The 72,089-nt window shown below is 31.8% G+C and overlaps 7 protein-coding genes and 1 pseudogene across 8 annotated transcripts in view; 5 read left to right on the top strand and 3 right to left on the bottom strand.

Moving 5' to 3' along the window:
• The first annotated feature begins 17,218 nt into the window (after positions 1-17,218).
• On the top strand, positions 17,219-21,961 carry LOC110636161 (lysine histidine transporter-like 8). Its single transcript, XM_021785726.2, has 5 exons — positions 17,219-17,969; positions 19,432-19,565; positions 19,941-20,368; positions 20,477-20,608; positions 21,200-21,961. Exons 1-5 carry the CDS (start codon positions 17,587-17,589, stop codon positions 21,686-21,688), a joined length of 1,566 nt encoding a protein of 521 aa, XP_021641418.2. The 5' UTR covers positions 17,219-17,586; the 3' UTR covers positions 21,689-21,961.
• Positions 21,962-24,894: 2,933 nt separating this feature from the next.
• Positions 24,895-25,990, bottom strand: LOC110636143 (dof zinc finger protein DOF1.6). The gene is given in 1 exon segment (XM_021785697.2): positions 24,895-25,990. A coding segment is annotated over 1 exon segment (738 nt). The 5' UTR covers positions 25,922-25,990; the 3' UTR covers positions 24,895-25,183.
• A 5,488-nt stretch (positions 25,991-31,478) lies between these two features.
• On the bottom strand, positions 31,479-35,162 carry LOC110636133 (ent-kaurene oxidase). Its single transcript, XM_021785688.2, has 8 exons — positions 34,471-35,162; positions 34,165-34,325; positions 33,145-33,306; positions 32,922-33,062; positions 32,580-32,834; positions 32,335-32,493; positions 32,060-32,254; positions 31,479-31,981 (listed from the first exon to the last, which is right to left on the bottom strand). The coding sequence occupies exons 1-8, from the start codon at positions 34,622-34,624 to the stop codon at positions 31,670-31,672; spliced, it is 1,539 nt and encodes a 512-aa protein (XP_021641380.1). The 5' UTR covers positions 34,625-35,162; the 3' UTR covers positions 31,479-31,669.
• An 8,486-nt stretch (positions 35,163-43,648) lies between these two features.
• Positions 43,649-45,512, top strand: LOC110636138 (uncharacterized; annotated as a pseudogene).
• A 3,968-nt stretch (positions 45,513-49,480) lies between these two features.
• LOC110636153 (B3 domain-containing protein Os01g0723500) lies at positions 49,481-54,057 on the top strand. Of its 2 annotated transcripts, none has more exons than XM_058133208.1 (7): positions 49,481-49,860; positions 50,418-51,000; positions 51,390-51,556; positions 51,782-52,310; positions 52,502-52,680; positions 53,152-53,469; positions 53,696-54,057. In XM_058133208.1, exons 1-6 carry the CDS (start codon positions 49,771-49,773, stop codon positions 53,428-53,430), a joined length of 1,827 nt encoding a protein of 608 aa, XP_057989191.1. In that variant the 5' UTR covers positions 49,481-49,770; the 3' UTR covers positions 53,431-53,469; positions 53,696-54,057. The 2 variants fall into 2 exon arrangements, with proteins under 2 accessions (XP_057989191.1, XP_057989192.1); XM_058133209.1 differs by having other exon boundaries at positions 49,482-49,860; positions 52,511-52,680.
• A 1,065-nt stretch (positions 54,058-55,122) lies between these two features.
• Positions 55,123-55,988, top strand: LOC110636163 (uncharacterized). The gene is made up of 2 exons (XM_021785728.2): positions 55,123-55,285; positions 55,404-55,988. Exons 1-2 carry the CDS (start codon positions 55,231-55,233, stop codon positions 55,805-55,807), a joined length of 459 nt encoding a protein of 152 aa, XP_021641420.2. The 5' UTR covers positions 55,123-55,230; the 3' UTR covers positions 55,808-55,988.
• Positions 55,989-56,293: 305 nt separating this feature from the next.
• LOC110636162 (uncharacterized) lies at positions 56,294-59,113 on the bottom strand. Its single transcript, XM_021785727.2, has 7 exons — positions 58,955-59,113; positions 58,591-58,660; positions 58,399-58,458; positions 57,602-57,716; positions 57,119-57,234; positions 56,809-56,933; positions 56,294-56,634 (listed from the first exon to the last, which is right to left on the bottom strand). The coding sequence occupies exons 1-7, from the start codon at positions 59,029-59,031 to the stop codon at positions 56,511-56,513; spliced, it is 687 nt and encodes a 228-aa protein (XP_021641419.2). The 5' UTR covers positions 59,032-59,113; the 3' UTR covers positions 56,294-56,510.
• A 9,819-nt stretch (positions 59,114-68,932) lies between these two features.
• Positions 68,933-72,089, top strand: part of LOC110661468 (probable transcription factor KAN4) — a 3,544-nt gene continuing 387 nt past the window's right edge. The window contains exons 1-5 of the mRNA XM_021820103.2: positions 68,933-70,173; positions 70,319-70,395; positions 70,629-70,665; positions 70,899-71,052; positions 72,011-72,089. The exon at positions 72,011-72,089 is cut by the window's right edge and continues 21 nt beyond it. Of these exons, the coding sequence (XP_021675795.1) occupies positions 69,684-70,173; positions 70,319-70,395; positions 70,629-70,665; positions 70,899-71,052; positions 72,011-72,089 (837 nt within the window). The 5' untranslated portion in view covers positions 68,933-69,683. The remainder of the gene's footprint in view (positions 70,174-70,318; positions 70,396-70,628; positions 70,666-70,898; positions 71,053-72,010) is intronic.

Below are 72,089 nucleotides of genomic sequence, written 5' to 3'. Positions count from 1 at the left end.
GAACTCAAAATTAAGACACAGGGGCATTTTGGTCATTTCACAGTGTGACACATGGCACCATGAGATGGTGACACATGGGATTACACATAAGCTTGCCAAATATTTTTTTAATCATGTAAGATGATTAAAATCAAGATTAAATATAGGTTTGACACTTGGCACAATGTGATTGGGTCACTTAAACCTAGAGCTAATCAAAGGGTGACATGTGGCAAGGGTTTAATGTGTTAACCTAGCTATTTTAGTGTGGTTATGAAAAGAAAAAATAACCAGCAGCCACTCCTCTCCTTTGTCACGCCACTTTGAGGCTTTTCATCTATTCTTCTTCATCTCTCATCAATTCAAAGAGATTAGCCATCAATCTCTTGAATTAAGAACACTAGAAATTATTTCTAGTGTCCTGTTTACATCTCTAATCTCTTAAAAGGCAGAACTTGAATTTCTAATTAATAGAAAAGGCTTTAGAAGCTGTTCAAGGGCTGCCATAGGTGTTCTTGGTGTGGACAAGCTAGAGGGACAATATCTGGTGTCCTGAAGACGAATCTCAAAGGCGCAGACACGCTGCAGTGCATCAAGAGGTTAGTGTAATCGTTCTTGATTTAATCTAGGGTTCTAAAATTAATCTGATTAATTTTAAAATATTAAATGGCAAATACAGATCCAAAAACATATTAAAAGAGTTTTAATATGTTGTTTATCATTGAAATCAAATAGATAAAAATAAATCTTGCATGATGCATGTGACCCTAGGTGAAAATTTTTGAATTCAATGGTATAAACTTGTGTTTTTCACGCTTCCGTTCCTTCACCCAGTGCCAGTTTACTCGTTTATCCAGTCAAGTCACTAGTATAGGTTACTTGGGTAACCAAAATAAGTCTTAATAATAATGAACATAAAAAGTACTAAATTAATAATATTACTAATATTTACTAAAAATTCTGTCTATATAAAATACTACCATAATTTCTGCATATTTATTTATTTTAGTTTATTTTTACTTTATATTGGCACCACTAAGCTGTATTGATTAGTGCGTTACTTTTGCCACGCGTAGGTACTGGAGACACAGAGTGAGAACCTAGCAGACCTCAGACTGATTGAGAATCAGATCTGCATTGTGTACAGTGTCACTATATCTGCAATGTATTTTGGAAGGACCCATTAGGCTTGTTAGTAATTTTGCATTTTGTAGTTATGTACTCATTTTGTATTGTAAATTATAAACCTGTGTAATTATTGTAAATTATACAAAATTTATAAAATTTGAGTATTTCTTTATGAAATTGAGTTGAGGTTTATTGGGTTGCGGATATGATATATATATATATATATATATATATATATATATATATATATATATATTGGAAGTGTTTTTTTAATAGGTTTTGAAGAACTGTTTTCTTAATTTTTAGCCGGCACCCTACTGAATTTTCTGTAAAAATTTCGAAATTTCAAATTAAATAAAATTTTAATTCGTGATATAAACTTCACTTGAGATCTTTTTAATAAATAAATTAAGTTCTGGGAATTGTAATAAGATAGATTAAAAATGCTCCGGCACCGAGTGTGGCATGCTTTGCTCGGCTACACTGTAGACGGGTGAAGTGTGTCATATTTAGTGGTGTCAGAGCACGGTTTAGGCATTTTTGGGTCTAGATAGAGTACATATCATGCATTGCATTTATAAGAGTTGAGGTGATACTAATGCAGATCTATTTGTTTTTGCTTATTTTGGTTAGGATATAAACCCGACATCGCAAAGAGCAGTTGAGGAAGAGGTGGAGAGTCATGCTCTACACATGGCTGAAGCTGGAGGTAGGGAAGCACCTGCTCCACCAATACAAGAGGCACCTGCACAACCTCAGTAGGTCTTGTTTCAGCAAATGGCTGAATTTTTTAGACAAATGACTAGGGCTCTTCCACCACCTCAGTAGTCATCCCAGAAATCCCATTTGGAAAAGTTAAGAAAGTTTGGGGCTGTGGATTTCCTAGGAAAGAAGGAAGATGATCCTGTAACAGCCGAAAATTGGCTAGATAGAACAGAGAGGGTACTGAAATAACTTCACTGCACCCAAGAGCAGAACCTAGAGGGTGTTGTGTCCCTACTTTAGGATGATGCATATCAGTGGTGGGACACAGTATCTAGGGAGGTGCAGCCAGATCAGATAACATGGGACTTCTTCCTTGAGAAATTCAAAAAGACGTTAGTAGTGTGTACTTGGAAGAAAAGATAAGGGAATTTATTAGCCTGAGGTAGAGACAATTGTCAGTATCAGAGTATGAGTGGGAATTTGTGAGGTTGAGTAGGTATGGAAGAGAGATAGTACCCACTTAAGCTAAAAGGTGCAGAAGGTTCGAAGAAGGGTTAAATGATAATATCAAGCTCATGATAACAGCTTTGGGGATTATAAACTTCGCAAAATTGGTTGAAGCTACGCTGAAAGTGAAAAAAGTCAGAATTAATGAGCAGAATAGAAGAGATAGACAGCAGAAAAGAGGTTCGGGTCAGACCAATTCTTCCCCTGCATCTGGTAAGAAGTTCAAAGGTCCTCAATCTCAGGGCCAGTCCCAGAGACCCAGATCTCAGTTCACACCGAGGAGAGGCCAATCCATACCATCATTGGGCAGCTCTCTAGGGATGATGTATAGGGGACCAGCCCCAACAGCCTCTTCAGCGTGTCCACACTGCCATAAGTGGCACAAGGGTGAATGTTAACAAGTAACTAGGGGATGCTTCCAGTGTGGGTCTACTGAGCACCAGATCAGAGATTGTACAAAAAGGACTGCTACAACTACTCTAGTACAAGCAGATAGACCTGCCCCTGCAGCTCAAAGGGGTAGAAAGCCGGGTAAATTTGAGGCAGTTGGAACTTTACAGAGGCCAGCATCAGAGTCAGCTGAGAGGCCAAAGGCCAGGGCACCAGTAAAGGTGTATGCTATGAGAGCTCAAGAGGAGCAGGATGCTCCAGATGTCATCAGGGGTATGTTCTCTCTCTATGACATACCTGTGCATGCATTGGTGGATCCAGAATCTACACATTCATATATTTGCATTGAGTTACCTGTGGAGAGGGGAATTCAAGTAGAGGTAAGTGACCAAGATATCCTAGTCACTAACCCACTAGGCCATAGTGTGGTGGTAAATAGAGTGTGCAAAGGTTGCCCATTGAGGATTCAAGAGTATGAGTTCTCGATAGACCTAATTAAATTGCCCTTCTACGAGTTTGACGTGATCTTAGGAATGGATTGGTTGTCACGTCATCAGGCAATAGTGGATTATAGATTGAAGAGAATTACATTGAAAACTCCTGAAAATGATGAGATAACAGTGGTGGAGGAAAGGGTAGATTTTCTATCTAATGTCATTTTAACCACTACTACAAGGAAATTGATGAAAAAAGGCTGTGAAGCCTATTTGGCACACGTGGTTAATATTAGGCAGGCTAAGCTTGACCTGTGTGATATACCTACTGTAAGTGATTTTCCCGATGTCTTCCCTGAAGAATTACCTGGTTTGCCACTAGAAAGAGAAGTAGAATTTGTTATTGAGATAATGCCGAGTACAACACCGATCTCAATTGCCCCTTTTAGGATGGCACTCGCTGAATTGAAGGAGTTGAAAATCCAATTGCAGGAGTTACTGGATAAGGGGTTCATACGCCCCAGTGTGTCACCGTGGGGAGCTCTGGTGCTGTTTGTGAAGAAGAAGGACGGGATACTGAGACTATGCATTGATTACTGGCAGTTAAACAAAATGACTATGAAGAACAAGTACCCATTGTCTAGAATTGATGATCTGTTTGATCAATTGAAGGGAACAGGCGTATTTTCCAAGATTGATCTCATATCAGGGTATCATTAGCTAAGGGTAAAGGATGCAAATATGCCTAAGACTGCATTCAGGACCCGGTATGGGCACTATGAATTTCTAGTGATGCTATTTGGTTTGACAAATACACCAGCAGCTTTTATGGACCTTATGAGCTGTATCTTCCATCCATACCTAGATCGGTTTGTAGTGGTCTTCATTGATGATATACTGGTGTATTCCAAGAACAGAGAAGAACATGATGAGCATTTGAGGAATGTTCTGTAAACTCTGAGAGAGAAGAAACTATATGCTAAGTTATCCAAGTGTGACTTCTGGTTGAGTGAGATCTCCTTTCTTGGACACATAGTATCAGCTAATGGGATTAGAGTGGATCCCAAGAAAATTGAAGCAGTGATGGAGTGGAAGCCTCCCAGAAATGCAACTAAAGTCAGAAGCTTCTTGGGGCTAGCTGGTTACTACAGAAGGTTTGTGAAGGGGTTTTATTTGATAGCTATTCCATTGACCAAGTTGCTACATAAAAATATCAAATTTGACTGAAATGACAAGTGTCAAGCCAGTTTTGAGAGGTTGAAGGCTATGTTAACAGAGGCACCAGTGTTAACATAGCCAGTGTCGGAAAAGTGATCGCCTATGCTTCCAGGCAATTAAGGCCACATGAAAAAAATTACCCTACCCATGATGTGGAGTTAGCAGCGATCATATTTGCACTGAAGATATGGAGGCATTACTTGTATGGTGAAAAGTGCAACTTATACACAGACCAAAAAAGTCTGAAATACTTGCCAACCCAGAAGGAGCTCAACCTTAGACAGAGACGGTGGATTGAGTTCCTGAAGGACTATGATTGTGTGATTGACTATCATCCTGGGAAAGCAAATGTAGTTGTTGATACCTTGAGCAAAAAGTCCATTGCAGCATTGAGATCATTGCATGCCCGTTTGTCTATAGCTTATTATGGAGCTATTTTGGCTGAGTTGCAAGTGAAGCCAAACCTGCTACAGCAGATTCAAGATGGGCAGAAGGTAGATGAGAAACTAATGGCTATTATGGGCAAAATACAGAGGGCAAAAAGACAGAATATGAAATGAAAGAGAATGGGTGTTTGTATTATAAAGAAAGAGTGTGTGTACCAGATGATAGGGAATTGAAAATCAGTATTCTGAAAGAGGCACACACCAGTGTTTATGCTATGCACCCAAAAAGTACTAAAATGTATCATGATTTAAAGCCTCATTACTGGTGGCCTGGTATGAAGAAGGACATAGCTGACTATGTGACTAGATGCTTGACATGTCAGCAAGTCAAGACAGAACATCAAGTTCTATCAGGTTTGTTATAGCTTATAAGCATACCTGAACGGAAATGGGATCGGGTCACCATGGATTTTGTTAGTGGCCTACCTCTCACCCTGAAGAAGCATGATACAATATGGGTAATAGTGGATAGATTGACGAAATTAACACATTTTCTACCAGTCAGAATTGACTATTCATTGGAGAAGCTAGCAGAGTTGTATATCAGTCAGATAGTTAGACTGCATAGAATCCCACTTTCCATCATATCTGATAGAGACCCGAGGTTCACATCAAGATTTTGGAAGAAATTGCAAGAAGCCTTGGGCACACAACTCCATTTTAACACAGCTTTTCATCCTCAAACGGATGGACAGCCGGAACGAGTAATTCAGGTAAAATTTAAAACTCATTGAATTATTGTGAACATTAAATTGAAATGATAGTAACACCAGAAAATATGTGATAGGTCCTTGAGGATATGCTAAGGAGTTGTATCATTGAGTTTGAGGAAAGTTGGGATAAATACCTTCCATTGGCAGAATTAGCCTACAATAATAGCTACCAAGCTAGCATTTAAATGGCTCCATATGAGGTACTGTATGGGAGGAAATGCAGAACGCCATTGTGTTGAATTGAATTGGATAAAGATAAGCTTGTGGGGCCAGACCTGGTGAAACAAACTGAGGAAAAAGTGAAGTTGATAAAAGCCAAATTGAAGGTTGCCTCAGACAGACAGAAATCTTATGCTGATTTAAAGAGAAAAGACATAGAATATAAAGTTGGTGATAAGGAGTTTCTTAAAGTCTCACCATGGAAGAAGGTATTGAGATTTGGAAGAAAGAGTAAGCTAAGCCCTAGGTTCTTTGGCCCATATGAAGTCACTGAACGTGTGGGTCCAGTAGCCTACAGTCTAGCCTTACCGCTAGAGCTGGACAAGATTCATAATGTGTTTCATGTATCCATGCTGAGAAGGTACAGATCAGACCCTTCACATGTCATCTCCATGGAAGAGATTGAAATCCAACCAGACTTGACATATGAAGAGGAACCGATACGGATTTTGGCTCGAGAAGTGAAGGAATTGAGAAACAAGCAGATTCCACTGGTGAAAGTGCTTTGTGTTAGTAGTATGCCCTAGAGCATATCATTTAGTATGTATCTTGTATATATTTTATTAATAAAAGGCATTTTCACTTTTTCGTTTACATAATATATTTATGTGTAATAGAAAAGGTCCATTGATATTTTATTAGAAATTCTATTCTTAAGTTGTTAAGAATATGAGTGACAGTATTTCTAGCACAAAATATCATAAATTGGTTCACAATCGAGGATACTTCACAATAAGGACATGACTTATCCAGAAAGATTGTAATCATGTTTGTTCCCAAGTTATTTATATGAGATGTAAATAAAATGAAATGGTGAGTCTCATGCCATATAACAAATATGATAGGCACTTATATATGATAAGTAGGTCGAACCAGTGACATTTATGACAAGCACATGGAGTTTCCTCTTGTCAATGTATTGTCATAAATCATATCAGTGCATATAATCTTTAGACCTGAGGTAGCATAGTTATGTTGTATATAGGTGATTTGAGTTTGATACTACTTTCATACTTGTACTGTGTATGGGTATATGGGCATGTGTTGGCTCCTACTAGTTATATATGGAGGTAAGTGTTGATGAAGATGGAATCTGTTCCTCTAAGTAAATAGGGATAAAATTCTATGTTCATTTAATTGTTCTTAATGTTTCAAGTTCCTGGCCAGGACAGATAAATTTAATCAGAAAAGAGTTTCTGATGAGAAAATCTTTTTAATCAAGAACTGGAATTAAAAGAGAATATAATATTCATCACAATTAGGGTTTGACATAAACCATGACTCCAGCTCGAATTGGGATTTTGTAACAAAGAGATTTTAGTACATGGTAACATATGATTATAGGTTCATTTAAGGTAAACCTTATTACTAATTGGGTGGCCATGGCATACTATGCTAGGTGTTAACCATGGTCTATGAGGTGCATAAAATGATTTGGAGAAATCATTTATGGTAAGAAAGAGTTTTGATGATATTAAGAGTTAATATCATGTCTCATTACCAATTAGTGATGAGCCTAGTAAGTCACACACATACACAAGTAATCACCAAATTAAATATGATTTAATTAATTAATTAAAGAGTTTAATTGATTAATTAAATAGGTTTGGTTTGCAATTAGATTGTAAAGTCCCTAGCATAGCTTGAAACCAAATCTAGGTTATTAGATATATAGTATAAGTTAAATTTATATTTAAAGTGTTTAAATATGAATTTAATTAATGAGAAATTAATTAATTTATTTATCTTTGATATAAAATGATTAGAAGAAGAGAAATAATTATTTTAGATTGAGAACTCAAAATTAAGACACAAGGGGTATTTTGGTCATTTCACAAGATGACATGTGGCACCATGAGATGGTGACACATGGCACTACACATAAGCTTGCCATATGTCTTTTAATCATGTAAGATGATTAAAGTCAAGATTAAATATAGGTTTAACACTTGGCACAATGTGATTGGGTCAATTAAACCTAGAGCCAATTAGAAGGTGACATGTGGCAAGGGTTTTAAGTAGTGACCTAGCTATATAAGGGAAAGGATGAAAAGAAAAAATACCTAGCTGCTATTTGTTTCATTGGTGCCGCCCCAAAGCACCTCTCCTTTTCATCTTCTTCATCTCTCATCAATTCAAAGAGATTTCCCAATAATCTCTTGAATTAAAAATACTAGAAATCGTTTCTAGTGTCCTGTTTACATCTATAATCTCTCAAAAGGCAAAACCTGATTTTCTAATTGATTAGAAAAGCTTTAGAAGCTGTTCAAGGGGCTGCCATTGGTAATCTTGGTGTGGACAAGCTAGAGGGATAACATCTGGTGTCCTAGGCGCATCCCAAAGGTGCCAAACACACTGCAGTGCATCAAACAGGATAGTATACTTATTCTTGATCTAATCTAGGGTTCTAATGAATTAATCTATTAATTCCAAAATCTTAAATGGCAAATGTAGATCCAAAAATATATTAAAAGAGTTTTAATATGCTGTTTATCATTGAAATCAAATAGATAAAAATAAATCTTGCATGATGTATGTGACCTTAGCAGAAAAATTTTGAATTTTAATGATCTAAACTTGTGTTTTTCATGCTTCTGCTCCTTCACTTTGGAGGCATCACAACACCGAAAAGGCAACCTGGGAAAATGAAGAGACGATGAGGCAATAGTTCCCTCAACTTTTTGTATCAGATAAATTTCGAGGACAAAATTTTTGTTAGAGGGAAAGAGTTGTAACGCCCTCCCTTTAAATAGTCTGTACATTCTACTGTTCCGGTGACCAATGTCTGTTCGAATAGCCAGAATGTCAGGAACTATATTTAAACTAGAGTGAGGAGTCATAAATAACCCAAATAATGACAAAAAAAATTAAGGAAAAATTTAAGATATGAAATGCACTAAGGTTAAATGAGCCATAACTCCGGCGATGGGTGACCTAACGGGAAGCGACTGTAAAAATAGTTAGTAACCCTAGACCCGTGGAAAACCCTGTGAAATAATTTTTGGGACTCCAGTGAAGAGTTATTGAGCCTTAGATGACAAAAGAATGCCAACAAAATGGTAAGAAAATTTTTTAAATCGGTACAGACAATTTTAGCTCATTAAGTAAAACGAAGGGCATTTTGGTCATTTCACCTTCAGAAATGATTTTTGACTAACTTGTCCATCCAAGTAAGTGAGATTTACGACATAAAATGTGAATAAATATTGATAAAAAATTAATTAAAAATGGGTGGAGAAAAGAAGAAAATAAAGTGAAATTTAATTGGATTTATTACATAAGCATGATATAAGATGATGCAATTAAATTTTTATAACCAATCACATTATGACAACCTTAAATATAGAAGTTAAATTAGAGATAATTACATCAAACAAATCCATTTTTCCTTCTTCTTCAACCTTGGCCGAAAATCTCTCTCCCTCCTCTATTAAAATTTCTTCATTCAACCTTCAAATTTCTTTGATTTCTCCCCATAACACACTTAATCTTCTTCATTAAAACTTGTTACCTACTCTTGCTAAGGTGCTTAGAAGCAAAAAGAAGTGGAAACAAGGAAGTTTTGGAAGTTGGAATTTGCTCACTAAGAGGTTAGTGCCACTTCTTCTCTCTCTCTCTTTTAATTCTTTGTTAGGACATTAAATTAAGCTAGGAATTGTGGAATTTGAACAAAGATATGCATGTTAGGGCAACCCTCAATTTTTGGCAACCATGGTAGGGAGAGGAATTAGTATGTTTAATTCAATTTAAACTTGAATTCTAGTTTAATTATAAGCATAAATATGAAGTATGAAGGGAATTGCATGTGTTATGTGTAATTGGGAATTTGTGGTTAGGGTTTTGAACCTAAAAATTGAGGGTTTATGGAATTGATGATGGATTTATGTTCTAATGGTCAATTAGTGATCATTTGATAAAGTCTGACTATAAAATGAAGTTTATTGTGGCATTAGATTGTAAATTAGTATGCTGCCCCTTTATGCTAGAAATCCTGGACTTGAGTCTAGTGTATTTAAGCAGCAATAACTTGATTTGTCTAGCTTTAATTGGTGCAAAGCCAATTGGAGGTGAAACTAGGGACATAATGCCACATTTTTTATGAAGAGACCCTGCCCAGAAAACTAATTTAAGGTGACCTAAAAATTACCTAAATCCGGATAATCAAAATTCTGGACCTGGAAAAAAACTAAATAAACAGTATTTGTTCAATTAGCCATAACTTTGTGTAGAGATGTCCAAATGATCTGATTTTTAGAACCCATGGAAAGCTTAGACAATGTAGAACAACTTTCATGAAGAACAGAAACCCAAATTCTGATCATAACCAATTCAAATTGCTAGCCAAAGTTAGGATACCAAAACTGCTAGAACCAAATTCTGCCAGAAAGTCTAGGAATAGGCCAATCCGGCCAATTATGATAAAAATACCATAACTTGAGTTACAAAACTCCAAGTGGGGTGATTCAAAAAGAGAATTAAAATAGACACATAAAGGAACAACTTTGATTAAGAAAGTTTAGCCTAATTCCTACTGTAGATTGGTCCAATGGAACAGTAAACCTAAGTGACCAAATCTGAATTTTTGAAAATTCTTCCAATGAGCTTTGAATTGAGTTTGGCAACCAATGCCAACAAATGTAAAATCCAAAATGTGGTATTTGGGTGTAATTAGAACTAGCATACCAATTAACTATGAAAAAGTCAATATTTTTGCATGAATAGTAACCACTAAATATCAAATGCAAAAAATTAAATAATTAACATTCTAAAATACCCTAATATGCCTAGTATGATTGGTTTGAATAGGTTGGCATGCCAATAGGGTTCTGATAACAGTGCTGCATATGACTTCATGCTATTTCGTAATTTATGGTATATAGTGCCATTTTGTGACATTATGGCTTTTGGCCATTTTTATACTCTTGATGTACTTGGCCTTGTGCCCGATGACTATTATGGCTTGTTAGCCGTTTTATTGCACACCTGGTAGACACTTTATGACCAATAGTGTGACGGCCCGAGGTACTTGGTACCTAGTGCCAGTTTACTCGTTTATTCAGTCCAGTCATTGGTGGTTACTTCGGTAACCAAAATAAGTCTTAATAAATTATAACCAAATAATGAGCATAAAAAGTACTAAATTAAAAATACTACTAATGTTCATTAAAAATTTCATCTGTATAAAATATTACCATAATTTCTGCATATTCATTTATTTTAGTTTATTTTTACTTTATATTGGCATCACTAAACTGTATTACTTAGCGCGTTGCTTTTGCCACGCGTAGGTACTGGAGACACAGAGCGAGAACCCAGCAGACCTCAGACTGAGTGAGGATCAGATCTGTATTGTGCACAGTGTCACTACATCTGCAGTGTATTTTGGTAGGACTCATTAGGCTTGTTAGTAATTTTGCATTTTGTAGTTAGGTACTCATTTTGTATTATAAATTATGAACCTGTGTAATTATTGTAAATTATGCAAAATTTATAAAATTTGAGTATTTCTTTATAAAAGTGAGCTTAAGTCTGTTATAAATGAAATTGAGTTTGAAATATTGAGATTGCATGAAATTGAATTGAGGTTTATTAGAGTTGCGGATATGATATATATATATATATATAATTAAAGTGTTTTTTTAACAAGTTTTGAAGAACTGTTTTATTAATTTTTAGCCACCACCCTATCGAATTTTCTGTAAAAATTTCAAAATTTCAAATTAATTAAAATTTTATTCGTGATATAAACTTCACATGAGATCTTTTTAATAATAAATTAAGTTCTGGGAATTATAATAAGATAGATTAAAAATGCTCCGACACCGAGTGTGATTTGTTTTGCTCGGCTACACTGTAGACTGATGAGGGGTATAGCAATTTAAGTACTAATTGAACTATAATGAGAAATTGATAAAAGTTTTGGCACATATTATAGTGCTATGTAGTAATTATATATAGGTAAGATGTACGTAGCACATTTAATTATAATATATTTAATAATTGACTTAAATACTAATTGAATTATTTAAGGAGTAATTGATGAAAAATCTAGTATATATTATAGTAATATATACTAATTCTATGAAACTATGTTTTGCATAGCTTATGGTTTAATTCATACACTTATAGCAGGAATGAGCGGAAGTCTAGTCAAATCAAAAAAATTGATTGAACTAAATTATTAAAAAAATTGATTCAACTTAAAATATTTAAGAAATAGACTTTTTTATTCGGTTCTAAAAAAATTGATTATTATTTTATTTCGAATGTTTGAAATTATGACTGATTTTATGATTTAAGTATAGAAAAAAAAAAAAAAAAAAAAAGGAGACTTGAAAGAACTGAATATTTGAATAAGACCCAATTGCTTATTTTAAGTTTGATTTAATTTGATTGTTTTTACAGTACGGTTTAATTTTAATTTTAAATGAAATTCTATTTTGAATTTTTCGATTTAATTTAATTTGAAATTAAACTTACCGTTTATACACTTCTACCTATTTAATATTTAATTTAATATTATTAAATTAATATTTTAATTATGGTAATTTATAATTTTTATTTCCATTAAAACCATAAACAACTGAAAATTGGTTGATTTGGATGGCATATGATTTTAATCATCAACTGTGTCTCATAAAGCATTCAAAGAACAAAATAGCCATTAGACATTGCTTCATAATTAATAGAAGTATGACCCTTTAAACTAAAGGGTATTAATGTCATTACATAATAACATTGTTTAATAATAGTATAATTTGTTTAATTTTATATATTTTAATTAATAATCTAACTAACTTATATTTTTTTATTAACAATTTATATGTTAAATTTGATAATTCAAAAAAAAAGTTATGAAACAAGATAAAATACTTAGATTCTATTTATTACGTATAATATATCCAAATTTTTATAAAAAAATATATTTTATATTTAATTAACGTAATTATTTGTAAATGGGTTCATTAAAAATGAAATTAATATATAAAACTCAAATTGAAAATGATATTATTTTCTAAATTTGAATTTACTTCAAATTTGATTGAGCAATAATCATGGGCTATTGAAAAATATGATTTTTCCTATATTTTTTAATGGCCCATGATTTTTTGGACTTGCATTGTTTTTGGTTTCTAATACTTACGAACATGGCTGTGCATGCCTTTTCTTGACTTGGGACTTAAGGAAAGCAGTAGAGACTTGCATAATTGTTTGAGTGGCAAAGATTTCCAATATCTTGAAAAAAATAGTGCCCCTGTTTAGAACTAGCTCATCATGAAACTCCCTTTGTATGATGCTCTGTCAAAAGAAAACCCCAACAAGCCATAAACATATGCACACTGGGGAACACATATCATAAATGCTGGTTTTCAGCTTAAATATTCAGATTCCAAATAAAGAAAAAAAAAAAAAAAGAAAAAGAAGAAGCAAGAGCTCAACTTTCGGCGAGTGCTGTGGTCCATTTGCTTAAATATACTTAGATTTATTTTTAATCGATTTTTGATTAAACGCTTCCACCAGATTGGCACATGTTGGTGTCGAGTAAGCCCTCCGCATTTTAACGGGCAATTTTTATAGTTAACTTCATCCATGATGCACTTTCACCTTGGATAAATTACACTAATAGTATTCTAACTTTATAGCATATAATAGTAAGGTACTCGAATTTTGAATTGTAACAGAAAATTTCTAACACTAAAGAATGTAATAGTAACCACTATATATAACTTACTGTAGCCGATTTACAAGTTATATGATGACATGAAATGTCAATGTGGAAGCATTATTTATTACCTTTTAATATGCTCTCTCTTCCAATGTGACAATCAAATTAAATAAATAAAATTTCTCTCCTCCATGTAAACCCATTATCGCCCCTATATGATTTGCCTTTTCTTCCGTCAATATTGGCTAATTATTAAATACATCGAGAGTACTAAAAATAGTGATTCATCTCTTATAAAAAAAGTGAGTCATCCCTATAATATAGAGAGTGTATCTCACATAATTATAAAAGATAGTACATATGGATGGAGTATACCTAATAATTTCTCATCAATGTCACTATGTTCTCCCATAAATTTTGATCTCATTCGACTAATTTAAGGTTTCAATTTCATTTAGACTTTCATATAATTTCATTTGAGTAAACATTACTCTCTAAATTGAAAAGGGTTTGCTCCATATAAAGTAAGGAATTTTGCCATCAATCTCAACTGAAGCTGTTTTTCTATCATTTCTTGTTTTGTGACAATGAAGGTCAAAGGAGCCGTCATTCTCATTTTTTATTGTCATGGATTAGGGAAAAATCCCTCATTTTCTTCTTATTCTCTTGTTCTACCTCTTTTTCTGCTTCCCTTTCTCTCTCCATTGTTCAATTTATCAACCCAACAATCACTGCATTTGTTTATCTTGAAATTTTGGGTCAACCCATTTAAAAAATTATAATAATATCTCCTCTGCATTACACAACCCACAAAAAGATTTCAAATTTCATCTTTCCTTTTCAGGAAAAAAAAGTTAAAAATAAAAAATCAATATCTATGCAAATTGTAAGTTTATTTCCACTTTCCCTATACTTAGGACAACCAAAGAACCTCTTTTCAGAGTATTCATTAATCCAAAAAGTTGTCGACTTTGTTTCTTCATCGCATTGATACAAAGTAATGTCATTTCGTGAAAGTTGTCTACCATTGAAAAGTGACATCTCCAACTCCTTCGCTTTGAAGATTGTTTGACCTTTCTTCTTTGATGGCCATCTTCATCTTCTAACAAACTTTGTCTCTCATTGCTGTGAGATCTAGCTACAAAAGATTCTTTAATTTTTTTTTTCTTCAACTACCTTATAGAGAGAGGGAGATATACATGACCAAAAAGCATTTTTAAAGAAAAAGAAAGAGAAATGAGTACGGCATTTTTTAAAGACAAGTTGAGGGGTCTTTAAGGAATATGTCATGTTGGATGAGAAGATGCATATGGAGAAAGAAAGAAGCTCCCACGTTGTCAACCTATGTCAACACAATATCAGGTAACCGACTGGAATAACTAACATGGTGTTTACTATTATTCTTTAATGTTGAGAGGAGAGGGAGGAGGGAGGGGGGGGGGGGTGGAGGAGATTTCTACTACAATTTAAAGTTTATTACTTTACTGCTATATACTATAAAGTTAGGGTACCATCAATGTAATTTACCATTTTCATCTTTTAACTTTAATTTATTATTAAATTTTTTTTAAGTTTAATTTGTTTCACAAATATCCCTTTAATTTAAGGTTTAACATTTAGTTTAAACTAAATTGAATCATTAAAACTAAATTATCATATTTTAGAAATCGAATCGAAATGTATGAAAAATCAAATTAAATAACTCTAATTTGATTCGATTAGGTTTAAATTGATCAATTTTGGGGTTTTTGATAAATTTTTTAAGTTTAGACTTGATTTTTAAGTTATTTGATTTGATTTTGACCTTAATTTAAACTTAATAATTATTAATCAATAAAATTAAATATTTATATATTTAAAACTACATATAATTCATAAATTCTATAAAAATAAAGCAATTTATCTCGATTCGATATAACTAATTTTTTTATCTCCAAAATCGAACAAAAAATTCTTAAAATTAAAAATGAAACTAAACTAAATTACCATATTGATGCAATTTAGTTCAATTTATTCAGTTCAAATAGAATTATGCTCCCTCATATTTTAACTTGTTATGACATATTTTTAAATTAAAAAAAAAAATTACTTTTTTATCTTTTTTTTCTCACACAACATTTTAACTATTATTTAAATTTATTATAAAAATATTAATATAATCATAATAATATTTTTCTTGTAAATAATGAAAATTTATCCTTCACTGAAAAACTGATGAAATTATATTTATAAATATTTTATTATAATTTTAAAAAAAATTAATTTAAAAATCTGTTTTTATAAATTAAAATATTTTTTAAAAATAAAATTAAAATTATAAATTTTTAATAATAAATTAGAATTAAGAAACAGAAATAAAATATAAAGTTACCGTGAAAACTACCCTACTTTAACCCTTTTTCTTTTGTAAAATTCATTCTCTTTTTCAAAGTAACCGCCGCTCAGAAATCGATGACGGTGGGACCATTTCGTAGGCTCACGCTCTCCCACTGGAGGGGGTGGGTGTTGGGGAGGATTTCGATTACAATTTAATATACTATAAAGTTAGGGTACTATATAGTGTAATTATTCTTTTAAATTTTTAACTTTAATTTGTTATTAAATTTTTTTTAAATTTATTTTATTTCACAAATATCTCTTTAATTTAAGATTTAATATTTAATTTAAATCAAATTAAATCGTTAAAATTAAATTATTAGATTTTAAAAATTAAATTAAAATGTATGAAAAATTAAATTAAATAATTTTAATTTGAATTGGTTAGGTTTAAATTAATCAATTATTAGGTTTTTGATGAATTTTTTAAATTTAGATTTGATTTTTAAATTATTTTATTTAATTTTGATTTTAATTTAAATTTAATAATTATTAATTAATGAAATTAAATATTTATATATATAAAACTACATATAATTCATAAATTTCATAAAAAAAATAATTTAAAAATTAATAAAATAATTTATCTCGATTCGATATAATTGATTTATTTTATCTCTATTTTAAAGTTAAAAATGAAATTAAACTAAATTATTAAATTAATATAATTTAATTCAATTTATTCGATTCAAATAGAATTATACTCACTCACACTTTAACTTATTATAACATATTTTTAAATTAAAAAAATTACTTTCTTATCTTTTTTTTCTCACACAACATTTTAACTATCATTTAAATTTATTATAAAAATATTAATATAATTAAAATAATATATTTCTCATAAATAATGAAAATTTATCCATCATTTTTTATATTTATAAATATTATATTATAATTTAAAATATTTTTTAATTTAAAAATCTGTTTTTATAAATTTAAATATTTTTTTAAAATAAAATTAAAATTATAAATTTTTAATAATAAATTAAAATTAAAAAACAGAAATAAATATAAAGTTACCGTAAAAACTAACTACTTTAACTCTTTTTCTTTTGTAAAATTTAATCTCTTTTTCAAAGTTACCGCCGCTCAGAAATCGATGACGGTGGGACCCTTTCGTAGGCTAACAATCTCCCACGCGCTTTCCTAGTTTTTGCTTGCTTACGCTTTCACGCGGACGCGCCCATCACCAAATTCCGAAATCGAGGTCTAGTAGACGTGAGAAATTCCGTAGGCAGGCCCCACCAGAAAGTGATCATCATCCATCAAACGCCTGGTAGAAACGATTGATGTACTCTTTGACCTACACTCTGCCCCACACTATAATCTCTCCTATACCCTCTATTACAGAACCACTGCGTTCTCTCCTCCATATATAGCCAAGCATTAAAGCTCGTCGCTCAAGAAACAGACACATACACACTAGAAATCAATCAATCAAGATCAACGGCAGTCAACTTCACACGTCCGATTTCAGGTCAGTCTTATTTCCGTCAACACATCGCCATCAGCTTCCATGATAAAATCATCGTTGTCCAAAACCCATGCAAGATCAACGGTCGTGATCATAAGTGTGCAAACTTTCATGTTCACTGCTACACCAATCTCTTATTCCTCTTCAGTGTTCAGTCACTGAGTGAGTTTTCTACGTTTCTTTCTCTCTCCAATAACCAGAAAAGAACAAATGAAATAGCAGAGAAAGTCCATTCTTTGATTATTTCTTCCTTCTCGTACTCACTTCTTCGTCCAGAGACAAGCATTTGAGTTAGTAGTGATACAGAGAGATAGAGGGGGAGAGAGAGATGGAGGAGAGGCCAGAGACGGAGCTCATATCCATTCCGGCGACTCCCCGTGCCTCGACGCCGGAGATTCTAACGCCGTCAGGTCAGCGATCGCCGAGGCCTCCTTCGAAGGAAGCGAAATCGTCGAATGCTTGGACACCAACGTCGTTCATATCGCCGAGGTTTTTGAGCCCCATAGGGACGCCGATGAAGAGGGTTTTGATAAACATGAAGGGATATTTGGAGGAGGTTGGACACCTAACCAAGCTCAACCCACAAGATGCTTGGCTACCCATCACTGAGTCTCGCAATGGCAACGCTCATTACGCTGCGTTTCATAATCTCAATGCTGGTGTTGGATTTCAGGCCCTGGTTTTGCCTGTTGCCTTCGCTTTCCTTGGCTGGTATGCTACTTTTCTCCTTCCGAATAGCTTCCACATACTCCTTTCCGGTTTCTATTCTCGCTTCGCTGGTAATGCTTACTTTGCAATTTTTATTTCATTTTATTTTATTTTTTCAGTATAGTGGTTGGCTGGGTAGCTTGCTTCATTTGTTCATGATCACGCCTACGTTCTTTAGCTAACTAATATCCTGAAAATGCCTTAATTGATATGGGTTTCTAGTTATTATGTTACAAGATTTTGCTTTTGCTTTTTAATTTTACTAACTACTTGTATTATTGCTATTAACCTTGTATTTAAGTTTTGATTTTCACTTCGTTGTCTGTATGCATGTCCTGGTTTCTTCTCTTCTGTTTTATCCTTTCAACATGAGTAATGGTGGGATCTTCTTGTCTGTTTAAATTCTTGTAATTACTATCAATTTTTTTTCCTGTTTCAACCCAAAGAAAAATAGCTGTGCTCTATGCTAGTGTCTTTCACAAATAGCCAGGAGAATCTGACTAAAGTTTATGAAATGTGGGTCTCCACCGATGATCTTCTTATCTTTTTCAAAATTTTATCTCAGATTTGGTTTGAATAGAGTCGAAGCTATCCTTGAAGAAGAAAGTCGCTTCATCTTTTTTGCTTTTATACAAGTGGAATTATTCTAGAGAAGAGATGCCACCTCTGGAATGGGCCCCTAATCATTCTGTTTTTTACTTTTGGCTTGATTCAGACAGAGGGTCCATTTCTAATCGATTATTTTTTGTTAACTGTGTAGCTTTTTCCATCCATTCATGAATCATGATCATAACTTATAATTCAGAATTCACAATCCTCTTTCTTTTGGCTGGCAAAAAGTATGCACTTTGTAAAGTTACAGCCTTTAACTTTAATACTTATTGTTTCCTGTCGATTTTTTGTAAGAGTAATTTATTGTTGCCATTGTTTTCAAATATCTTCAATTTTGGCAATAACTCCTAAGCTTTCTACAGCCATTTTGACTGTATTGCCATGTTAAAAGGGATACCCTACATTAAAACAGGCTGTTGCTAATTTGAATATGTTTAAGAGACTATAAATTTGAATTATGGCTTATTTGTTGAAAATTTTCAGTGATAATTTTACCATCCTCTGATTTTTAGACATCAGGCTTCGAATTTAATTCTGTGGTCTTATAGCTCCCTGTCTCAGAGTTATCATGTGATGAAAATAGCCATACTTTTGTAATTTCCGGAAAGAAAAAGTGGTTTGAAATTGAATAAATCCTTCCTGTGTAAAGATAGCAATTAGAGAATGGGAGGACACTAATCCTAAGAGAAAGAAAGCAAAAGCAAAATGTAAAAAGAAATGAAAAGCAGCTGCTGTTTTATTTCTTATCACTTCAGTGCTTCTGCAAATATTGTAAACAAGTTAAGAGAAAATAACTACTGTGTTTAGAAGAAGGAAATTGGCGTTCACTTGTTGCCTCTGGCGTTTTCTGCAGGAGTTGGGGAGTATTGTCCTTGACCATAGCCTACTTCTGGCAACTTTATACCTTGTGGATTTTAGTTCAGCTACATGAAGCTGTTCCGGGAAAGAGGTATAACAGATATGTCGAGCTTGCACAAGCTGCATTCGGTGAGGATACAAGTTTCACTCACTATTTCTTTTGAAAGTTATGATAGATTACTTGCTTGATAATAGAACATCAAATTAGTCTACTTAAAAATAGCAATGAAAGAACTACAGGGTACATCTTTTTCGCTCCTTAAATCATTTTATCATCAGCTATGCAAGTCCCCTCTGTTTGAATGTAATATATTCCTTTGATAACTATGCAATATGAATAAATTGAAAAGGTTGTTGTGACGTCTGTCTATTAGGACTTTTTAATACTTCATATGCCTATGCTGACAAGCTTGCTAGCTTGTAAATTGCAGAACATCTAAATGGTGATTTACAATTCCATGATATTCAATTTCCATGAATGATTCTATATTGTTGTGTTTGCAGGGGAAAGATTAGGTGTTTGGCTTGCTCTCTTTCCAACTGTTTATTTGTCAGCTGGAACTGCAACAGCTTTGATTCTTATAGGAGGGGAGACCATGAAACTCTTCTTCCAAATAGTTTGTGGGCCTCTCTGTACTTCGAATCCCCTTACAACAGTTGAGTGGTACCTGGTATTCACTTCTCTGTGCATTGTTTTGTCTCAGCTCCCAAACCTTAATTCAATTGCAGGACTTTCCCTTATTGGTGCCATAACAGCTATAACATATTCCACCATGGTGTGGGTGCTATCTGTTAGTCAACAAAGGCCACCTTCAATCTCCTATGAACCCCTTTCCTTGCCATCCTTTTCTGCTTCTGTCTTTCAAGTATTGAATGCGCTTGGAATTGTAGCCTTTGCTTTCAGAGGGCATAATCTAGTCCTGGAGATTCAGGTATTCACTGTGCAAATTTCAAACAGAGCTTCCTCTTAATCTGTAAAAAAGTGCAAAATTATCTACATTTTGAGCCTTGTTTTTGTGATTTTATTGTGCTATTTTTAGGCAACAATGCCATCAACCTTTAAGCACCCAGCTCACATACCCATGTGGAAAGGAGCCAAAGTTGCTTATTTCTTCATTGCCATGTGCCTGTTCCCTATTGCCATTGGAGGCTTCTGGGCTTATGGAAATCTCGTAAGTTCCCTTGCATTACTCTATTCTCTCTAATTGACAAGTACATGACAAACTAAAAACCCCAAAGCTACAGGACATTGACAACTTGTAGGAAAGGAATGATATATGATAGTTGTTAGTTTGGGAAGAGTCCTCTAGCAAGTTGTGTTCCCATACATTCTTACAATTTTGCACCAATGGAGCTATACTATAAAAGCAGATAGAGCATTTTGTGTTACAATAAGATTCATCTATGTAATTACTTAACAGTCTCATGTCAATTATAAGTTGGAAACATAGAGGTATTTCATTTTTCCTGAATTAAATGTTTATTTGATTTGCCTTGGTAGATGGAGCATGTATGGCATCACTACTGCATCTGTGCCTCTTAAATAATCAACAAACAATTGAACATATGTCAATGACTCAATAGGTTAAACTCATTACCATTCATGTTCATATTCTTTCAGTTGCTTTCTTCGTGCATTGTACAGATGTATAATTAAACCATGCCTTAATTCTGACAGTTGGGTCTTAGTTGTTGCTTGATTTGTATGTTACAAGTTATTTTTCTCCTCTTTGTTGCTGATTATGTTTCTTCTCTTGTTTCAGATGCCTTCAGGAGGAATTCTTAATGCTTTATATGGTTTCCACAGCCATGACATTCCTCGAGGACTTCTTGCATTGACATTTCTGTTAGTGGTGTTCAATTGCTTAAGTAGTTTCCAGATATATTCAATGCCTGTTTTTGACAGTTTTGAAGCTGGTTACACCAGCCGTACCAACCGCCCGTGCTCAATCTGGGTTCGGTCTGGATTTCGTGTTTTCTATGGATTCATCTCTTTCTTCATAGGTGTTGCACTTCCTTTCCTATCAAGTCTGGCTGGTCTACTAGGGGGACTTACCCTTCCAGTCACATTTGCATACCCTTGCTTCATGTGGGTTCTCATTAAAAGACCTACTAAGTACAGCTTTAATTGGTATTTCAATTGGATTCTGGGTTGGTTGGGTATTGCCTTTAGCTTGGCCTTTTCCATTGGAGGAGTCTGGAGTATGGTGAACAGTGGATTGAAGTTGAAATTCTTCAAACCACCCAATTAAGAAGCAACAAGCTTTGGAATTATTCTCTAGCTGTCTGTAGATTAATTCATATGCTGTCTGAGAAATCAAACGCTCCATGTATGCATGTGTGTGCAGTCCAGATGGGTGTGCGAGTTCATCCTGGATAGCCCTTGCGAGTCACATAACCTGTCTACCCTTGGGGTTGTCTTTTGTTCAACAATATCTGTCTTTCTTTTTAAAGAAATACTGTTGGAACTGTTATGGAGATTTTTAGAGTTGATCATTACCTTATAAAAGTATAGCTTGGATTGATTTTTCTTTTTCCTTATGCATGAGAACAACACTAGGGGTGAGCATTCGGTTCAAATCGAATCGAATCGACCGAATTAAGTTATAAAAATCAAATCATAAATTTTAGAAATCGAACTGAACTGAAATGGGTGAAAAATCGAATCAAATCGTTCTATTTTGGTTCGGTTTGGTTTAAATCAATCGGTTTGATTTTTTATTGATTTTTTTAATTTAGACTTGATTTTCAAGTTATTTGATCTAATTTTAACTTTGGTTTGAATCTAATAACCATTAATCAATGAAATTAAACAATTAATATATATAAAATTAAATATAATTAATAAATTTTTCATAAAAATAAATCAATTCAAAAATCGATTCGATTTAGTTTGATTTAACTATATAAATTACTATTCGGTTTGGTTTAATTAATTTTTCTCTTTAAAATCGAATCGAACCGAAATAATCGAAATTTTTATAATATAAAACCGAACCGAACAGAACTGATTTAATTTTAAAACTGAACCGATTGAATTGAATTGACTCGATTTAGTTTGATTTTTCAGTTTGAACCGAATTCTGCTCAGCCCTAAACAACACTAAGGGTCAAAAGTGCTTGAAAAAATGGGTAATTTATAATTTAGTCCCTGACTTTTGGTAAAATATGTAACTTAGTCTATGTATTTTTACAATTTAACAATTTGTCCCTAATTTTCAATAAATAAATAGAATAATCCTGTTGTTAATGAGATATAACTGACCAAAATCAAATAATCAACTGTTTTACATTTTGACGAAATCATTACATATATTTTTAAAATTAAACTAGCCTTTTACTTTTCAAATTTTATATTTAAATAGTTAAATATATTTTAATGTAAATGATTATATATTATATTTTAATTTAAAATATAATATATATACATATTATTTTAAAAATATAATAAATATAAGTTTCTATTAAAATATCTTAAAATTTATGAATAAATATTATATTAACCAAATTAATAAATTGCCCTTGATAATATATATCAATAATACACTATATTATTCTCCTAATTGGATCCAAACTTTTTTTAGGGTTCAATTGAATATATGAAATTAGTTTAAGTGCTAAAATGAGCTTTTAACTTTTTAATTTCTGCTAAATAAAACTTATTTTTAACTGTGTGAATTAATGCCGTTTTAGTAATGAAATTGAAAGAGTTAGAATTCAAACCTGGTTTCGTCAAATGAGTAATATACATTTAGCTGCTTAATTAAACTAGATTAAAATTTGCTCAGCCCAAATTAAAATTTGAAGAGCCGATTTAACTTTTTTTTTTCAGAAATTCAAAATCATATGAAATAAGTTAAAGTACTTATTTAAGCCTTTAGTCTACATTTGAGGTCAAAATAACTATAAAGCTATGCTTGTAAATTTTTGTTAAAGGTCAAAATAACAATTATAATTAATTAAAGGGTCAAAATGATGTTAATAATTAAAGGGTCAAAATGAGAATACTGTTATTTGGTGTAGCATTGTGCAAATGATGGATTCTGTTTCAAATTAAATTAAATTAAATTGAACCAAGTTAAAGAAATTCACTTTGGTTTGTCATTTTCAAAGTAATTATAATTAATTTTAATAAAAATTAAAATTTGAGATCTCATAATTTTAAAGACTACTCTTATATCATTAATAAAACTCATTTATTAATACGAATTTTTCAATTTATAATCAGCATACACATCTATTCATTTTAATTATTTTAATTTTTTAATAATTTTAGTAATCTTATCGAATTGAAAAATTAAAAATTTGTTAAAACATTAATTAAAATTGAATTGATTTAATTTAAAATTTGGATCAAAACCACAATATACGCAGCCTTAATTTGGTGCTCTATTAGCTCCTTGTAAAAGACAGAATTGTGTATGTAGCTTAAAACCTATAACTCTATAAAAAAAAAAATTATTATATATATATAGAATAAATGATAATATTATTTTTAAAGTTTAATAAAATGTATAATTTATATTTATATTTTTAAAATTAAATAATTTATTTAAGATTTAACAAAATTTACAATTTAATTTATCCATTCAATTCTCTGTCTTATTAATTATTAATTACAATAAAAATTATTAAAATATCTTTATTTCTATATTTTATAATTAAAATAATTTAATCATAAAATTTTATATTATAAATAAAATAATTATTAATTTAAATTATTTTTTTTATAACACAAGATTTCATAACTAAATTATTTAAGTTACAAAATATATAATTAAAAATATTTTTATTATTTTTATTATAATTAATAATAAATTAAATTAAATTAAATAAATAATTCAATATGAAAAGAATTAATTTTAATTTATTAAACTAAAAATATTTATAAAATATATAAAAAAAATAAATTAAATAAACTAATTAAATGATAACTTCTATAAAATTTTAAAAATTAAATTACTTAATTTTTTAAATATATTAATTAAATTATAATTTTTTTTAAATATTGTAATTAAATTATATATTTTTTTAAGGAGAGAAGAAAATAAGGAAAAAAGGAAGGTTACCTTTTTGTATATATTAAGAGTATTAAAAAATAATATTTTATTAAATAAAATAAAATAAAATAATTTTTTACTATTTATAAATAAATGAGACGTATATTTATAGAGAGAAAATGCTACAATATCTGGAGTGGGTGTGATCCCACGTCGAATCTCGTCTAACTAGAACCGAACAAACAAACACGTTCCCCATGCGGGCTGATGAATTCTAAATCCTTGCACCCAAACATCATTCTTCAACGTAAAATCAGGCACAGCGGTTGAAATCTCGACAGACGAGTCCAGCCACAGTCCCAGTCCCAGACAGGCATTCTTCAAATTTCGTAACATAGTTTTCGTGCGTTATTGATCATCGGCTTCTTCGGTAACTTGTTCACGTTTACCAAAGAAAAGAAAACAGCAATTCATGCATCTCTTTTTCTTCTTCCATTCCATGGATGTGTTCAAGAAAGACACAAAAACCTTTACAAAGCCATTAGAACAGAGAAGTTACTACCAACCAGAGACTTGATACCAGTCATATTCTATGCCATAACCTATCTATAGGAACCAAAAAGAAAAGGACAACTGAAACTAAAACAGAACCTGTAATAAAGCTAAACAGAACATCCAAAACCCCACCCATAAAGAGAAAGCGTTCAAGAAAACCTTTTCCTCGATGTAGGAAAGAAACAAATCACTTTATCTTGCCCTGGAAATTGCAAGACCAGGCCAAGAAAATCAATCTTTGTCCCCCAACCCACATCCTCCTTCAACATCACCTACCTGCAACGTATTGCACTCCAAAGCACCTCCATTCACATACCCCATTGGCCAACCCCCTCTACCACCAAACCCATCCCCCACTTCCCATAATCCGTATCCAAAACTTGGCTCGTAGTCGACCATCCCCATGAACCCTGATCCCTGCTGCGAGTTCAGTAGCGAGATGAAATTTTCATTTTCGCTTACAAGGAGGTTCTCATTCAGATTCAGATTATTTGAACTCTCGAACTTGAACAAGGGTAACGCCGAGTCAAGATTAGCGAGCCCGGGCAAGGATTCAGGCTCATGGGTCACAGTGGACAAAGTGGAAATTGAGGTATTAGTGGAGGAACACGAAGTAGAATTGGAAGAAGGAAAAGAGCGAGAGCGTTTGGACTTCTTGCGGGTCCCACCACCAATGGGGACGTCCCGAAGTGTACCGCCATGGGTCCAGTAGCGGCGGCATGACTTGCAGAAATGGCGGGGCTGGGAAACTTTGCGGTTGTTATAGTAACAAAACTTGGTGTTGGTGGACTGGCACCTTGGGCAAGTGAGTGGCTCAGCCAGCTGTGGCGGTGGGTTTGACCCTAAGTTGTTTTGGGTTCGAGCTAGGCGCCTGTCTCCGGATTCTAATGGCATTTTGTGTGGTGTTTGAGGTTTCAAGAGAGCCATCATGCTTGGGAGGAGGTGGGTTTTATTTTGTGTGGGAAAGAGAAAAAATCAGAATAATTTTCAAAGGCGGTGGGGTTCACTTTCGGCCCTGTTGGATGTTTAAGACGGCTCGACGCGTGGCTTCGCTCTGCTGGCTTACTTGAAAGCTGCACTACAGAGATGATTCAGTGCGAGGAGAAATTATTCAGTGCTTTCGAGAATATATATATATATATATATATATATATATATATATATATATATATATATATATATATATATTTTAAAAAATAATTTAAATGGAATGATAATTTTGAAAAATTATTTTTTATAATTTTTTTTAAATTGATGAAAAAATATAAAAAAATAGCATTTAATTTATTTTTTTTGTTTTTTTCTTTTCTAAATAAAAATAATGGATATATATATATATATTTTTTTTTAAATATAAATTTTTATATTATTAATGTTTTCAAGCTATTTATTATTAGTAAAATATAATAATTTTTATTAATTTTAATTTATTTTTTTTATAAATTGTATATTATAATTTCTATTAAAAGAAATTATTTCATATTATTTATTTATTATTAATTAGTGTTACATTTATCAGTAGAATAAATTAACAATTTTTATTATTTACATTAACTAGCAAGTATTTCATTTAGATATCTTATATTATTTACAATATTTAATTATAATTATATTTTGTTTAAATAAAAATTATTATTATATTTTGTTTAGAAAAAAAATTTCTGAAAAAAATCTTTTCAATTTCAATTAATTTTAGTCTCATTCTGTGTGAAATTTTATAATGAAAAATTTTTAAATAATTTTTAAATAACTTTCTAAATTTCAAATAACTATTTTTTTTTTTACAATTGCGCCTTAATTTTTTTTATATAATTTTACTTTATATATATATATTAACAATTTCACTTTAACTTATGAAAACTAAATATTGTTAAAAAAATATAGAGTACAATTATAAAAATTGAGAAAAATTTAGATTTTTATATATATATATAAATACTTCTGAAGATTTTTTAAAAATTTATTTGTACAAATAAAATTTAGGGAGATTAAAAAAGAATAAGAAATAGAAATATTATATGAATTTGAATAACTCATTCGTATTTATAGATAATAAAAATTCATAGTATTTTTTCTAGACAAACATATTTATTTACTTTTAATAGACAATACTATTTATTTTAAATTAGCAATTCTTCTAATAGATATGACTATTTGTGTAATATTTATATTTTTTTATTAATAAATACATATATTATGATAACTCTCTTAACAGTTATAACTGTTTATGGATAATAGATATGTTTATTTAATAATGGACACATTTACTTATTAATAAATATGTCTGTTATAATTTAATTATAAAATTAAAATAAAATAAGTGTCATCATATAATAATATATATATTTATTTAAATATATATAATGTTATATATTTTATTTTTTATACTTCTTTTTTTATTATATTTTAATAAAATAGGAATTATTTTTCTCTCTACTATTTAACGTAGAAGCTATTTATAATAACTAGAAACCAAATCATCAAAATAGAAGGGACTACCATAAAAAATTGAAAAAAAAAATTCAAAATATATTAAGAAAAATATATCTAAAAATAAATTAGAGATAGTTTAATTGTAAAGCTCATTGTATGTCACTGCCAACATAATACATCAAACAAGTTTTTTAATTTATATGATATATTTGAAATTAAAAAGATATTTAAAGCCAATACTTAAAATAATTACCCGGTAATCAACTATAATTAGACCGGACATGGGCCAGCTCTAGTCCGATTTTAGGTTTGAATTGGCTTGGATTTGTTCAGTTCACAACAATTTCAATATGGATTTGGTCTGGTTTGACTCTCATATTAACGTCAAAGAAAAAAAAATAAAAGAATTCAATATAAATTAAAAAAAAAGAAAAATAATTTTGAATCAGGCCAATTCTAATTCAAAGAAATCAAAATTGAATCTCTATTCCTCAATTCTAAGCTAGTTCATAAATCAAAATTATTGATCTAGGGTCTGTTTAGTTTAACTGTTAAATACAATCGATAACTGTTAGTTGATAGCTGTTACTATTAGCTGGTAGTTGATGATAGCTGATTTATGTTAAGTGTTTGGTAAAATTATATTTAGCTGTTGCTGTTGATATGTGAAATGACTAATAAAGATATATATTATATAATTTAATTTATTATTGAAATAAATATAAAATTATAAATTTATTATATTATATTATTTATTTTATTATTAAATTAAATATACAATTATCAAATTATTATATTATATTATTTATTTTATTATTGAAATAAGAAAATAATTAAATTTTTTTAAAAATAATTAAATAGTTTTAAAATATATAGATAAAATAATAAAGTAATTATTATTATTGATAAAGAAAAAACTTATAATTAATTTGAAGTTTTTAAATATAAATAAATATTTTATATTTTATATTATTAATAAAAAAATATTTTAGAGAAGTTAAAATGTATTAATTAAAATATTAAAATTATAAATAAAAAATATAAAAATATTAATAATATTAATTTTTAAATTAAATAAAAAAAGATAATATGATCAAATAAAAAATAAAATCAAATTAGCTATTAGCTGATGAGAAACAGATCTAAAATAAAATTGATATAAACTATAATTGATGGATACTATATCAACTACCTATCAGCTATCAATTTTATTTTTTTAAATTTATTAAATATTCTAATTTATCTATTTAAATATCTATTAATTATCAAGTTAGGTATTTCAAATATTCTCCTAATTTTATTATAATTTAATAAAAATAATTTCAATTCGATTCACACATTGATCTGTTTGTGTTTGGGTCTAATAAAAAATTGGGTGAACATATATATTCAGTCCAAAGTTTATGTAAATAGGATAGAGTTGCGTATGAAGCGAGCACAGAATAATTTCAGGATAAATTGACCTTGATTCTCTCGATAGTAGGCTGAAAGACGGCCGACCATATCATTGACGTCGGTCAGCGTGGGAGGCGATAATTGGTTAACCTTTGCTGTCCGCTGCCACCATTTTCAGATTGTCTTCTACCCACCACTTTCCTTCCCCTATTTCTCGGTGCCTACACTAAGAAGAGACAAGGGGAAGTCAGTGGTGAGAAATTTCTATTGAATTTTTCTGAAAGACCTGGCAGTATATGAGAGGTCATGCTTGTAAGCACACCCCACGAGCCGCTCGCTCAGTCCAAGCTAACAATCTACACTCAGCTGAATTCAGTAGTTCCAATTTTCTGATGAAGAGGGCAAATTCTGCCTCCGCTTTCATTTTCAAATCCAACCCAAAGTCAGTGTCTCCCAAATCCTTTCCCACTCAAACCCGAACCCAAACCAATTCAATTTCCCATCCTGGACATCACTTCCGGTTATTTTCTTATGTAATGGATTCAGATTCAACAAGGCATACTGACATGAGATTTCATATGAAATGCAATGCATCTGCTACGTACATTTGGTGTGTGAGAAAATTCGCATTCAGGCCGGTTGGGGCGGTGTGACTTATTGACCCTTTTGTTGGCTTTAATGTGCCACCCACTAGGCCACTGTGAGTCATTGGCTTGGCAGATTCCTGACCATGACTCACTGCACATCACCAGAATAACATCCACTAATCTTAGCGATAAGTAGACAATGATTATAATTCAATAATCGAGTTAAACTGTTAGAAATTTATTTATTTTTAATTTATTTAATCTTGTTTGATTTAATTATTATTTTTAAAAAAAATTAAATTCAATTTAATTATTTCGATAAAGAATTAAAATAATTGAACACACCAAATTTTCTATGGTCGTCCATAAGAAAGCTTTGTAATTTAACCCTGTAATTTTTTATTTTAAAATAAATAATTTATTAATGTATTTTCATAATTAATTTTTATAAATTTTATGTTAGTTAAATTTTAGTTTTTTGAATTTTATTTAAATGATTATTTAAATTTTATTATTATTATTATTATAAAATACAAAATCTTTCATTACTTGTATCTAATATTTTAATAAATTTATAACTTAATTTTTATCATTAAAATTTTAATTAAATTATCATTAATTTTAATAAAAATAATCAAATGTCCTTAATTTTATTTTTAATTTAAAAATAATTTAATATTTAGATTTTTTTATAACAATTTAATTCTTTTAAAATTTAAACAATTTATTTAGACAATTATCTCTCTCTTTACTTTCTATTTCTTTTCCTCTCTCACCCCTCCCATTAGCGTGGATTTAAAAACTTATAAATGTTTTATAATTACTCGCACAAAATGTTTAAAATACAAAAACAATACATATGGTGCAAATTGGATTTAAAATAAAATTTTAAAATAATTAAAATGCTTAAACTGAAATTTAAACTTTTACAAAATTATTATTATTATTATTATTATTATTATTATTATTATTGCATTACATCACTTATCCTGATTGAGAGCAGAATCTACAGCATCACAGAATAATAGAGAATAAAAGTTCCTCCTTCCTCAAACAGAGAAATAAAAACACAGCTACACAAACGTTAAAAGGGTGTTGTCATAGAGCTCACTGGTCCACTAGCCAAAAAGATGACCTTCCCAGCCCTAGTGTGAAGCAAGATCTAGAGATGCGATTCGGCTAGAGCAATCGAACCCCTTTAACACCTATAGCAAGCCCAAACTATGGCAAAACAGAGAGCAGAGATCCAACAAAAGGAAAAGTTTCCCCCCAAAAGACCTTTCGCTTTCCATCTATCCAGCACCACAAACGAACCGGCATGTAGGTCTTCATTCTCTGCCTCTCACTGCATCTTTCGACTGCAAACAAACTAAACCAAAACAAACGCCCAATATTGACAACCTAGTCTAGTAAGGAGAGGGCTGTCCCACATAGTCAAATGGGAAACCAGAACATCAGAATCCTTCCATTGCCCAAAAGGCAGAGGAAGCTCACATGGAACAAGGCCCAGCAAACCCAAAAAGACTAGATCAAACATCGCTTTGGTTGAGAGAAACTCTCTCTCTCTCTTAAACCAAGAGAGAGAAATCACAATTAGCCTCGGTTGGCGTTCAACTATCATATTGTATTATAAATGGGATTTCAGTACTAGAGAGTTTGAGCCATCATTGACGATCAATGTTTCATTTATGTGATTTAGACGACACTTTTAGACGACACTTTTAGTGACACAAACAAAGACTGCTCAGGATGGAGAAGAAGCACAACTCTTTTTTCATATGAATTTCACTTCTATTCAACTATAAACACCCCATAGCAGGTACGAAATAATCTGATTACAGCATATATATGAAAAAAGAGTTGGGTATTGGAGCTCTTCTGTTCTCTCTCATTACATGATTTCTAAGTTGGGTATTGGAGCGAAACTCCCCACACTAAACCGAAAGCCCTCCCTAAGCTTTTCTTTGATTACAAATTACTTGCTCGGCTCGATTTCAGTTCAATTTCAGATAGTCCTTGTTATCAATTCTTATGTTCATTGAAAGTCCGTCAGAATTCTCCATTTCTCGGCATAAACAACTTTCACACACACCCATTCTATTTTTGCGCTTCTATTAAGATGATTTTGCCAAAGTCTTATTAAACATGGTACAAGGAAAAGAAAAAGTCCACATGTGATGTAAGATTGATACATAGAGCTACTATCACTAATCACTTTCAATCTATGAGAAAAGAAAAGCACCAGGGACTTCATTGGTCCTCCTTATGTTCTTGGCTTTATGATGGCATGCAATGGTTGAAGCTTGCGAGTGGTGAGTCCAACAATGTCGACATTTTCTTCCTCTCCTTCTTTCAGTCTCCACTCAAATTCTTGAACGAGTCTGCCAATTGATGTGCATCCTACCAACAATGCCTGAGGAGCACCTGCACATGCCCTTTTTCCAGCTCCAAAAGCCATTGTTTTGTGCAAGTCCATGGGGTCATATTTGCCATCAAGAAATCTATCTGGCTTCCACTCTTCAGGTTTTTCCCATTGCTTTTTATCCATGTTACATCCATAAATATTAATAGCAATCTGCAGTATACATTTTATGTTAAATTTGCTAACTGTTATTTCAGTAAACAAAGAAATTGCTTGGACAAATTGACAAACCTCACTTCCAGCAGGAATGAAGTAACCTCCTAATTCTGTATCTTCATGCGCATATCGCAAAGGTATAACTGGAGCCGGACTATGTTTTCTAATTGTTTCATGGAAAACAGCATTCAAGTATGGCAGTTGAGACAAGTGCTCCTCTGTGATCTTTTCAGACCCACATACATTTTGGATTTGCTTAAAGAGTATGTCCTATCACGTCAAGGGGTATCAGTATAAGGTTTTACAAACAAGTACCCAAGGTTAAAATGTAGATTAACAACTGAAACAACCTGGCACTTTGGATTCTTTGCAAGTTCATATATGGCCCATTCAGTAGTGACCAGAGTTGTATCTGACGTCTCAATGATTGCCTCCCAAACCAACATGCTGATTTGCTTCTCCGTAAGCGTGCCTTCGGATAATAAGAAGTCGAGATAACTATTAAGCTCCTGTTCCAAATCTAAACCAAGTTACAAAACTATAATGGTTTTGAAAAAAAAATTCACCTTAAGTTGGAGGTAAAGAAAAGACTTACCTCTCCTGAGGCAATTCGTTTCTTTTGCTCCTTTATAAGAGCATTCATCACTGCATGCCTGCGTAAATGCATTTGCTGTATTTTCATCTCCCATCTTTTGTTAGGAATCCATTTCAAATACGGGAAGAAATCTCTCCAATCCACATCAATTGCCCCCTCCATTGGATCAAGCACTAAAACCGTAAAAATCTCCTCTCTTGACAAAGTGGACTTAAATTCATCAACATAAACAGATTGCACATCTTTTCCCAGTGCCTGCAAGTTTCATCTCATTTTTTTTCAGTTCAATAGACTAGATTATATATAAAAGACAACTTACTAACTAGAAATTGAAGAACTCACTTCCTTCAGTGCTATTCCAAAAAGTTGAGACTCAAAAATTTCCCTGAAGTTCACTGCTTCTTCTGGAGAGGTCTGTACATGAGCATGCAACTCGTTTGAAATATTTTCAAGCAGGGTGTCCCTGTGGCACCGGTGTCTCCTCTGCAAATCGAAAACAATTGTCAAAAAGTGTAATGTTAAGCCAGAAATATGCATGGGGAAAGTAGAAGTTATAGCAGCTAACCTGAGCATTAGTTCCCAATACATTTGTAAGTATATAACGTTTCACCATCTTGTGAAACTCATCATAATCACTTGTTGCAACCATACATTTGTCCTGGGTAAGCACAGTCAAGGCTTTTGATAGTTTTCTTGTTGAGATGGAAGAATATCTAGTCACCATGGCCTGAAATAATGAGGAGAATATGAAGTTGCAGTCTCTGTTGTTTTCTCTTGATAGTGGAACAAGCACTTTCATAAACAGACTCCATTATTGATTCAGCAAGAGAAATAAGAAGGACTTACATTTTCATAGAATGTTACGAAGTTCACAAACAACTATTATCCAAAGAATTGATATGAAAAATCTCTAAGAAAATTAAATCAAGAAATCTTTCTGCTTGCAAGAACTAATACTAGGAATTTCAAATTTTAGACAATAATTCTTTCTGCTTGCAAGAACTAATACTGCAGTCCACAAACACTGAAAGCATAGTCAGGATTTCATCTCCGGTGGACTTTTGAAGCAAACACAAGGGCTTAAGCAGCCAATTCTGGGTCTAAAAATATTATTTACTTTGTTTAGCCCAAGCTCAGGTAAGCGTTTGCCTAGATAAGGTTGTAAGCAGGGCAACTACAGTATGCATTCTATATTATAAGAAATTAAACTAATGGCAGAGGAATCTTTAATATGATAATATCAGACTTGGAGAGAAGCAAACGGCCAAAAGGAAAAGATACAAAGCTAAGTTTCAATAAAGCCAGCAGGTTTTTTTTTTTTTTTTTGTCAAGAAGCCAACAGGTTTTAACTCGAGTCTCAGACGATCAACACTCTTGGATTTATCCCAATTATCTGAAATCAAGCGAAAATTCTCTAGTATATAGTCTTTTTCACAAAAAGACGGAAGAACCCTCTCAGCTTGGAGGTGACAGCGACTGGTCACCAGTCACGACAAGAGAGTAAAGTTGTGGAGTTTGGGACTTGGAAGTTTACTGTAGATCGGTGTATAAACCTTGAAGAAGAGAAGAAATGATAAAAGCACACCTCTTTGGCAACATCTGTTGAATTGAGAACAATAACGGTGGAAGCACCGGTTCTAATAGAATAGATTGGTCCATGAATCTCAGCCCACCTAGTGAAAGTCTTGTGGGGTTTCTTCTCCTTCAGTTGAAGCAAATTCCCTATAACTGGCCACCCAGGTACTTCTGTATCAATTTATCATCTAAAGTTATTTCAATTCTTGAAAATCTCTATAACCGCATTTAATTACACATTTTCATATTAGCACAGGGCAAAACGAAGAAGAATATAAATAATCATAAAAAGTAGGTAAAAAGAAGAACACCATACCTGGCACAGGAGAAAGTCTGGCATTTCTTTTCCTTTGATCAGAGATGAATCTTCTCATAAAGAACATGGAGATGAGCAAACCACCAACAGCCGCAGGGGCGGCATAGGGCATTGCTTGAAAACTTGGAAGGAGAGTAGAGGTTACAACATCCATTGCTTTCGATCAAAGATCAAGAAAGGGCTACTTTTATTTTCTTTAGATGCTTGTGCACTGCTGCTACACATAACACCCATGACATGGCCACTTTATATAGAGTGAGAAAGGTGCCAGAGTCGTAAAAAGGAAAAATATCCACCATTACCTTATTGGGAGGCGCAATCAAGATTTATTTTTATACAGCGATATTAGAAATATAAGGAAAAATTATTAATTTGATAAGCTACTCGTTTGGTAATTGCCATAAACTAGACCAAATTAAACTATTGTCGGATTATAAGTGTGGCTGAGGCATCGAATATACCCACCAATTCACATGAAGTTGATGATAGTGATGAAATCTTTCGATCCTGTCTGTTTCTGTTGTTTTTGAGCTAACGAGGCAGGCAGGATCTGGCTGATTCCTGCGTTGGAGTTTTGTTCTGCCTTAGCTTATGCTTCCTTGACGTTTAGTAAAGCTTAGGCAAAAGATGAATGGATGTGCCACCCACCATCTGCAGGGCTCTTAGCACAAGGCTATGGTAAACTGAATCAAAATAAAAAAAATTCAGATAAAAAAAATCCCCAGGATGTTGGTTGGCTTTCTTTCTTTTCCACAATTAATATTTATGGTGGAATCTGCGGTGGCAGATTTTGATTTACATATATGGGAAAAACAGACATAATAGCATAAGTTGGATTTTATTGTTAATTTTAATTATTAAATTAAATATATTATATTGAGATATGTCAAAATCAGTTAAAATTAATGTACAAAATTAAATATAAATATTTGATTTAAAAAATATTAAATTTATTTTTATATAAATTTAAATTTATAATAACTGCACTTAATATAATAATATATTATCTTTTATTGTAAATATTTTTATTTTTGAAAAATAAATAAATCTAAATTTGCTGATCTCAAATGAAATTTTATTAAAATAAATTGAAAGGGAGTGTGATAAAATAAATAAATTTATTATATACATTTAACATTTTTTTCTATAAATATATAAAGAGATTAATAAAAAAATTGAAATTTAATTAATTAAAAAATTAAATTTTTATATACTTATTAAAATATTTTAAAAATAATTTAGGGGCCAAAAATTTTGTATTGTTTCCTTCCATTTTTTTTCCACTCATTTTTCTTCACTTTCCAAATATAATTTTTTTTTTCTCATCACTGTTTTCTTTCTTTAGTTTTCTGTTCTCCTCTATTAATTAATTAACTCCATTAAGTTGAAATTTCAAAGGTATTAGTTATTGATAAGGAAATTTTTGCTTAAATCCAATTTATCATAAATTTAATATAAGTATATGAAATTTATTTATTTAATAAATATGTCATATTATATATCTTATATTTTAAATTTATGACAAATCAGGTCAATATAAAAAAAAATCGTTATTGATATTATATTTAAATTTTCACAATATTGACATTTGAAAAGGCTAGCTAGTGATAGAAATTAGTGGAATACTCATATTATGCTTGGTAATGTGTATATATAAATATATATAAAGAGACAGAGATAGATATTGAGAAAATTCACATCACATTTAATTAGGCTATTAAATTATTATTAATTAAAAAATATTATTTTTTAATTAAGAATTTTAACTTTTCTATTTAAAATATTAAAACTCAAAAATATTAGTAATAAATTTTGATCAAATAAGTTAGCAGTTGTTCTAAAATTAATAGTCTTAATGGCCATAAGTTTTTTTTTAATTCATAAGTTATTCTTTGTTTATAATAATAATAATAATAATAATAATAATAATAATAATAATAATAATAATTTTAAAATAATAAAAATAAAATAATATTAAAATAAATTAAAATTTATTAAATATATGAAAAATATGAGAGAAAACTTTTAAGTATTGATTTTTCTTGAAAGTAAATATGAGTCTTGCTTTTACTGTTATTGATGTTTTCAAATTAAAAATTAGAGAATATAATAATGTGTGATAGTTATATTTATTAATTATATATTATATCTGATTAGGAAATATAGAAAAAAATTTAATGTTAATTTTTCTTTTTTTAAAAAAAAAATTAAAAATTAATGGATATGCATTATTTTTAATAATTAGACATATTTTAAAAAAATTAATAATTAATTTCTCACAAAAATTGAAAAATCCCCGCTTGTTTCTAATTTGGAGCTGATATTTTAAATGAATTAAAACTTTCGTGGTAATAATTAAAAAATCATGATAATATTAGTTAGATTTTGAAATTAAACATATGTAAATTATTAGTAATTAAATACTAAATTTAATTACAATAAATACATTTAAAAATATTCCACTAAACGATTTTATTTTCCTCTAAAGTGGGTCATGATATAAAATTAGCATATATGTTTATTGGGTATAATTAATAAATTAGTTTAATTAACTTTTATTTTTTCTTATTTCTAATTAAATTGAATTTTTCAGATATTTATAATAATTAAGTCATAACAATAATAGCTACTTATTATAGGATTAAAGTATAATAATTAAATAATTTATAATTTATGTTCACATAATTAGAGAATTAATAATTTAATCATAATTTAAAGAAATTATATAATTAACCATTTATAAAAATAAAACAACATTAAAGTAAATTAAAATTTATTAAATATATAAAAAAAGAGAGAGGGTAAAGTATTAGAGTGTAAAATATTTAATTTCATATGACTACTTTTATAATATAATTTTAAATTATTTTATAAATTTTAAAATATATAATTCTTAAATTTTTATAATTAAAGAAAATAATTAAAAATTAATAAATCATTAAATAAAAAATTTATAAAATTATTGAAATATTCCTAATATTTTTAATTAATTAGTGATAAATATTGTGGTAGATATTTAAAAAATAAAAGCACACCCCTTTGGCAAAATCTGTTGAATTGAGAACAATAACGGTGGAGGCAACGGTTCTATGGATATAAAATTAATTTACAAAATTAAATATATTTATTCGCTTTAAAAATATTAAATTTATTTTAATGTAAATTCAAACTTATAATATATGGATTTAATATAATAACATATTATTTTTTTACAAATATTTTTATTTTTTATTTTTTAAAATAAATAAATCAAGATTTTATTGATGAAATTCAAATCAATAGAAATAAGAAATAACATACAAGATTAAAAAAAAAAAATCATAGCCAACAAAATAGAATAAAATTTGCTGGTCTCAAATAAAATCTTATTAAAATAACTGAAAGGGGAGAGACGAGATAAATAAATTTATTATATATATTTAAGATTTTTTTTTATAAATATATAGAGAGATTAATAAAAAGTTTTTAGAAATCAATAAAATAAAAAAATTAAATTTTAGTACACCTATTATAAACTTTTGAAAATAATTTTGAGGTCAAAATTGCCGTAATTTCCCTTATTTACTTCTTTAATATATATATATATATATATATATATATATATATATATATATATATATATATATATATATATATATATATATATTAAAACTATGAATTCATTTAAACAACAAATTTATTATAGTCCGTAAACCTAGGATTTTCAAAACTTCCCTGTTGTGGATAACCACATCCAAACCCATAATCCGGCCCTTGCTGAGGTTGAGATACAAACTCTGACTCGTCTCCTCTCTCCACAAAACTATCTGCTTCCATCCTTTTAATATCGGAAGGCTCAGGGTTCTCATGCTGTTGTGGAAGATCATAAGAACCTCTTCGTCCATCTATTAGCATTCTAGGTGCACTGGAGGTTTCCCTGCTAACCTCAATAGACCTTCGAGGGCCTCTTGAAGATTCTTTCATTCCACTTGTGCTTGTTCTCTCCTTGGCAACAAGGTTGGCGAGTAGTGCTTAAATATCCTCATTCTAGGGTGGGACACTAGTCAACCTAGTAAAGAAAAAGTGTTGAGTGCACATAAAGTTCATGTGAAGTCACATGAACGCACAACATATCATCAACATAGCATACATACAACATACAACATGTAACAAACAGGGACTCAACCCTACTGGACATGTATTTCCCTAACTGTGCTGGTGAACATACTTCTTTTTCATACATATCCTATCCCTTTACTAGCATCTAGGTCCACTTATCTAACCTAGAGCTTTGACACCAACTTTGTAACGACCAGCTTGGGGGTCATTACGGCGCTAGAGATCGGATCAGCTTGAGGCTGCCAGAATCCATAGCAAGCCTAAAGGCCTATTAAACATAAACATATCCTTGTATTTTACAAACCAAGCATACTCCAAACTATTACGCTTTAAGTTTCTCATTCATCCCTTAATATGAAATAGGCTCAAAATTTGAACTTTTACATACATAAAATCACTAAAGTGTAATTAGATCATACATATACTTACATAAGGAGTTAGCTTAGATTTCAGATATACATAATTACATCACTCAAATATAAGATAAAACATCTATCGAAAACTTGAATACGAACATAATAACTATTCCTTTACATATTATATGTCCACTAATCATACAACATACATAAGAACACTCTACAGCTACCCTTGCTGCTCAAGCTCCAAAGAACTTTTCCATTCCTGCACTCCTGCATCTAGGGTTAGGAGAAAGGGTTTAGCTTACACAAGCTCAGTGAGTAAACTAAGAAAAAATATTTAATTATAACCTTCATTTCATACATATGCAATGTATCATTTAAATGAGTTTTCACATCATAAACATTTCACATAAGATGGATTTGTCAAAGTGACTTCCATAATTCAATGTGCCCGATTCATGCAAAGGCTCCTCAAGACTTTTGCTTAACATATCTAATGTGCCCGGGTTATACATAGGCTCCTCAGGACTTTCGTTTAAAATAAACATGTGTCATGCACCAAGGGGCATCATAAAGATCTCTCCTTAGATTTTATGAATCCATAACATACATAACATAATATAGTCATAATCATTGGGGGAGTCAGTGGGTTATCCATAATCCATCATGCACCAATAATAATTATGTAATAATACAACATATTCGTGCTCTAGATATATACACCCTAGTAAACAATGAAATGATGCATGTGGATGATCATGAATCATATTTAAAGAATTTACATTTATTAGGATGAGAGTTACTCACCTCTTATAGCCTATCAATCACCTAATACGAACGATAGCTAACCTTGGATCCTTAGCTTCTTGAATCCCTCAAGTTCGATCCTATAATTATCAGAACCTAATGAGTTATTCGAAGATCTAGAACTCTATACATATATCAAACATCTTATTCTAGGCCTTTAGAAATCATAAAATCATGTTTTGGAACCTTGGAATCGAAGGAGAAATAAAGCTGATAGAACCAAGTTTGGCTGTCAGAGTCCACTAAGTTTGTTTGTTAGAGTCTTGGACTTCGTGCCACGACTCAAATTTTGGGCCAAACCAGCACTAGGACTTGAGTCAGCATAAGGCCCTCAAAGCCCGTAGTAAGCCTAACTATTCTCTAGCCCAACCTTAAAGCCCATATCCAAGCCCATTTTCAAGAAATTAACTGGACAGAGTCCTGCCATAAACTGGACTATCTTATGGGGAGTTTTTTTAGCTCGCCTGACCTGTGATCCCATTATATATATATATATATATGGGGAGCTCAGCTCACCCTTACAATCTACAATCAATCAGTTTAATCAAATGGGAGCTTAGCTCCCTCATCCAACACATATGCCATCCCATTCAACCATACTTGCATAATATTAAAGTTTACAACCTCAATTAATAATCTTTTATAGCCCCAAATCAATAAAATATTTATAGCACATGCGGGGTTTTAGAGTTTAAATTAATAACATAATATAAATATAAATATAGCAATTAGTAGACCTGCGATGAAGAAAGCAAGTAAGTTACAAAGAAAAGCACTCCTGTAGCCTGAAAAAAGAAAAGCACTCCAGTAGCCTGAAAAAAAAAAAAAAAAAGGTGAACAGGAGTGAGCGTTCGACTCATAGAGTAAGATATTAATTTTACATACAATTTTTATAACTATCTAAGTCTAGTGCATCCCTATGAATGAAATGCAACATCTTAACACAATTCAAACAAGTCAAGTCATATTCACACCAAAGGCAATCTGGAGCACTCATACACCTGTATGTCAAATCCATACTCACACATATATATGTGGGTGCTGATCCCCTACACAGCTCTCTTAGCTCCAACCTCTACCAGTGAGATCAACTCAAAGATGGACTTTCTCTTAACATCCAAATGCAGGGGTTAGCGAGATCAACTCGAGCCATGCCTATCCCGACTTATCTATTATAAGGATCGGGTCCCAACAAGTTAAGCTCCAGCCGCGTTTACCCATCCTACCCATATCCATACACACACCACATGCACACCAACTCACACACGCAGCTTCAAATTGCCATAAAGTAATAACCACAACAATGTCATCAATATAAATGCAATACAAGGCGTGCCTAGCAAATAACTATGTACACATATCTATAAGTGATGCATGGACATGCCTTGAACACATAATAATATTAAAATTATAAGTAAAATCAATATTTACTCACTAATTAACCGAAAGTCACTGCGGCGGCTGGGTGGAGGAGGAAGGTTGACTCGGTTCACCTAAAAATTATATCATAAATTTATTAATATTTACTTAAAGCAAAACTTTAAAGAATCAAAGGACATCATAAGTTTTGCTAAATATCCGGCAAAGTTCTCCCTATACCTAGGACCTACCCAACCTGTAAAATAATCTAAATAACACTTTTAAATCACATCTCCCATATCCATATCTCATCAATATCATATGGCCCCTCCTGGGCACTCCAAAATAGGCAACACTCACAAAATTAAAAAAATTATGTTTTAGTCTCTAAAACTAATATTTTATAAAAAATATTCAAACGAGCTATAAAATTTCTAAAATTTTACCCCACAGTCTTTAACAATATTATAAAGCTAATACAAAAGGAATTGAAATTTTTTAGCTACCCATGAATATTTTATAGATTTTTATTCTAAACCCGATACTAGTTAATTGAAGAAACATAAAGTTTGGGTTTATCTATGCTAATTCTAATGCTTTGAATGCGTCCGGAGCGTTTGAAAATAGTGGGTTGACTATAAGTTTGACCCAATTCGAAAGCGACTCCGGCAGCTTATCTGTTCAGCCTAAAATTACAGATTCAGGCGACAGTCAAATTTTCACGAAACGAAAGTACCTACGTAAAGCTCACAATACTAGGAGTTAGAATAAAATTGTTACAAAATTAAATAAGCTCATTTGAAGCTCAAAAAAATATTGCGAAGTCTGTGGGACCCATTAGATTTTCAGTATCGAAAAATTTTGAAATTTATATTGCTACGAAGGTCTCGTCGAGTGGAGCACGCTGGTACTCTCAAAATCTCTGGGATTCCTAATTTGGGAGAAATTTAGCCCAAAAGCGAAAATGGGCTGAAAATTTGTAATCTTGGTATTTATGAAAAGCTCTCGAGGTGTAGATGAGGTTTGATATTGAACCTAGTCCAATCAGTGGCTGAATTAGCCGAAATCACGCTGGGAAGATGAATGGTTGCGCTGCGCTAAGGGGGAACTTTGGTGTGATTTTCTAGAGTCCTAGAGTGGCGGTCGGCAAGAGGGAGGTGTTCAGGTAGTGCGCCGGTGAGATGGGAAGGGTGGAGTGGCAGTTGGCCGGCAAACGAGGGGCCAAAGGGGGAGTGTCAGGGCATCGAAGGAGAAGAGGAAAGAAAAAAAAAGAGTCTGTCCAATTCGATCGATTTGATTTCAGCTAGTTCAATTCAAAATACCCAAAATTAAATTTTTACTATGCCCTAGGACAAAAAACGATGCCCAAAAATTTCAAAAAGATTTCAAAAAAACTCAAAAAAATTTGTAAAGTCCAAATATATTTTTAATTTTGCCACATAGTCTTTAAATTAATTTTTTTAAAAAAAATCAACAAAGTTTATTATATTTGAAAATCAAACCCAATTTTAAAAATTTAGAAAATTTCAAATAAATATCTATAATACTTATTATAATAAAATATTAGTATTTACATATAAAATAATTATTTAAAAATTAGGGGTGTTACACTTCGGCTGCTGAACCTTTGAACATCGAGTACCCATTTTGGGCAGTAGTTACTGCGGCTACTAAAGTCTTGGACTTCGGTTGCTAAACCTGAAATTTCTCCAGATTCTTTTATGAGAAAATACATGCTTCAGCTACCGAAACAATAGTTTTTAACAGTTGAACCTGGAAATTTTTAGAATTTTCAAGCCAAAAACAAGCAAAAATTCTCTCCCAAAACCTCCAAAATATAGCAAAGAAAATTATATTTTCATCCCAAGTTTGACATACAATTCATTTCCCCAAAATCAAAAACTTAAAACCATGCAAAAAAAAAAAAAAATTCACATGCAATTGAAAACCCAACAATCTCATACATTTAAGCATACTTGAATTTTTCTAAAAAATGGAAAAAAAAAAAAAAGAGAAATTACCTCATTCCCTTAAAATGGAGAAGGAAGTAAATTGACTATTTTAGCTTCAATCCACTTTCACCAAGCTTCCCTGAAGAAGAAATCAAGCTTCACCACGTGCAATTGCTAAGAAAATCTCCTTGGAAAGTCTTTTGCGTGCTTAAAAAGTTGAGAGAGAAAGAGGAGTGAGAGTTCAAGTTACTTTTGGACAGAAAACAAATTGTTGGCTATTTATACCCTCACTATTGAGGGACTTTCGGCTATCGAAAGTCATAGTTTTGACTGTCGGAGTCCATTATGCCCAAATGAATTTTGAACAGTAAAAAGGGGCTTCGGTTGCCAAAAGTCCATCCTTCGACTGCCAAAGTTCTTTCTGTCCAAAAAGTCACTTAAACTTCTCTTTGGTTAAAACCTTGAAAATATTTTTATTTTTAAATATATTTCGAAAACATCATACACATACATATATATGTACATATACACTTTCTTTCACCTTCCTTTTATCTGTAAAATCTCTAAATTCGCCAGAATATTCCATCTACAATAGGGATTGCGATGTCAGGAAATGGTGGTGTTACAAATCCTCTTCATCTTACAAAAGTTATGTGTAGTCCTAATGAAAAAGATTTTCTATTTTTGTTATTTTGAATTCTTCCAAGTTTAATATTATCATAGTTAGGAATGTTATGGCTAAACATTTTTTTTTTCAAAAATCTCCCATTTACTTTTTATCTAAACTTGCGCTCATTTCTTTGGCCTTGTGGGAACCAGTGAGATTGTCTGTGGATACTGGTGATAGCAAGGAGGCTCTGTGCATCTTTTAATATGGAAGCCAATAACTCATTATGCTTTTTTGATAATGGACAAGATGGCTGGAAGAAGGGATGGTTTTATTTTGGTTTCTCATTTTGGCGATTTGATTATGCTTCGCCAAGTGCAAGAGAATAAGCTTAAAGAGGCTCTTGAGGAATCATTTAAAGATGGGTCGCTTGCAAAATCCTAGGACATTGATGTTGAGTCATCCCCAAATCAAGAAAGAACAACTATTGGGAGTTTAAGGTCTCTTGCTAGGCTCTATGCCTAGAAGGAATTTTTGTGTGCTATAGTTTTGGCAACAGAGAGAACCTTCAACATTGAGGACTCAATTCTTAATCTCCATGATGCATTCTCGAAGTTCCTCACTAAGTACCTAAAGTTTCAATATACAGAAAAGATTGATCAATTGAGGCTTGATGAATATGGGCATCTATTTGAGTCTATGTCGAAGGTACGCCTTAATTACTACGGCTTTGGTATGTTTTGCTTATTGCAAACTCAGCAATATTATGAATCATATGCTTTTACTTACATGAAATAACTGTAATTTGAGCAATCATGCTCTGGGCACTGCAGAACATGATATAATGAGTAAGATTATGGATTATTTAAACATCCTTAAAAATGAATATGACTTTGTTTTTACTGTTAGTAGTGGGTTTGCATTTAAATTGCTTGACGAATCTTATCCATTTCAATCAAATAGGAAGTTGTTGACAATGTTTGATCATTAGAGTCAGACTTTGAATTGGATGGCTTAGTGTCTCAAGGAGAAAGGTGCTAAGATTAGTAGTGCTTGGTTTAAGTGGCCTACCTTAAAACTATGCTCTAAGGAGCTGAGGAAGCAGATTTGTAATAAGAAGAAGAGGAAAAAGATTTCTATAGTTGGGCTTTTTGTGTTTCCTCTTTAGTCTGGAGTAACTAGGGCAAATTACTCTTACCCGTGGAATGCACTCGCTCAACAAAATAATTGGCATGTGTTGCTGGATGCTGGGTCACTAGGTCCAAAGGGTATGGATTCGCTGGAGCTTTCCTTGCTCAGGCCATATTTCGTTATCACATCATTCTATAGGGTGTTTGGATCTGATCCAGCTAGGTTTGGTAAGCCTACAAAATAAGAATGGTTGTACTAGGTTAAGAATGGTGAGGTTTGTCCCTTTTTCCCCTAATATTTGAGTGATTCTATGGATGGTCTTGATGTTTTTACTGGAATGGAGAATGATGTTATGAATGGTAGTGAAGACACAGTGCCTGAAATGCATGGGGGGGTCACAAATGCCTATCTTTTTAGGTTTATTCGCTTCTAACCAGATCAGGATGTCTTTGAGATTGAGATGGAACATGATAGTAGCTCAGATAGAGATGGGGCAAGCACCTCTTTTGGAAAAAGGCTGAGAGCATTTCGGTTAGGGATGTTATGAAAACTCCAATTTTCATTGAGGAATAATCATAAGATAATTCATGTTGGATCGATTTGGGTTAGCGTCCTTTGGCATCTGATAATTTTGGCCAATTAACCAAACAAAGAACAGTTTTGCGTTTACTACCTCCTTGGTTTTTGTGCAAGAAGAGACATAGTCAACTATCAATAAAGCCAACATAAAAAATATATAAGAACCCAAGTTATGGTGACGATCATCACAAATTCCATAATGATGTTTTATCTTTTGATGAAACTGTATTATCAGTGTCACAGTAGCTAGACTACACTAAGAGAATCTCTAAAGAAGAACAGTTCTATTATTTTATGTGGCTTAAATTTTAGATGTCTTCATGGACCTGTATTGTGATTCAAAAGTTTTATTTTATGACCCGATTGGAATAAAAATGAGGTCAGTGAGATATTCGGGAAACACATGGGAGTTAGAGTTTAAAAATTTTGAGTGATTATATCTTGCTCTTTTCTATCATAGTAGAACTTTTTCTCTTATCTTGTCCGTTGACATAGATCTTATGGTTGAACCCCATAAATCTTATATTATTCTTTTTTTCTTTTCTATTATATGCATGATTGTGCAATTGTGTGTGACACCTAGATTTACGTGCCTGCCATAACAAGTTTATTGAAATGGAACATAAACTCAACAATGGAGAGATATATGTCAATTGGAAGCATGCTGGATAAATTCAAGAGGGTACTCAAATCAGGGACGGGTTAGTGTTGATCAATTCTAAGTTGAGTTCTACAAATGGGTTCAGACCTAAGAACCACATTTCCAGCCTTTAGCATCATAGCCTTGAATGTGTCTCAACCTCTAAAATCAGCCAAGATGCCAAAGAAAGTGCTACAAGAAGAGAGACAGAAGGTGAGAGAAAGAGTTAGTTTTTTCAGTTTGGAAGAGGGTGATTCAGTTGCTAGCACAAGTCACATGGTATCTTTTAGAATGGACGACAACCATAGAGAACACTAAAGTCAGTTGGAGCCAAAGGAAATATCTTTAACTGCTCTTTATGATGAGGAGTCCATAAGTGATGGAGAGTATGATGCTGAAGAAGAGTGGGGACGAAGTGAGCCAGAGATAATGTGCCGGCATCTTGATCACTTCAATGTTTAGGGTCTCAACAAAACTACTCTTAGACTTCGTTATCTCATCAATGGGCTTGTTATGTTACCTCCTTACTTCAACTTCAGTTTCCTTCTTCGGATGTGCCTCTTGTATAGATACATGGCCCTGAAATAAAATATGAAAGGGGTGTAACTGTAGCATTTAATGTGAGAGTGCATTGGAAGGCAACTAATTCATCTAGAAGTTGTTCAAAAGTTGGTTGAGAACAATGGAATCTCTCTAGTAGGGATGTAAAAGGAACCGACAAATTGATCAACCAACCAACCCGAATAAATGCAAACTGAAATTAGTGGTTTTATATATTTAAATAATAGTTATGATTTGAAAATAATTATAAACTAAATTTTAGGTTTGAGTTTCGGGTTGATATATATATAATTTTATGTTATTTTTTATTTTTATTAAATAATACATCTTAAATTAATATTTTATTTTTTAATTAGTGCATGATAATTTATATATGAAAAAGGTTTAACAAAAGTTGAATCATAAAAATAAAAAAGTATTAAAACAATTAAAAATCGTTCAAAATTAAACATATATAATTTTATAATTTAATTTATTGATTTTAATACTGACTTTTTCAATTTGATTTGATAAAACACATAGAACTCACCCAAGCTGACCCGTGTACACCGCATTGGAAACCATGTCAAGGTAGTTGACAGCCCAAAACAACAATAACTAAATAAATTATTATCTATTATATTAATATAATTAATTGTAAAATTAAAAATAATTATGATATAATTAAATAAATTATTATTATATAAACAATGCCATACTGAAATATGTTATTATTAATTTATTCATCGTAATTCAATATAAATTATTGATAACTAGATAATAATAATAATAATAATAAATAAAAAATAATATATTATTATTATTATTATTATTATTATTATTATTATTATTATCAATACTCTTAGCAAACATAAAATTTTACTTTATAAATTTATTGAATTCATATTAAAAATTAAAATATTAAATAAAAATATTAATAACTACATGCAAATGTAAAATATTAGTATTGGTGCTTGAGTTTCGAATTTATTTAATATTGTTGTTGAATTGCATAGAAATCTTTTTATATAAATTAAATTTAATATAATTTAATTATAAAAATAATAAAATTATTTTTACCTTAAATAAAAGTAACAATTTTTTTAATGGGTTATATAATTAAATATAATTTTTAAATTTTTTTTAATATCAATTTTTTTATCAATAATACGATCAAATTGGTACACATAATGATTAAAATTCAGCAATAATTAAATAAAGTGATGCGACAGCAGAATCTCAAAAATATTCATCAACTGAAAACCTATAAGTAATTCCTTTACCCCAAATTAGTCACAAGCTCCGATATATATATATATATATATATATATATATATATATATATATATATATATATATATATATATATATATATATATATATATATATATATATATATATATATATATATATATATATATATATATAACGATTTGATTTTATTGTAACTATTAATCGTAGTGGATCCGATGTATACACCCATCCACCGCATCACTGATTTTGGCTTTTGATGTAAGGTTAGTTTTCATCGATGTCGCTTCTCCCTCTTGACTACTCACTCTTCCCTCATTATCCTTTGATTGCCCCTCCCTCTCGATTAGGGGTGTGCAAACGAAATTAAATCGAATTAATAAAATTAAAAATTAAAAATTTAAAAAATTAAATCAGATTGATTAATAAAAAAAAATTAAATTGAATTAAATCGATAAATATTGGTTCAATTTGATTTTAAATCGATTAAATTAAAATTTATAAATTAAGTATTTAATTTTCAATTGATTTTAATTCAGTTTTAAATTGATTAAACCTAAATTTTATGGTTCAGTTCAATTTTTTCTTATTTCTTTGATATATATATTAATAATCTCGGTTCGGTTTGATTTTTTTTATTTTTTATGAAAATAATCGAACCGAATCGATTAATCAAAATTATCATAATTATAAATCGAATCAAATCGATTGAGTTTTAAAACTCAATTGATTGAACCGAATTGACTTCATTTGATTCGATTTTTTAGTTTAAACCTAAAATTGCTCTCCCCTACCCTCGATTACTCACTCTCCCTTCACCTTGAATAACCTTTCCTTCTCGATCTTTTCCTCATTTGTGATTTCCCTAGTCCCCAACAATTGCCCTCTAGCCTATCTCCCTCACTCGCTCTCGGTTCCTTTCACATAGTTAAGTATACGAAGGGGAAATGGGATTGATTTTGCTACAATAATGACGAATGGGTTTGCTCCGATGGTGATGGATAGGTGGTGTTAATTAATTTTGATTTTGCTCTTTTCTTTTTAACTTCTAGTTTTCATTTTTTTTTTTGTATTTTTTTGTTTTTTAGATTTTCTAAAAAATAATTAATACAGAGTGAATAATTACAGTCTAATAATTAAAGGCAGAATAATTAATACTGCTAACTATATTTAGTATTACTTTTGAAATGAGAGTAACAATTAAACTTGTATAGTATTTATTTAATATTAACAAAAGTATTTATTTATTATTATAATTATTTATAATAATATGTTTATCAAAATAATAATATTTATTAATAATAATTAGAAGAGTAATACCTTCTTAATAAAATGGTATTCTGCACAAAATTAACAAAGCAAACTAAATCAAATAAATTTGATTTAATTTGATTTGATTCTCTATCATGTCGGTTTGATTTAATTTTCATTATGTATAATTTCGATTTTTCAGTGTTTAAGGTTCGATTTTAAACCAAATTGGCTGATTGCACTCGCCAAGTGTATCACCGGAAAATCGGATCACGTGAAACTCACGAGAGCAGGGCTTTCTTTTCCTCTGTTTTATTTTTATTTTTTATCAGGGGCAGGGCAGTTGCAGGGTACTTCCAACTGTTTTTTTGCTGACATCAATAGGCATCAATGTACGCGCCATTGCTTTATGTGAAACACGTCCCATAACAAATTCCCAGCCTCTCTGGCGCGCTTGAAACACACGCTCCAGATAGACACAGGCCAATGGCCAATGCACCTGCGCAGTCCTCACCCTTGCGGCCGGTGATAATAATAACTCGCCAAAGCTCAGTTCCACCCCATACCGCATGAAACTACCCATTACTCTCACTCCTTTAAATCATAGTCTAAAATTCCCCTCGATTTTGCTGTTTCTTTCTTCAATTCTTATTTTCCCATGTTATCTCGTGGCCAGAAATTTGTCAGATTTTGCTGTTTGGGGTAAAACGCCTGTGACTTGTTTTCATGGCGAAAGAGAATCAAGCGGAGATGGTTAATGCTAGGCGGCCTTGTTTCTTCGAGATTTTCTCCTCTAATTTAACCTCGGATCGACTGGTAGTTTCTCCTCCTTCCTCTTATTTCATAATTTTCTTTGCTTTCTCTATTCCATTTTCGTTTTTATTAATCTTTGCCCCCGTTACTTACGTTTCTTGATTATTAAGGAAATTAGGGTTTGGACTGCTGTAGTTTTAATTATTTTCAATTGTTCCAAAATTATTAGCATTGTGAGAAAGGAAAAAGACTGGGCATTAATATGTTTTTTCATGGGTTCAATCGATTGTTATACTACTAGAATTTCCACTTCTTAATGGGGGAATTGCATTATAATGGTTAGTGAACTGGGTTAATTAGTTACATTAAGTTTGTGTTGTTCCTGTTTCCTTATGAAAGGATTTGTTGAAAGATGAATGATTTAATTGAAGAAATGTTTTTCCTTGTTTGTTCTAATTTGGTCAAGCTTTTCTATTCTAACTTATCCCAGAATTAAGTGGAAAATGGCACTTGGCAAGTATTTGCAATTGAAGTCTATGAACAATAAGTATCTGCTTGAAGAAATTGAGTTTACTTGTATCCATTTGTTGAATAACAATATCTAAATTGTTATTTGGCAGAGAATACCTGCAGAATTCACCAAACATATGGAAGAACGAATATCTGGATCAGTTTCTTTAACTGGCCCTAGTGGGAACGTTTGGCCAGTTAACTTAACTCAACAGGACAATGATATATTCCTTGATCATGGATGGCCAACTTTTGTGAAAGATCATCTTATAGAATGTGGTGACGTTTTAGTTTTCAGATATGATGGAGAATTGTGTTTTTCGGTGCAAATATTTGATGTAAGTGGATGTGAGAAAGAAGCTGCATTTCATTCCAAATGCAGCCAAGATCCCAACCAGTTTGGTAGAAGTATTGGGCAGAAGAGAGAAAGAGAGGGAAAAGCTGCATCTTCAGATAAGAGTTGTGAATATTTGTTGAAAAAAGTTAGGGGAGACTCTTCTGAACTGTATTCAGAACATATAAACAAAAACTTGGGGGCTGGAGTGATTATAAGTAACAAGGAAGGATGCCAGCTTGAGGAGGTAATTACAGCTAAAAAATGCCGAGAAGAGAATTCCTACCATGAACAATGTTTTAGTCCATGCCCAATTTCTGTCATTCCCTCTCAATCAAAAACTTGCTATCAAAATTCCGGTAAGGAACATAATTTCCACCCATTGGGTTTTGCAGACAGGAATCTGTTTTTCTTTAACTTGAGAGACATTGATCTAGATTTCTGAAGATTTTTGTTGCTTGTTTGATCTTTTCTGGGTCGTTTGCTTGTAAAAATAGGCATGGGAAATATTTCCATTTTTAAACCGTGCTGTGAATACAAGTTTCCATCATAGGCTAACACCTACATTAAAAAGCATAGTATACTAGTTTTTCATATCAAATTTTCTCTATAGAGAAGAACAGTTCGTGAAATAATATTCTTCACAAACTTAATGGAATCATATTCTTCCTGAAAATAATTCTATGAAATTTGTTTTTATGGCTTGACTTTATGTTTCGTGAATTTTGGTTTTTGGTTCTTAAAACAGAGGCAGACATCCAGAAAAGAATTGGCAAAGATGAAAATCTACCTGACAGGGTGACTGGGTCAATATTGTCACAACGTGAGAAAAGAGTTGCACAGTCTTTTATCTCTTGCTTTCCTTATTTTGTGAGGATCATGAAAAGGTTCAACATCAGTGGTTCATACACTCTGGTGAGTAGACTCCCTTTTATTTATTGTTCTGGATTTTTGACTGAAAGATATCATTCATGCAGTCTTTGGATATTCTTTTGGCAATTGCAAACTGGGCACTTTGAGTTCCTAGCATTTCTTTTCGTCAATTTGGCATGAAGACAGGGTGATAGCACAGTGTATCATGTAATTTTTTTATGCCAACTGTTTACATAGTCAATTGCTTTTTCACTTTTTGTGGTGCAGAATATACCATATAAATTTTCTACAGCTCATCTTCCAAATTGCAAAACAGAAATTGTCCTTCGCACTGTCAAAGGAGCATGTTGGACTGTGAATTCCGTCCCAACAACAAGAGTTCACACAAGTCATACTTTCTGCGGAGGATGGATGGCATTTGTTCGCGGTAATGACATCAAAATGGGAGATGTTTGTATTTTTGAACTTGTGCGCAAATGTGAATTGCGTGTCTTTATTCTTCGAGTTGGAAAGGAAGTTCTGGAAAACCAAAGTGGAGAAGTGGCGTCTAATGAGGTAAGTGTTGGTTGCACAGCCATGTCTCATGAAAGTGAAAGTTTTCCAAAGAAATCCAGAAAAAATGCTTTAAAGGTCCATTCACGGCTCATCACAAAGGTAGAAATTTGTGATAAGAAGGGATCTAATAAGAGTCAAGCAGCAGCAATTTCCAATCACACAAGGAAACGTAGCAATGTAAAGAAGAGTTCTGCCAGTGCTCTGCTGTGCTTTCAGTCAAGAGCTAGCAAGGAAAAACTGGGTTAGTGATCTGATTTTGTTCCAGGTTCTTCAGTTAAGAAGTTGCTTCACAATTTTATGGGCCACCTTGCCTCTTATTGTATAATTTTGTTAGTTTTCTTGTGTGCAGTCTTCAGAAATAGTTTTCTAAATTGTAGCATAAATTGGGTTGTTCTTATAGCTCCTTGTTGTAACATAAATTGGGTTGTCAAGTGCAAACAGAGGTGGCCATTAACAGTGGAAAGAATTTAGATGTGAGTTCTCATGATGGAGCTGGTGGGAGAATGATGTTAGCACTCAATGAAGAGAAAGCAGCCAAGTCTTTTAACTCAGGTTTTCCTAATTTTGTCAGAATTATGAGGAAGTTCAACACCAGTGGTTCGTATACTCTGGTGAGTTGTTTCCTTTTAATTTGTACCTTTGATAATCTTACTGACATTTTTTTTCATAAAGGATATATAATCATGTTATAATTAATTGTGTGATAAATTCTATGCATGTACTAACAATTTGAAAGATCCCCCGATGTGAGTATTCGATTTTGTATCTGCTGCCCTTGCAAGTTCATGTGTGCATATGCACTCACACACACATATATGCTGGGATTCTTTTAGTAATTTTTTCACCATTCTGATAATCCCCAAGGGTCTTCCTTTAAGCTTGTTAGGATGTGGTTGCTGACTTGTTATATAGCATGAATTATAGCTTAATCTCATTCATCTTGAAATTTCTTTGATAAGCATGCTGGGCCACTCAAGGGTTTCTGGAGTCAGTTCTCTGAGGATAAACTCATATCAATTGATTGAGTTGCTTTATCTTTAGAAAATACTATTCTTTTTTACTGACAAATGACCGTTGTGCAGAAAATCCCTCACCAGTTTTCTGCAGCACATCTCCCCAACTGCAAAACAGAGGTAGTCCTTCGTAATTCACAAGGAGAATGCTGGACAGTGAATTCAGTCCCAGACTCAAAAGGGCGAAGTGTACATACATTCTGTGGAGGATGGATGGCCTTTGTTCGTGATAATGATATCAAAATGGGGGATGTCTGCATATTTGAACTTGTTAGTAAGTGTGAGATGCTAGTGCATATATCTGGAGTTGGAGGAAAAGCACTCCAGCTCATTCACGAGGCATGTTGAACAGTTGAAGAATTCAATCATCGCCAAACAAATATTTGGGTAAGCTCTTAAATGTTTCAAGAATTTGTTACTTCTGATTTTTATCTTGCTTTTGCCTTGTAATAGAACAAAGGCATTAGTGGAGCACCAGTACTGGACTTGATTTTCTTTCTCACACACACACATGCAAGCCCGAACTAGCATTTAAAGATGTTAATTTGCATTGCAGTCAGCTTGTTTAGGACTTTAATGCTTTTCATTAATCATTTATGTATTTTTAATACAGGTTGGGCTTCATTTTCGTGTTCAGAAGATCCAACAAGGTGATATTTACATTTTTTGGGCAGAGGGGCAAGTTGAAGTGCTTTGTACGTGCACACTGAAGGAACGAAATATTGCTGAAGGAAGTGGAAACATCTTATCCGTTTTGTGTTTCAATTCTATGCTTCCTTGGTGAAATATTGTTCCCAACTAATCCTTTTACCAAGAAGCAACCACCTTGAATGTACATGCAACGTATCCTCAGTGCTTCTGTTCATTTTAGCTTGTAATTGTAGCCCAGCATGCGCTGAAGAAAAACTGCAGTTGTCTATAACTGTAAAAATTGGGTATTCGGACTTGGAAATTAAACTTAATTCTATAAGCAAACGTGGCTGGTAAATTTCTCCTAGCAGTAGCAGACTGGTGAAATTTAACAGTAGGTTTAATCTGTAAGTTCATTACTTGGCCGTGTAGGCGCAAGAGGTACAGCGCGTAAACCTAGTACAGAGAGTATGGTTAAAGCTCCTGCTTTATATATATATAAAAAAAGGGTAAATTATAATTTAAGTTAAAATTTAATAATTCATTTAATGATAGTTAATTGAGAAAATAAATTTTATTTTATAAAAAATAAAATTCTCATAAATAAATAATATTTTGTATGCTCATAAAGAAGATGTTTTTATAAATTATAAGAGGAATTTTATATTTATATGATTAATGAAATATATTTATATAATAAATATAAAACATACTTTTTAAATATAAAATTAAAATGAAGAGGTTATTTTATTAATGAAATAAAATCTAAGAATGATGATAATTTAAAGTTAATTTTCTCAAATTTAATTTAGCATTTGTTGTATATTGCAACTTTTTAAGGCATTTGGATAATTGTTATTCTTGTAATTTTTAATTTTTTATTAATGTTATTTGGATACTTAAAGAGATTAGGTTAAATTTTTAACTTATGCTTTTTTGAGGAGTTATATGTTAATTTTGAAGCTTTAAATTGATAATTATCTTAATTTTAAGGGTTTAAGTTAATAATTACTTTTTTTCAAAAGTTAAAACTTATAAAAGTTATATTTAACTCTTAATTTTTTTTTATTTCTTACCAAATACATCCTTAATTAAAAATTTTTGACATTATCAACAATTAAAAGTTTTTTGATATAAATGTTAATTCGCGCAAATGTTTGAATTTTTTTTATTCATTAAACTATTTATAAATGAAGATAAATACTAACTGTCATGATAAGTGAATAATTTTAAATTTAGTCAAAATCAATTACACATTTAGCTTTTTTTTATAATTAATTATAAAAGTTTCATTTTATTATATAAAATTAAAAGGTTTCACTACAAGCATAAATTCGCTTCAACGTTGAAAATTTTTCATTTATTAAGTTAAAAAAATTCGGATCGCCGTAGGATGCAAACGTGGCAACTGACTCTGTAACTGTATGGGCCGACTGTTCCCTTTTATCGTCCATCTATCTCTCTCAATGCTAGCCAACCATTTTGTTCTCCACCTTATCCACTTTCATCCCAATACAAATGGTGGCCCTTTGCTTCCTCCACTGCTGTTTGCAAGTTCTACAATTCAACACAGGTAATCCATTATCCAAATTCATCTCATCGATTTCCTCGTATATACTTGGCGATTCATTTCTACACAACTTGTTTGCTAGATTAATTGTTTCTTTCTTTTCTTTTTTTTTTTTTTTTAGTTTTTGGTATTGTGCACTCCTCAGACATGGCAACAACTGCAGCTGCTTTCACCCCTGCAAGAGTCACTGGCGCAATGGTGAGTTTCAATAGCAAGACCCAGAAGAGAAGGGACAAGGTGGTGTACGTAAGAGGATTGAATTCCTATGGGGGTCTCAAAGCCCACAACAGTGTGGTCTATTTAGGCATGCCAGTCTGCACTGAGCGGTGCTTTGCAAGTGTGGTTAGTTCAATGAAAGCTTCATCAAATGGGAAAGGAAGAGGTGGTGGTGCACTCTCCTCTAAGTGCAGTAAAGTAGGAGAGATATTTGAAATTGCTGCCATTATGAATGTCCTTGTTTTGATTGGAGTGGCTGTTGGATTTGTACTTCTCCGAATTGAAGCATTTTTTGAAGAATCTGAGTGAGCCTTTTTGTTTAAAGCTAAGCAAGTACCTAATGGCTAGACCATTGTTGTTTCATAAGTCTTTTCATTTAATGTAGAACTAAATACTTTGGGATGCATAACCAATGGTCTTCTTGTATAATTTGTACTAGAAGATAATAAATTTCATCCTTCATTAAAAAGCATTGCTACTTCATAGCTAAGCTTGCTTCTTAATGGAAAATGTCTTGCATATGCTTTGATATCTCTTGATACAATACAAATTAATCGACCCTTGTGAAAGGTGACACAATGCAAATTAACCGAACCCTTTTAGCAGGTGACACAACACAAATTAACTGACTCCTTTGAGCTCTCTAAACCGGCGCTGTCTTGCAGATAAATAGTAGTAGGACATCCTAGCAGTCGTTCAAGTACTCGAAGACCCGTATCACTCTTAGCTATCCTTTACAGCACTTCACTACCCTATCCATATGTCGTCCATTCAAGAAAAACTTGAATCATGTGGTAAAGGAAAATCAATCTATTCAATCCTCTGAACATCACGGAAAGTGAAATTACAAATCAGTAATTTTTATAGGCAAAATAAAAGATGCTACAAAATTTTGAAAAAACAGTCCAACAGCCTTGTCGGGGGCGGAATTGATAGCCAATGGCTAGATTTTTTCAATATGTTCCAAGAGCCTATCCCCAACCATCTGGTCTTAGAGATGTACTGGACTTTCTTAGGATGAGGGTCTTTGACATGCAGAAAAGAGTTGCCAACTAATAAAAGCCATCACCAGAGAGGTGAATAGTTCGAAGCCTACCACTTTTGGAAAATGCCACCCCAATCCTCTTCTCAAATAACTGCAAAAGCCATTATTTGGCAAGATAGTTAATATGATCGCTCAAAGTCCAGCTTGTATTACCATGCAATGGAAGAACATAACTATAGTCATATAAGTGGCAAAATAGTTATTCTGCTAATAATGTTATCTTGTGCATATATGAATGATTTGATGACAAGGATGACGAGCATACTTTGTGATGGATGGCATTGTTGCCACAATGGCTGCGCATGCATATATTATGGGAATCAAAGTCTTGGGTTTGTTTTTGCGAAGCCACATCAGAGATCCCAACGCAGCAAGGGATATACTCAGCACCTGAATTCAGAGAGTGTATGTAAAAATCAATGAAAAGAGACGATTCTTTCATTTTGAAATATCAGCTAAATAACAACACCACCAAATTTAGATTTGCAAACAACTATCTGCTAGTTTTAACAGACAATATTCTCCCAAAAGCAGTAATAGAAAATAAATTATATTGGTCCAGAAAGTAAGTATACCAGGTTTGCATTTGCTTCAAGGCCTTGCAGAATGTAATCCCAAGTGAATTCTAGTCCTCGAGCTCCCACCCAAAGAGGTGCCAGTTTATGTAAAACAGAATCAGCAAAAGCCCACCCTGCAATGGGAAAAAGTGTTTCAGAGCCAAAAGAAGATTAGAAGTGTGTTCATGTAACTAAGGTCAAGTAAAAAAGAATACATATAACTAAGGTCAAGCGAAAAGAAAAGCAAGTCCTAGTTTCACAGCTAATAATGCATTTTCAAACGGAATGGCTAGAAATTGTACACATTGTAAATCTCTGCAGCAGTATGGGCCATAATTTCAAAGGGATCATAAGATAAATTGAAAAGAACCATGAAATATACTGGGGAAGAAATTCAGAAATCAAGCTGAAGACATAAAACAGTCTCAATTGGTTTCAGAAACTGAAACTTCAAAACGCAGTTGCCGTTCAAATGAAGTAACTTAGTCAATTTATTCTCACCAAGTCCAACAGCTTGAAATTTATGGTTTTGAGAGATATTTCTGTGAGTCAACTGGGTCAAGGCAAAGTAAAGCCCAGCAACATCTATGAAACCAATTAAAGCTTTCAGCAATTCCTGAAAGTAAAGCGCATTCAAGATATATGATTAACAAATCCAAAAACTGATCAGTTAGAAAGGAAGACAACATCTAAGAGAATAGATAGCAAAAATAAAGCGAAGATCCCTCCACATCTCAGACCCATAAAGTAACGAATCTAAAATTTAAACAAGAAACCAAAAAAAAAAGGGCCAGAAAGCCATGAAACGTCACATTAAGCTACTCTTTCTCTTCTGTCTGTGATTCTAATGTCAAATTCATGAATCAAGTGACAAAGCACCATTTTTTTCATAACAGTAATAAGATAACATAATACAAAATATACTAAAATGCTTTAGTTTTGATAATTGTGTTGATTTTTCAGGTCAAATTGAAGTCATAATCAAGTACAATGAAACAAAACATGATGAAACTTATTGGAATGGTAACAGAAGTCCACGTCAAACATAATACATACATATGCTGTGTGTGTGTGTACTATCACATTCAAAATACCATTTGAACAGTTTTGAAGTTCATGTTTCCCGAGATAAGTGATATTTGATTATCAAGGAGGGCTAGTTTTGAAGTTTTACAATATGTAAACATGGGTTTGCATTTACAAGCACCTATATATATCAACCTTAAATCCATGAGTGAAATCCATATGCTCCATTCCAAATAAAAGAAAAAAATTGCAAAAACCAAGCGAGAAGTTACCTGATATGGGTCGAAGCTATCATTCTCAGACACCTTAAGAAACGTGGCCAAGCAAACAAGCTGCCAACACATTGGAGAAACCGTCCACCATTTAATAAGATAGAATCAGCATAACACAAAATGACTAGAATACACCAGAAAAAAGAGCATAAAATGAATTGCTAATAGCATATGTGAACCAGTATTACCGACCTTTACCAAAGCTGTCCCAAGATAAACAGAAGCAGCTTTAACAGAGGTGCCAAGGGTATCATACTCAGACCTGCAAATATTAAACATAAATTTCACAACAATTAGCTCGCTACACACAGAATCAAATAGAAATTCTACCAGAAATCAAATAAAGCTATCATTCCAAATTGCAAGCTATTTATTGATTTTCAAAGGTGAATTGGAATCGAAGTTTTGGTAATTTGGGAATCGGAGCTAGATTTAAAACAGTAGAATCCAATCGGAGAAACAGATATGTAAATTAATAAAAGATGAAGCAACTCATTTGATCATTCTCTATGATGTTCAAGCGAGAGAGTGAGGAAGGAAGAAGAAGACCACATACAAGGGAGTGGCGGAATAGTAAACGGCGTGAGGGCCGAATGTGAGAATCGCACAGTTGAAGAAGTGAAACAACGTCATCTCCGTCTTCGCTCTGTTAACTCTTTCTCTTCAAAGCAAGCAGCGAGATCGCAGGGAAAAGAAGCTACAACAGTGATTTGGAGAAGCCATGCGAAGATTGGGCTCCACTTGTTGGGCCACTTTAAGCAATCAATGACACTGTGAAATGGGCCTTGATAGTCCAGTTTTTTTTTTAATTTTATTAATATTTATATTTAAGGGTAGAGGGGAGAATGCTATAGTCTAGAGGGAGAAAGAGCTTTTACCTTTAAATTAAGGGTTTGTTTGGTGGAGAAGAAATAGAAAAAGGGAAAGAATTTAACTGTGAAGAGAGTAATAATTAGATACGTTTATATATTATATATATATTTTTAAAAAATTAATAAAATAAAGTAGTTTTATTTATAAAATGATTTATAGATTCGCTGGTTAACTTAAAAATTTTTAATTTTGAATTATAATAATTTTTATAAATCAAATAAAAATTTAATGAGTTTAATGAAAAAAAATTAAAATTTAATTATTTTGATGAAAACACTAATAAAATTAAATAATAGCGTGTGATATCTACCCTTAAATGACTCAAAATGCTATAGTATAGAGGGAGAGATAGCTTTTACCTTTAAATTAAGGATTTGTTTGATTTAAAATGGTAAATTATTGATAAATATTAATTATAATATTAAATTATTAATTATTAAATTTTAAAAATTAATTTAAAAACTATGTATGTGAGGTATTAAAATTTATTTTTATAAAAACTAATATCAATAATCGAAAATAGTTAATTTCATCTCATTCACTTGACTAAACAAAGCACTCAATTGAGTGGAATTAACTTCAAATTTGTCCCTAAATTTTTTAAAAAGTTTAAATAAAATAATTAAAATTTTTTTTAATTAATCCAAACCTTCTGTGAAATAAATAAATAAATATATAAATAAAGATGACCTCACCTGCTTTTATATGGTAGAGAGAAATGTGTATGGGTGATGAATTCGATATTTAATTATTTCTTGGTTTTGATATTCTTGCAGGTCACATTTTTCATTTTTATTTTATTTATTAAAATAACATTTAATTTTTAAATATTTAAAATTTAAAAATTTTATTATTAAAATTAAAAATATATTATTTTAATTTTTTTTATTTATGTCCATAATACTTCCTATTTTTTTTATTTATTGAAATTAAAGAAAAAGCGGAGAAAAATCAGCTTGGGCAGAACCCTGGATTAAGAGATCAACCCTAATACACCTTAGATGCTGACGGTCTTTGTCGTTGGGTTTGACCCAGTGGGCTTCTGACTTTTCCAGGAATGATCCGATTACGAGAACACACAAAAATAAAATAATTATAATATTACCAAACCAAAACTTATTGATAATTATATATAATTTTTATTTTTTTTTTCATTTTACTGAAGATATTTTGAGAATAATAAACAGATGTATTTATGAATTTTTTTAAACAATTAATTATGATTACTGATATTCAAACTCGGATCTCACAGTCTTGATATTACTTCAATATCTTTGAATTAAAAACTAATTGATTTTGGACATTTCATGTAGTATGGTTTTGGTAAGGCCAAGAAGAAAATTCTGAAAAACATGTATAGAGCATATATGATGTTCAAATTTATCATTATTTTGTTGCTTCTAAAGAGGAGTAGGATAAGTTATAATTTGGTGTAATATTGATATTACTTGAGCAAAATCAAGTTAAATAGTTAACACTTGAAGATAAAAAATTTAATGTGATAATTAAAGTGTCAACGCTTAATTAAAAAGTCAAACCGAACGAGAAACTATTTGAACCGAGCAAGAGCGAGTTGAGCAATGGGATAGTTCGGTCTTGAACTAGATCAGACATCCACAAGCCAAAAAAAGAAGTACTATCGCTCGTCCAACAAATCGAGCAAAAGCTATATCAAATAAAAATGGCGTCAATCAAAGATCAAGCCAGATTATCAGGAGAAAATCCTAGAATATCAACATAATTTTTAAAATCAAAGCAACGTCTATTTTTGGTTAAGTCTATAAATATGAACAATAGTTATTAATCAGGCACGATGACTCTTCCTCTCACCCAAATTACTATTATTTTACTGTTCGATCTATTCTCTCAATCAAATCTCTAATTTAAGTGTTGAAGTGATTGATTTAAAGGGTCACCAGCCTCACATTTTTCTTGGTTTTACATACTTATGTAACACTAAAACTTGTCTACAAAAGCTCACGACAACATCAAATATAGTCTGCACAATTTTTTTTACTCAATTAGATCTAATAAAAATTATAACACTCCAATTAATGAGTCCAAATAATTTTCAGCTACTAAACCAATTGGCCCAAAATAATTAATCTATTTAGTAGTTTGGGCTAAAAGTTAAGATGATGATAATAACTTTTTTATCCACTAACACGACCATAAGAACTTTATGACAATGGCATGCATCCCAACAACAACATAGTTGCCTTTTCGATTTAAAATCAACCGAAGCAATCAGAATCCAAAAATGTCTGATCACCCCTATAGTTCTCACTGTTATCTCTGTTTGAATCAATTTCATCTTTGACTATTCATATATCTCTTCTATCTCCATGACCTCACATGGCCTCCAATAATTATTTCACTACGAGCTAAATGCTATGATGCACCCTCTTTGCAGGCTACCCTTAGATGTAATCTGATTTAATATGGGATATTTTCATATGTTTCCAATTTCCCAATTGAACTTGTCTGGTTGGTTTTTTCTCTCAACCCACCAAGTAGAAGCATTCCACGTACATACAATATGGCCTTATCTCAATAGCATCATTGCTGCTAGACATTTCAACTATTAGTACAAGAACAAAATCATCATAAGCTGCATTTCTTAATTTCTTTTTGAAAGAAGATATTTTTCTCATACCCAGAAAAAAAATCAAGAATAAACCTATATTTCCAACCAGAAAAGATGACCATTTACAAACAATGGCCAAATCATTTTCATGTTTTAACGTTAGTGTTAATGACAAGGAAAAAAATACAATACGTATATTAATGAGAAGAAAAAATGTTATTACGTCATGGACAGAAGTTTATTCCTTGTTGAAAGAGAATTGATCAAGGTGGGGGTGATTTATTTTGCTGATGTTGACATTTGAGGTTTAGTTTCTTCTATCATCTATTAATGGAGGGCTTGACAATTGACAGGCAAAAAGCGCTTTCATTTTTTCTAGCAAATGTTGGAAAGTGTCAAAGGAAGAAGCTGGAGATGGGGAACATATATAAGCTTTTGGACAAAATATTAAAATTTTACTAATTCTGGTGGTCCTTCTGACAAATAACTATTGAAAAATGAGAGTGCGGCCAGCTTCACGAGATGATAATATTAATAAATAATTTAAGCAAATTCAACCCAACGTGAGAACTGAGGGTGTAATATAGCTAGGTTCCTTGATTTGCATTTTGCAGACCACAATTTTCAGGATTTTGAAATCTCGAATTTGAATTAAAGTCAATAATAATAATAAAAAAAGAAAAATTAGACTTCTCTTCATTACCATGCATGTACAATGAAAGTTTATATCTCAACTAAATAGCATAGGGAGAAAATTTCTGATGGTGCTGGGATATTGTATTTTTGAAAAAATAAATAAAAAATCTATTAAAGCGATGAAGAACATTTATATAATATATAAGGGTTGATTTTCTTTCTTCGTGCAATTAATTAATCTAGCATGCAGGGGGATTTGAACATGTATAAATCTGTTAATGGAAAGATCAAAATATCCACCTGGGGACTTGAAACTTTGGCAATTACTTCACAGAAAAATGCAAGTTCTGATTTTGGTTGGGTAAAGCTTTAAGCAGGAGCAGCTTGTAATAGGACCAGAGTACCAGACTAAGTTTCAAGTCATAGTGGCCATTCTGAAATCCCCAACAATAACTGCAAGCAGGCACATGATCTGCCTGCAAAGTGGGTCCTGTGACAATTTGGTACTATTCTGTTCCAATCTTGATTAAAAGAACAGATCATCAAGAGGAAAGGGGTTACTGAACTTAGAAGCTATGAGCCATCATTAGTAAAAAAAAGTAAGTTTAATTTTCATGGCACCACTTTCAGTTCTTGGAAGAAATGCAACCGTACAATCTCCTTTATTAAAATTTCAAGATATTGTTTATTAATGCTTGTAGGGGAAAGCTAAGGCAAACCCATACGATATCCATCACCTTCACTTCACTCAGCCCGGTGAGATTATATAGGGCTTTCAGCTTTTTCAATTTGACGCATGGAATGTAAATTGTCCCTGTTGCATTGACCTCATCCACGAAATTTCATTTTCAATGGTAGGTATGTGCAGAAACCCTTCACCCCATTAACATTTTCTCCAATTAGTGACCCTACACATGCGTACATTGGGTATTTTGCGATCTGTTAGATCATTAATCTCCAAGCTAATTAAAGGTTTTACGCTGATTGATTAAGAAGGCCATGATGGTGAACAGATTTAAAGTCTAAAGAAGTGGGGTTTGTGGTTGTAGGGTCTGACTTCAATCGCCTTTAATCTTGTTCTTGGTAAATTGATGCCTTTCTGTATCTCATCATAAATGACCACTTTTGCTTGGGGATGGATGCTTTGGTCCCTGAAGCTGCCAAGTGGCCTATTCCCGGTGGCGCGTGGGAAACGGTGAACTTACCGCTTTTGTTGTGCTTCCAATTATGCTCTCCACCAAGATGTGTCAAAACTCAGAGGAAGTGCCTGTTTTAGAAGGTCACCATTAATAACACACTCAGAGCATTTTTTCTGTATTCTGAGCTGGGTTTTTGACCGTGTTAATTGTAACTCAGTAGTGATTAGCTCATTATTATTATTATTATTATTTTCATTTTAAAGAGGGTATCGTTCTTTATCTTGATCTGATGATAAACCCTGTCGTCTCATGTCAAAAATAAAGACACGAGAAAATTCTACTGAACCAGCAAAACAATGCGGATTGAATTAGCCAACCCCAAACCAAAACCATGCATGTTTATATCCTATATGTGATGAAATGTCGCCGGGCACGTCAGCCTAAACGGCGTTGATTTCGGTGATTCCTTCCTTTCTTTTTTGTCTTACTCGAAAATACTCAGACGAGGAGTGGGAGAAGGTGGAAACCCATATTTCAAAGCAACACATGCCCAGTGTTAATTCTGATCTCACGAATCACAATGAAGAAGCTTATATTCTTCCAAATGGGTATAATATTTTTTATTTATTTTTTAAAATTTTTCTGTCGAGATGAGCACTTGAGCAGTGCATGAGATTTGCAGTATTATTAATTTCCCAAGAGTGCTTCTTACTCAAGACCCTAAAATGTTGTTTAGTGTACGTGGCTAAGGAATTGGAGTTTATGGAACATCTTTCACTTTAAGTGTCAAACCAGCAAGCAAATCTACCCATCTCAAAGAGTGATCAAATATATATAACTTAATTAAAAGATTCCAAATCAAAGGTATGTATGCTATTTGATTAGTTGAACTAGTTGGAAAGTAATTTAACTATATAATTAAGTAATTAAACAATTACTCAAAACTCGTTGCATGTGATTTTGCATCTGGGAATAGGTAAACATTTTGGTAAAGAATATATAATTATTGGTGTTAATTAATTACTTAACCAACAAACATTTACAAGTAGATGATTAGGTAATAAGCAAGACTTTTAGCATATTGTCATGTCTTTGCTTAATCTACATTATTCAACAGCTATATTACACGTGTTAAACCTTAATGGTCAATTTCTTTTATTTTATTTTTTAAAAAGGTATATATATATATGGCTCAGTGAAAATAATATAATCTTTTAATGTAAATGGGTCTAATGTAGTGGTGAATGTGTATTACATCTTATGAATTGATCAAGTGTTCGATCCATGGAATCGACAATCTAAGGAATGCATCACTTTGCATGTTCAATATTCAAAGGAGATTTGTATTCTGCCAATCATAAGACAAAGATGATAATACCTAATCAATGCACTAGAAAAGGAATATAATCGTTTTCTTAGAATGTTGTAAAATTATTGTTCACAATTTAAATAGAAAAAAAGAAAAAAAAAACTGAACATATAAATTTATCAAAAAAATTTTGTAGCATCCTAAACTTTTAAAATGTCCTATAATACTAAATGTCCTGTGATATATCTTAATTCCTATAAGAATGGAATTAAAATATCATTTGAATCTTAATCAGCAGTGCGATTGGAGTCTACGCTCTTTAATTTTGGAGTTTTAAGAGTATACTAATTTCATTTTATCGGAGTTAAATGTGTCATCATATATTTTAAAAATTTAAAGTGTTATGAAATTTTTTTAATAAAGCCCAAATGTAAAATGGTGTATTCGGTAAAGAGAAAAAAAAAGGTGGGTTCTTATAAGACAAACGCATGGAATATGGAATATGGAATATATATATATATAACCCAAAGCAATTGATAACATTGCAAGTGAGCCATAGAGAGACATGTTGACCAGATATAACCACACTGCAAACTGATCAATCAATAAATCTAAAGAAAGAAAGAGGGAGAGAAAGACAAGAGAATTTATTAGTGGTAATAAACTAAGACAAGATATACAAAAATTTGCAATTCCCGGAGAATCTAGAGCGCATCAGGCGCTGACCATGGCTTCGAAAACTATTAACAAATGATTAACATAGTCATCTTTGTTGCTACTATAATAATAAGATTATAAACAAGAGGCATAAAATGATAATTATATAGTGAAATGTAGCATTTAGAATTAGGTGTGAAGGAGAATAAAAACAAGAGATGAGAACAAGAGAAGAGACTAATATAAACCTCGACAAGGTCACGTCCATAACTCACGTGATGCGATTGCGAACCCCATGTTGACGCCGAGGAATATGGCTTGATATTGTTTTCATTTGATTTGTTTTGTAACTTTCCCCGCGCGGGTGGGGCTCGACGGGAGCCAAGGAATATTTGGACACGGAGAGGGAATATTGGAGATGAATGCAAGATTACAGATTGGACAAATACTACCCGTTGAGGCATGGTTACGTTTCCCCATTCCACGCGCTCTCCCACACTCGCCTTCTCAAATACCACGTTAACATTAATTGCCATAAAATTTAATTCTTAACTACTCGCAAGTTATTTAAATTATATATTATTTTATTTTACTAATATAATTTAATATATCTTTTTATATTTATATTTTTATAATTATACATAAAATTTTGTTAATAATAAAAAATTTTAACTAATTATAATTTTATTTTAATTATTAATAAAAAAAATAAATTAATTCGTAAATTATTTTTTAAATTAAATGATATTTACTAATTAAATGATAAGTAAAGTAAAAGAAAATGCCACATCATGATTTTGATTATATTATAATTAATTAAAATAATTAATTATAAACTCTAAAAATAGGTTTACATGTTACATTGCTTGTAAAGAAGTTTGGGAGGGTATTTGTCTTAGCAAATCAGTTTATAAACTTTAAAAATAGACTCAAGTGCTTATTTATAATAATTTTTAGTCTTATAAGTTAAGCTTATAAGCTTAAAAAAAAAATTAGAAAATTTAACTTTTTATTTTGATACTTATAAATCTTATACTTATAAGCTAGTTTCACTAAATATTTTACTATATTATTCTTATAAAATTTTTAAAATTTCATCATAAATTTTTTAATATATTTTTTAGTCATTTTAATAATAAATATGCTTATAAGTTATTTTTTATAAGTACATTAACTATTTACCAGTTATTTATAAATACTTTAACTAAATATGTATCTATTTAAAAATTTAAATGCTTATAAGTTTAGGTGCTTATAAGCTGATTCTCATAAATTAAGTCAAATACTCTTTGAGAATTGAGCCAAAATAAAAACTCAAAATCCCGACCTTTTTTCAGGGATAGCAACAGGTTAATTATTTATGGATACCCAATGCAATCAAAATATTAATAGAATAGGTTTGCATAGTATATATTTGGATTTGAAATAGATTCAGATTTGAGAAATAATATTCATGCTAGATTTGGTTCGATTCGTGTTTTATATATTAAGTATTCGATACTAAATCTATTTATATAAATAATTAATTAAATATAAAATATATATTTTTTATAATAATATTTATAAAATTGTATATATTATATTTTAAATAAATAGAATTTAAATTTTTATATTAACATTAAAATTTTCAAAGTATAAATTGCTAATAAAAATATTTTTTATGTAAATTATTTATTAAAAATATAAAATTAAATAAATTTGAATATTTTTTAAATAATAATAATTAAATTTTAAATATTAAAAAATATTAATTAATTTAAATTTAAATAGAGTGATTTTCACCCCATCCCTACTTCAATCCTCTTCCCTTGTAACTGTCATTGCGATACAACACAGCTACCTCGACCTCCTTTGATAAACGTGATTCATGAGACCCATAGCTTCCCCCTCCTTTTTCATTGATATCATCATTTCTTCTACTTCATCAGTTGCAGTCTAATAGAAGTCGAGTCAACATTCTGTAATTTGTGATTATTTTTATAGATATATTGTAATTTGTGATTATTTATATATATATATATATATATATATATATATATATATATATATATATATATATATATTGATGGTAGATAGAATTAGAGCAGAGAATTGACTGGGTGGAGGAGGAATTAAAGCGCGTGGGGCAGAAACCACCACCCAGAACAAAAATGGAGAGTGGGTGTGGGTGTGGGTGTGGGTGAGTGAGGAGTAGCATGTGGGGCAGTGAGGGTGGTGTCACCGGACACCCAAGCCAATCTGACACTTCTCCTTCTTCTTCACGGGATCAATTTTATCCCTTTGTATTGTACGTATGTATGTATTTCTGAATCTGGAGCTTCGCACGTGTACACCTTGATATTTATAGGCATTCCACTACGTGCGCGTTTGAAGCCAGGGCACTGTATAGATCATTAATGGAGAATTTTCCTCCTCCTCCTCTTTGACTGGACTAGAGCTGGGAATTATTAGTAATGGTCGATTTAGGGCAAGGCTTAAGGTTGGCCTGGAACTACTGCACTGCTACTTCTCCATTTGTCATCTCTTTAATTATATGCAATTAGTTTAATTTTAATGTTATGTCTAATTTATTTAATTGTGCTTTCCATCACACATGCAGCAGATTACTTAGTCAAAGAAATTCATAATCTAAGTATTTCCATTTATGAATTAAGTAAAGATTATAAAATTTTGGATTTTTTTTCGTCTATGCTCATTACTCTCACTCCACTGTAAACCCCAAGACAGAAGATGTAAAATTTATTATTAAATACATAGATTTTACGTGTTTATCTTAAGCTTATGATAGATTGAGTTCAGACAAGTTTTCTATATCATTTATTGTTACGATTCCACATCACCAAAGAACAATGTTGGTAAGAATTTAGTGTGTTCTTAGACATTTTTCCCTTACAAATAGGGTAAGTTCTATCTAAGTGGCATATCTTTGTGTGTGATGCAAATATTTTTTGTTTAGAGATCCTGATTTGATTCTCCTCACTCACATATGTAATAAAAAAAAATTTATTTAAAATTTATTTTTTTTTAATATAATTAAAATTATAAATTAATTGAAATTTTAGAAAGTATGTACAAGTAACGAGTATGATGATTTCTATTAAAAATATACAATAATTTATTAATGAATTTTAATTTAGGGGTATTTAATTATTTTTAAAATTATAAAATTTTAAATTTAAATTTTAATTAAAATTAATTATATAAAAAGAAAAAAAAGGATCTATTGAGTCTATTTTTAAATAATTGGAATATTTTTAACGTAGCAAAGCTACAAATTAAAAGGGTCACAATCTGTCAGCACAGATAGATTGTGAGAGCTAGAGAGAGAAAAAAAAGAAAAAGAAAAAGAAAAAAAAAATCTCTCAATTCCCCTCCAAATATTCCTCGGAACAGTAGCCCCTTTAGTTTTCTCGAATCCTAGCCATTCCACCATTATATCCTCTGCAACTGCCTTTTCATTCTCCGTAACAAAGATAAAGAAAAAAAAAAAAAAAATCTCTACCCTCTTCTCTATCTCTCTGAAGAAATGTCTCTGATCCCTCTGCATTCTTGAATTGAATACACAACTTCCCATTTTGCACTAACTTTTCATTTAAACCATCATCCCCAGAAAACCTCTGTTACTTTCTCCTTTCTTGCACTTTTTTTTTTAATCTGATCAGTACCCTCTGCAAATCCTTCACCTCTGTTTTTATATATATATATATATATATATATATATTTTTTTTTTTTTCCTGTCTCTGATCTAGTATATCTATTAACCCTAGAGGAATCCTACTGAAAAATGCCTATTCTTTCTCTTTACTTTACCCTCTTCTATCTCTTTCTTTTCTCTTCTCTCTCTCAACGCCCATGCAAATCATAAGGCACTCATTATATAATCATATAATCACAACTCCGTTGCTTTTCATCTATTCCTCCTCCCAGAAATAGCTTTCGTTTCGAAGTTGTTGCCTAGCCCATTTCTTGCTTTTCTATTATACTTTCTTTATTCGTCTTATTTAATCCTCTTTCTTTCCTTTTTAACTTTCTCATTATTCTTTCTCCCTTGCGAGTCTGACTAAATTAGATCTCCATCATCCTCATGTTCTCAAGCTCAAACCCGATAATGAGAAATACATCACCTTTGCCTGATCTTTCCTTGCAGATCAGCCCACCATCGGCCTCCGATTGTGAAGCAATTAAAAAGTTGGACTATGAAGGAGGATTAACAAGGAAAGCCTTTTACAGCAATAGAACCTCAACTACGGATTCCGGCAGCAGTGGAAGCGATTTGAGCCATGAAAATGGCTTCTTTAATCAAGAAAGCAGTTATAATCTTGGTCCTAGTGAGCCTACTTTGAGCTTAGGTTTTGAAATGGCAGATTTGTGTACTCCAACACTGCAACTGCCAAGAAATCTTAATCACCATAATCATCACCACCAACAACCTCAAATCTATGGCCGAGAGTTCAAGAGAAATGGAAGAATGATTAGTGGGGTGAAAAGAAGCGTCAGAGCTCCTAGAATGAGATGGACCACAACTCTCCATGCCCATTTTGTTCATGCGGTCCAGCTTCTGGGTGGCCATGAAAGTAATACAAAACAATCTATTCTAAAATTTTCTTGCACTCATTTATTTCTTTATTTCAAGTTCATTTCTAGTATTTTTCCTTTCGTGTTTATCGTTTGCCGAAGGATCAGAAGCTCATTATACTTCTGTTTCTGTAAATGCCGCAGGAGCAACACCCAAATCAGTTTTGGAGTTGATGAATGTGAAGGATCTAACCCTAGCTCACGTGAAGAGTCACTTGCAGGTGGTGTTACTGTGTTCAATCTGAAATGCTTTGAAATTATGTATGGGATAGAAAATTTTCAATGTTCCCATTGTTGTTTTTGCACTTTTACCGTCATTTTTCTGTATATGTATTGCTATGACTCATTGGCAGTGGGGGTGAAGAACAAAGGGGTACGGACAAAAAGGCATCTAGAGGTTAATCTTAGCAATGTGGACTTTTTTTCTCATATTTTTCTGTGGATGTTCATGCAGATGTATAGAACAGTGAAGGGCACTGACAAAGGATCAGGTAAATTACATTTTCCTTCCAAACGAGCCTTAATTTATCTTCTATACTATTATTCTCTTTACTTGAGATAGAGAACAGGGTGATTCAAGTGTGATCAAAACTCTTATCATTTGATTTACTGCTTTGAACCAAAACAAAAATGGTTTGGATTGGACGGACTTGATAGTCCTTGTGAATTGTTTACTTGATGTCTGATAAAGCAGAACCAACGGTTCTATCTATGATTATTGCAGGTCAAGGCCAGATAGATATGGGTTTGAAGCAAAGGGCAGGAATCGTTGATGTGGATGCAGGATTATCTTCTGGAAAAGCTGAAACCAACCCTTGTTGTTCTTACAACCCACCACCAACATCACCACTACCAACCATACAAAAAACCCAAATAAGGTGGGTGCTTCTCCTGCATGCTTTCTCCCTTATTTGCTTGTTTTCTTTTTGTCCAAAGGTTCATCTTATCCTCTCCATCATTTTAAAATGGACAATAATGCTTACTTCAATGAAACCATTAAACCAATGCAAACATACATGCACGCACATACACAAATGCCTTTTGGTGGTGGACTTTTTGGTCCAACATGTTCTGTCTATGTAGGTTTTTATTAATAGACTAGAGCCTCTAGTACTTAAATAGAGTTTAATGAACTTCACCTAGGGTTTCTAGGCACAGTAGTGATTTACGTGAACCTTGAATAATAATGTAAGGATAGCTAACATTCTATATCCGTTGGATTAATGTTAGTGCCTTGATCCCACCGTATTCTGAAAGTCAAGGGATTGGTTCAAATCTCAATGCTTTTATTGTAAACAAAAAATAATAATCCAACAGGTAATTGTGTTTCCATAGCTCACACCCTATCTCAATTGGTAATTCTTTATTTCCTTTAGTTGATCGAGCCATTAATGTTTTGGCTGGATTTTGTTGGCTTATATATATACACAACTGTTAAAAATCAACAAAAAAAACCAAAGGATCGAGTTCTGTAGGCCATATTTATTTGCTTTTTGAGTTTCTTGAAATGCCAAATTTCAATCTTGAATTAATGCTCTTAGCTGAGCACTCATAATTTCATGTTGCAGAATGGATGCATGCGTTCCCATTTAAAAGAAAACCTTTCTCACGTTTCTTTTAGCCCTTTTGAAAATAAAAGGTGGGGGGCAGCAGGGAAAAATAGTCCAAGAAAATCTTTCAACAGTGAAGCAATGAAGGGAGCTTAATCAGCATCAAAGAAACAACATAAATTTAAACATTTCTTTTCTTGTTATGGACTCGCTTTTTCCATCTTCCATAATTAATTATCATTGGTAATTTCCTTTGGCATTGATTTCTTGGTAATCTTGTTAACAGAGGTTCGGGCTCTTGGTCATCATCAATGGAGACAAGGGACCAAAATAGATCAAACAACGAGGCTTCAACATATTCTCAT

This window comes from Hevea brasiliensis, chromosome 2 (assembly GCF_030052815.1).
Source record: "Hevea brasiliensis isolate MT/VB/25A 57/8 chromosome 2, ASM3005281v1, whole genome shotgun sequence".
Classification (NCBI taxonomy): Eukaryota; Viridiplantae; Streptophyta; class Magnoliopsida; order Malpighiales; family Euphorbiaceae; genus Hevea; species Hevea brasiliensis.
Note: the sequence above shows the minus strand (reverse complement) of the source record. Positions and strands in the feature narration are given on the sequence as shown.

Excerpts from the sequence above, each read along its gene's own strand:
- LOC110636133 (XM_021785688.2), bottom strand. The coding sequence starts at position 34,624 with ATGGATGTTGTAACCTCTACTCTCCTTCCAAGTTTTCAAGCAATGCCC. Across the intron at positions 34,326-34,470 it reads CAGACTTTCTCCTGTGCCAG|AAGTACCTGGGTGGCCAGTT; the intron begins GTATGGTGTTCT and ends AAATTGATACAG. Across the intron at positions 33,063-33,144 it reads TATTGGGAACTAATGCTCAG|AGGAGACACCGGTGCCACAG; the intron begins GTTAGCTGCTAT and ends TTCGATTTGCAG.
- LOC110636162 (XM_021785727.2), bottom strand. The coding sequence starts at position 59,031 with ATGACGTTGTTTCACTTCTTCAACTGTGCGATTCTCACATTCGGCCCT. Across the intron at positions 58,459-58,590 it reads TTGGGACAGCTTTGGTAAAG|CTTGTTTGCTTGGCCACGTT; the intron begins GTCGGTAATACT and ends ATGTGTTGGCAG. Across the intron at positions 57,717-58,398 it reads ATAGCTTCGACCCATATCAG|GAATTGCTGAAAGCTTTAAT; the intron begins GTAACTTCTCGC and ends CTTTACTTTCAG.
- LOC110636153 (XM_058133208.1), top strand. The coding sequence starts at position 49,771 with ATGGCGAAAGAGAATCAAGCGGAGATGGTTAATGCTAGGCGGCCTTGT. Across the intron at positions 51,001-51,389 it reads AACTTGCTATCAAAATTCCG|AGGCAGACATCCAGAAAAGA; the intron begins GTAAGGAACATA and ends TTCTTAAAACAG. Across the intron at positions 52,681-53,151 it reads CCAGTGGTTCGTATACTCTG|AAAATCCCTCACCAGTTTTC; the intron begins GTGAGTTGTTTC and ends ACCGTTGTGCAG.
- LOC110636163 (XM_021785728.2), top strand. The coding sequence starts at position 55,231 with ATGGTGGCCCTTTGCTTCCTCCACTGCTGTTTGCAAGTTCTACAATTC. Across the intron at positions 55,286-55,403 it reads AGTTCTACAATTCAACACAG|TTTTTGGTATTGTGCACTCC; the intron begins GTAATCCATTAT and ends TTTTTTTTTTAG.
- LOC110636161 (XM_021785726.2), top strand. The coding sequence starts at position 17,587 with ATGGAGGAGAGGCCAGAGACGGAGCTCATATCCATTCCGGCGACTCCC. Across the intron at positions 17,970-19,431 it reads GCCTTCGCTTTCCTTGGCTG|GAGTTGGGGAGTATTGTCCT; the intron begins GTATGCTACTTT and ends CGTTTTCTGCAG. Across the intron at positions 19,566-19,940 it reads GCTTGCACAAGCTGCATTCG|GGGAAAGATTAGGTGTTTGG; the intron begins GTGAGGATACAA and ends TTGTGTTTGCAG.